General features: G+C 44.6%; 4 protein-coding genes across 7 annotated transcripts in view; 3 read left to right on the forward strand and 1 right to left on the reverse strand.

The window, feature by feature from the left end:
- Positions 1-2,508, forward strand: part of vdra (vitamin D receptor a) — a 46,864-nt gene extending 44,356 nt beyond the window's left edge. The window contains 1 exon segment of the mRNA XM_076983752.1: positions 1-2,508. This exon segment is cut by the window's left edge and continues 4,367 nt beyond it. The gene's annotated coding sequence lies outside the window, so the exon portion shown is untranslated.
- Positions 2,509-5,800: 3,292 nt separating this feature from the next.
- LOC143485162 (uncharacterized) lies at positions 5,801-8,373 on the forward strand. The gene is made up of 3 exons (XM_076984443.1): positions 5,801-5,860; positions 6,090-6,181; positions 6,935-8,373. Exon 3 carries the CDS (start codon positions 6,949-6,951, stop codon positions 7,783-7,785), a length of 837 nt encoding a protein of 278 aa, XP_076840558.1. The 5' UTR covers positions 5,801-5,860; positions 6,090-6,181; positions 6,935-6,948; the 3' UTR covers positions 7,786-8,373.
- A 4,944-nt stretch (positions 8,374-13,317) lies between these two features.
- rai2 (retinoic acid induced 2) lies at positions 13,318-30,960 on the forward strand. 2 transcript variants are annotated; one of them, XM_076984089.1, is made up of 2 exons: positions 13,318-13,646; positions 25,829-30,960. In XM_076984089.1, exon 2 carries the CDS (start codon positions 25,880-25,882, stop codon positions 27,632-27,634), a length of 1,755 nt encoding a protein of 584 aa, XP_076840204.1. In that variant the 5' UTR covers positions 13,318-13,646; positions 25,829-25,879; the 3' UTR covers positions 27,635-30,960. The 2 variants fall into 2 exon arrangements, with proteins under 2 accessions (XP_076840204.1, XP_076840205.1); XM_076984090.1 differs by lacking the exon at positions 13,318-13,646 and adding an exon at positions 23,466-23,636.
- Positions 30,961-31,259: 299 nt separating this feature from the next.
- LOC143484836 (sex comb on midleg-like protein 2) lies at positions 31,260-56,235 on the reverse strand. Of its 3 annotated transcripts, none has more exons than XM_076983802.1 (15): positions 56,106-56,235; positions 46,857-46,942; positions 45,190-45,264; positions 44,922-44,998; positions 44,449-44,683; positions 44,009-44,097; positions 43,662-43,905; positions 38,275-38,567; positions 37,468-37,594; positions 37,117-37,320; positions 36,532-36,696; positions 36,313-36,438; positions 35,969-36,178; positions 34,755-34,918; positions 31,260-33,792 (listed from the first exon to the last, which is right to left on the reverse strand). In XM_076983802.1, the coding sequence occupies exons 2-15, from the start codon at positions 46,876-46,878 to the stop codon at positions 33,667-33,669; spliced, it is 2,157 nt and encodes a 718-aa protein (XP_076839917.1). In that variant the 5' UTR covers positions 46,879-46,942; positions 56,106-56,235; the 3' UTR covers positions 31,260-33,666. The 3 variants fall into 3 exon arrangements, with proteins under 3 accessions (XP_076839917.1, XP_076839915.1, XP_076839916.1); XM_076983800.1 differs by having other exon boundaries at positions 34,755-34,921; XM_076983801.1 differs by lacking the exon at positions 56,106-56,235 and adding an exon at positions 47,034-48,528 and having other exon boundaries at positions 34,755-34,921.
- Positions 56,236-56,725: the final 490 nt, after the last annotated feature.

Consider the following 56,725-nt stretch of genomic DNA (forward strand, 5'->3'; position numbering starts at 1 on the left):
ATTCTAGAGTTCTAGAATGCAAGCCTAAGGTTGGCTGAGAGTTCTAGAACTGCGGCGTACAAATAGCTGAGAGTTCTGTGGGCGTGACTGACTCTTGATTTGTTCATTCTGGGTTTTGGGGCCCGGAGAATACAGACTGAAAGGGATTGTAATGGTCCAAAGCCAAACATGAGGAAACGCTCATGAGGGGAAGCTACAGATCCACACACTTGTCTCAGACAGAAGGGTGGAGAGAAGGTCCTGGACTCGGCTGCCTTACTCAGTCCATACTTTGGTTCAGAATGTGCTTTAGGTCAGGATGCTACTACGACATACTCCATACTGTTCAGTTGCATGTGTATTATCTCAGGTAAATTCGAGCATGGTGATTTTCTTATTCTTATTATTATTATTACATGGAATTGTCACTGTGTCATGTTTATGTTCGCATTAAAAGAATTGTGAAATGTATACATACAGTGAAGGGCAGATAAATATGCAATATGAAGACTACATGTGCATAGGTTTTAATCATGAATTTGTGACTCAGGATAAGAAAAAAAAAACATACAAAGACAGAAAGCAACCATATATTTTTATATCACATTGTAGCATTTTTTCATAATGTGGTCGTGTACAAATTTGTTTAAAAAGTGGATAATGATTAGTGACCACCATGCTTTCACAGGCGCAGGTGTTCAGATCAGTTCACCCTTGCGCTGATCCGGTGCCGTTCTGTCTGAGGCTGCTTTAGTGGGGCTCTGAATGTCCAGAGTTTCCCCCTCAACTTCCTGCATCAGCATCTGTAGAACCTTCTCACAACCACCAGACTTGTGCCTACTGCCTCACTGAAATAATATGGACCTAATGGGCGTGGAGTTCTCGAAAGTTGTTGGGTTCCACGGCCAAGAGCCTGGGTCTAACCCAACGCTGGTGGTCCTGTACTGATCCAGGTTGAGTGGAAAACCTGAACGCTCAGTTTTGCCTGAACCGGTGGTGAGTGTTGTGGATTTTAGTGGACCTTTCATGGCTTTCCAAAATATAGTTGTGGAAGAAAAAAAAGTTTGTGAACCCCTTGGAGTGTCTGCATTATTGGCTCCTAAAATATGGTCAGTTCTTTTCCTGAGGTAAAAAGAGAAATAAGGGTATTTTTTTGTTAACAAAGAACATATTACATTGTTGTGTCTATCAAATGGTTTCCACAGTTAGAGATATTAATGGAAAAAGTATGTGAACCTCTAGTTTAACAACTGCTTGACTTACTGTCGTTAGTGTTGGGTTGTTCCACTTGGATCAGGTGTAGCTTTGACATGCAGTGCAGTAATACAAACCCTTGCAGTGTTGGTTCCCTGCATCTCACAAGGAATCCAGTGTCAGTGCTGCCTTCCAGCACACACGTGCAAACATCTGTGCAAACGCCGGCTGTTGAATTCCTGAGTAAGTAACGAACCCTCGGACGATGACCGAGGATCGACACTTCTGCATTTGACGATGCCTGCGTTCACAAATCGCACCGGAAGCGTGGGGAAGCTATGACTGGTCTGCAGAGCTGTGCTGCTCTATCTATGAGTTTGCCCACTGATGTTACGTAGCACTCCTAAAATACGTTTCACCATTTTGTGGAAAGAATAAAAATGTAACTGTTTTGGTGGATTTGAATAAAACAAAATGTGGTGTAACGACAAGAAAGACGCAGGAGAAGGTAGAATATTGCAGGTCTCCTGGGCGGCTTGCCATGGAGGTCAAAGGTGACAAGGTCATGCAACTCTACAGTGATCCGAAGTACAGGAGTAAATCCACAATAAAGACATCAGTCGTGACCTCATAACTGTTCAAATACAGCTGTGGTCTGAAGCAGGTTTCCAGAGCAAAGCATATTCAGAAACGATCACGTGAAAACGTCTGTGCGGAACCTGGTTAGCACTGCTCACCAGCTGCAAATGTTTTTGCCAATTAGAGGCTGAAGCAGGTTTTGAACGGGAGGCCTCACATACATTTTTCCATCAGTCTCTGCGACTGCTTAAACCATCTGTTCAACAGTTATGGCACAGTGAAAGGCTTAGTTACATAAGAGCTGTCTTGATTTATTATGACATTAATAATGATTATATGGATTTTGTATGAAAAAGCTAATTTTTATTCCAAAGGGTCCACAAATTTTCTCACAGCTGCAAGCCTAACTTGCGTACATGCACACATGCTAGCTCATTTCCTGTACCTTTATAATCTCTATAAGCACTTGTGTATTTGATACTCCGAATAAAGCTAAAACACTCATATAGATCTCACTTCAAGTACCATATTGGCATAGACTGCTCAAACATAAGCTTAACACTGTAAGGATTCCCGTGCTCTAACCACGTAGTATTGCCACGTTCACCTGAATTTTTGTCCTTGTCTTGTTTTGTGTTGGTGTATCTTCTCTCTTCCCAAAAGTCGCTCCATTACACATTTATTTTGTGCGTTGTATGTAGTAAATAAATTGTTTTGTTTTGGAGAAAATAAACAGCTGTATATAGTGATGCTAAAGGTGTGGTTTTTATTGGGTTGATGAACTATGGACCACAGCAAGTGAAAAATATATTGAGAAGTCTGCGTTCTCTGCAGGTTGTAGTTTTGGAGTAAATCCGTGTTTAAATTTACAATTTCGGCATTTTGCAGACACTCTTATCCCGAGGGACTTACAATATTGTCATGTACTTATAGGAAAACTGGTGAAAATGCCTCCCTCGGACTAAATGTCTAAAGTTTACACGGTGGGCAACACGGTGGCTTGGTGGTTAGCACGTTTGCCTCTCAGCACTGGGGTCCTGGGTTTCCTCCAGGATCTCCGGTTTCCTCCCACAGTCCAAAAACATGGAGGTTAGGTAAATTGGCAGTCAACAAAAAATTCTCCCTGAGTGTGTGTCTGTGTCTCTATGTTCAATAAAAAAAGTAGTGTCTGTGTGTGTGCTTGTATGCCCAGTGGTGGATGGTGCTCTGCCACTAGGGTCTGTCCTCTCTCTCCCCTTCCTGCACCCCATTCAGTCCCCCAGGGGGCTGTGGCTTCCGGTAGAGAGTACGCTGTGCGCAATTGGCTGCCGCTTCTCGCCGGTGTGTGATTGATTGTCTGTGACTTGTACCTGTGTTAAATTGTAAAGCGCCTTGGGAATCTGGAAAGGCGCTATATAAATTGAACATTCATTCATTCATTCATAAAGTGCAGGTTGGAACAGTACACATCCACATCATGCTTGAACCTTTTCATTTCTTGTTAAAAGTCACATCACTTGTTGAATAACTAGACAATTAAGTTTTTTGATAGTGGTGTGATTATATTTATATTAGTGGTGGGACTTTAACGCGTTAATTTCGATTAATTAATTACAGGAAAATTAACGCACTAAAAAAATTAACGCATTTTAACGCATTTACCGGGCGAGACACTTTTGCACCGTGGAATGTTTCTCAGTGCACGAGTTCCAGACATGGACGTAGTTTTGATTTCATAAGTGGGGGGGACACAACCTGGGGTGGCGAACTGTTGAGCGGGGGGGGGGGGGGGGGGGTTGAATGAAAATTGTTGAGCGCTGTGAACAAAAATTGTTGAGCGGGGGGGGGGGGGGGGGAGCTCGGAGCTGCATGATTGTTTTTTTAACCGTTAAAAAGTGGGGGGGACATGACTTCGTCGCTACTTAAATATTTGGTTTTAACTGTAAAAACTGGGGGGGACCAAAACCGGCTTTTGAAAAAGTGGGGGGGACATGTCCCCCCCGTCCCCCCCTAAAACTACGTCCGTGGTTCCAGACATACAGATTATATGGACGCACAATAAGATCATGATGGATATGACTGAAGAGGCTACGCTGGTGGATGGGAAATTTAAATATAAACTTCCAGATGGAAGTAGGCTACAAACAAAAATAGTGTTATTTACACTTTATGTAGGAAGGAGTTCGCTTATCACAGGAGCACTTCCACTCTTCGTTACCACCTCAACGCAAAACATGTTGCGGCTAAAGCTGGGCGTACACTGTGCGATATTTTAAATCGTGTACTCAGCTCCAGCTCAAACTGTACGACTAAATCGCAGGGAGAGTCGGCTCGTGGAGCTGCTTCAACAGTGCGATACTCTCACGAGGAGCGATTTGAATTTCAAACATGTTTGATATTCTTGCGACGCTGCGATTTCTGATCGGGAGTTGTGAATCGCTCCTCGTATACCTGTGTAAACTATACGATGCACGACACGCGATTGAGCCGAAACGAGTGAAAATCGGCTGAAAATGGGCCAAAAATCGCACAGTGTCCGATTCACATCCTGTGAGGAAATGTCCTGGTTTTTAAATTACCTTCATTGGACCATTAAGACTGGATTAAACTTTCGCGAGTGGCCGTAGCGCGCGACTCCGCACGCGTTTATACATGACGCGTCACATTATTTGTGTTGTCCGCTCTCAGTGGTCGAAGATAAAGACTAATTACAAGAAGCGCTGCACATTGCGTCAACTGATGCAAGTTACGAACTACCGTCCAGGGGTGAGTTTCCCAAAACGTTCTTAGCGCCAAGTACTTCTTAACCTCGTACGTAAGAATGAGGTAACGAAGTACTTGGCGCTAAGAACGTTTTGGGAAACTCACCCCAGAAAGACAATGTTGAAGAAAATCCAGCAGCTGTATGATGAGGAAAGAAGTAAAACAGGTTATTGTGAAGAGTGCCACAAATGTGGCTCTGACTGGGGATCACTGGACCTCTGTTAGCAACAAGAATTATCTTGGTGTGACAGCTCATATAGATGATGAATCCAGTCATTTGCTTTGAGCATGCAGAAGACCACTTCTAGGCACTATGGAGATGCCTGTGGCAGAAGCCTGGGAAATTAAAGAAATTGCTAAAATGCTATTAAAAAACATCTTCTGATTTACTTCAATTCTTCCAATATCCTGAGCAAAACTCCCAAAATTAAACAACATTTTTGATCAGAATTTCCAATGTTCTGAACTGTTTTCTGCACACTACACATATATTGGTCTGTGTAGTAGACTGGTGGAAAAATAAACAAGATGTTGAAGTTTATGATTATGTTCATTGATTCATTCATCATTCAAACTTAAATTAATATTTCTCATGTTAAATACTGAAATGCGATTAAAATGCGATTAATTTCGATTAATTAATTACAAAGCTTCCGATTAATTCGATTAATTTTTTTTAATCGCATCCCACCCCTAATTTATATATATAAACTTGTTGGTCCTTTTGGGGTAATATTAAACCTTTATGTTAATATTACATAAGGTATTCAGTACAACACACCCCGGGTTGTTGTTCTTGTTTTTATTAACATTATTAATTATAACAATAATAATGTTTGTGTCAATGTAGACTAAAAGGTGACAGTGATAAGAGGAATAGCTGAGAAACAAGAACAAAAAGTGTAATTCTGCATTATAGTATAATATTGCTGACATGCATTCAGTCAAAAAAGCATAATGATAGACCGGTTTAATCAGTTACTTTTCAATGTTTAGAGTAGTTTTTGTCATGCTAACTTGGTAATTTAGCTACCGGGCCATTGGTAATGTTGAAAACGTTACTTTTTCCAATCAGACACCGCAATGCACTGCGAGGTGTAATATAGAGATGGCCTCATTTGAAAAAAAGACACTGTTGCCTCTCTCCTCTACTTTTGAACATAACCCAGGAGCTTAATTTGATATACAGATCATTATACTTTTATATATTATAATATTTATTAAACATAATATGTTAACACCACCACGTATCCACATATCCAGCACAAAACCTCATTTCACCAGTTAACACTCAAGGGCCATTAGGCGAGGGCGCCCATGTGGGGCTGAGCGGAACAACAGAACCGGAAGTGGTTGATCTTCGAAGGTGAATGCGGCTGGAGTTGTGGCTGATGGTTTCATTATTGTTATTTTCCCCAAAATAAGATACTTTTTACGTAAAGTCACGGAGAACAGTAGCAGACTCTTTCCTGCTGTAATTGCAAGTGTCATTGCGATTTCTTACAAGTAGCGTTTCCTGGCCCGTATCTTCGTGGGCAGTAATCCGCGGGAAAGTTTATGTGCATAAACCCAGATGCCACATATCGTCCTTGCAGAAGAGATCCGTGTGTAGTCGAGCCGATACCGGAGAACCCAGACCCGGTTGAAGAGTTCTGCTCACCTCGGGGAGTCGTTACTGTAAATACCTGTAGGTAAGCATGCAAACTGTCCTGCTAAACCAGCTAACTTTGAACAGATACGATGGAGGCTTTTGTTTTTATGGAGTTTGCACACGTGGTTATTGCACATAGAGCAAACTCGAATAGTCTGCGTGACGCCCTTTGAGTTAGGATGACACGTTTATAAATAAATGAGTTTGTTTTTGAGTTTGTTGACACGCGTATCCTTGTGTTGTTTCTATCCTGGATAAATGATCCTGCCACCAAGTGTGTCGAGATGAACTCGTCAGCAGCTTTAGAAGATTAAAGTAAACCAAGGATTTTGTAGTTAACTAGCGATGTCTCACGGCGGGGAAAACATAAATAAAACCTACCAAACGAGAAACGACAACAACATTAAACTCTAGTTCTTGCTTCCTGTTTAGGACTGTTATCTAGTTACCAGAACTTACAGAAAAGGCTCGTTTCGGTCCACTATAAGCTTTGTGTTTAGTCTGTATTTCGCCTATTGTCTTTTCAGAGATAAATCTCTATCACTGGTTTAGGGACATTATGGACTCATTGACAAATCGATGTCAAAAAAGTCATGAGCATAAATTGTTATAATCCCCTTTGTATTTCCATTAGAATGGCTGAAATGGATTTATGCAACCATGAAAACAGTGGCCCATTCAAAGGGGTGGGGCGTGTTTGTCAAGAGAACTAAATCATTTGTAAGGTATGCCAAATTAGTATTGCATGAACAAACACATGCTCACATGCACATCTCAATTGGTTTTTAGCATCCGTACTGAAGATGTCCAAGTTGAAGACCGAGCTGACTGACGTAGAAAGCTCCCCCGATCGCGAAGCCCAGACATTATTGGACGAAGCCGCGGACTCCAGTATGGACCCCGAGGACGTTGCCGTCTTCCCGATGCCGCCGAGACCTGTGGGTCGGCCCCTGCTGCTGTCTCCGAAGCTCCTGAACGGAGAGGCCGAGTACGCCTGCAACGTGTGCGGCGAGACCTTCTTCTCGCTGGCCCAGCTGGCCAAGCACGTGCAGTTCCACGACCACGACCGTCCGTTCCCGTGCGCCATCTGCGGCAAGCGCTTCCTGAGCCGGAGTCACCACACGGAGCACCAGCGCGTGCACACGGGCGAGCGGCCCTTCCCCTGCAACCGCTGCGAGCGCTCCTTCACCACGCACCACAACCTGAAGCGCCACCAGCTCATCCACGACAAGGAGGAGATGTACCGCTGCACCGTGTGCGGCGTGCTCTTCTGCCAGGAACACCAGCTGGGCAACATCGGCGGCATCATCCGCGTGTTGAAGCAGCACGACATGGAGCCGCTGATCGACCCCCAGACCCTCCTGCAGCTGGACATGCTCCCCGAGGCCAAGCCCGCGGTGGAGGACATGTCCCAGCTGAAGCCGAAGAAGAGGAGGGGGAGGAAGAGGAAGAAAAGGGGGCAGCCCAAGCGTGAAGACTTCCTCCTCGACGATGACCTTTACCCCGAGGAGAAGGAGCAACGTGGCCATTTGGAAGTCCCTCGGGTTCTCAGGAGAAGAGAGGTGGATGTGTCTGAAGCGGTTCGTAGACCGGCTGGAAAGATCCGGAAGATTGCTTATGATATGGAGGTCGTCTTGTAAGTCGGGATGTAACTTAATGATGATGCAGTGGTCTGTTTGCTTGGACTGTGTAGAACAGCGATAGCATTCTGGAGCAGAATAAAGATGCCAGTGATCTTTTAGCCATTCAGCTATGGCGGTTGACTGTGCTAATCTTGTACCAAACTCTCCCTAATTTTCAGTTAGGGTACCGATAATACTGTGACACAGATATGAATTTATGAGCTGCTTGCACGGTTCCTAATGTAACACTTGAGACTTTTGTCCGTAGTGTGAACCCATGAAATTCCTTCTTGGTGCTTATTAACTCAAGTATGCTTTTTTTCCCTTAACACATTTTTGGTTTAAATCTTATCAAGTGTATATTTTATCATGTTTGTATTGTTTTGTTTTCCACATGATTATGCAATATATTTAGAACCTGGAATATTACAGCCTGCAGGAATCTATAGCTACTGAATCTTGTGTATGTTAGGCATACGAAGGCTGCCATGGCCAGTGATGTTCACTGATTTTATAGCCTTTTGCCAACTGTAAGAGGAATTTTAATTAAATTCCTTGTTGCATTACTACATCTGTTATTCTCAAATAAATGAAGTCTGATGCAGATGTCCTTGGGAGCCAGTCTCATTTCTGATTTGTACAAGGTATTCATAAGAGAAGGCAGGAAGAACTTGGCAGATTTAAGTAGGTAGAGTAGGTGAAAAAGATATTTGAAGAAATATTTGGATACTGCAATAATTGTAAATCAGTAAATGGAGAATAGAAATTTTAAGTTAATCACACACTTCTGGGAGGCAGTGCAACAGTTTGAGTGGACCATGATATAAAAATGACAACAGGAAGTCATGAATTAGCTGGAGTTGTGCTTTTATTTTTTTGGAAAATCATGAACAGAATTCTTTAATAAACTTTATTTAAATGTTGCCTTTCATACATTCAGATGCAGCTCAAAGTTTCTTTTACAAGGAAAAAAATTAGAAAATTGAGAAAATAAAGGACTGAAACACCACAGTAAGGATGAGACTCCACAGTCATAAGCAACAAGAACCAGTGTGAGAGCCTGACTGCACCTCAATGCTTCCACAGGGCAGAAGAGGGTGTCGTGAGTATCAGCCAGACGCTGCCAAACACGCCCTCCATTAATCGATCATCAGCAGGTATGAGCTCCTCCATCAGTCGTGTCTTAGCACGATGCCGAGGAGAAAAGATCTCAGCAATGCGGCTTCTCATCAATCTGGGAAGAGTTATATGGCCGTTTTAAACAATTTGAAGTCGGTCCTTCTACACTAAGATTATTCACAAGTGGTAAACATTCAAGACTGCCACCAGACTTCTGTCCAGGAGTAGACGTAAACTCACCGCGAGGGCAGAATGCGCATTGCTCAGAAAAAATGCAAAATAACCCAAGAGCTACATTCCAGACTCTACAGGCCTCAGTTAGCATGTTAAATGTTCGAGTTCATTGCAGTACAATTAGAAAAAGCCTGGATAAGTATGGCTTGTTTGGATCAGTTCCCAGGAGAAAGACTCTTCTTTCTATAAAGTATATGGCAACATGGCTTAAGTTCGCCAAGTTGCATCTGAACAAACCACAAGACGTCTGGCACAACGTCCTTTAGACAGACGAGACCAAAGTGGAAATGTTTGGCCATATTACACAGTGCCCTGTTTGGTGAAAACTAAACACAGCACATAAACACAACACCTCCTACCATGCATGGTGGTGGTGATTTAGGGCTGTTTTGCAGTCATTGATTCAGCCATGTATATCAAAGTAGTAGCCTACCAATTCATCGGCATTGGTAAGCTTGTGAATCGTGGTTGCGCTCCTTGGTTAACTGCTAAATGTTGTCCACAAGGGGGAGCTATTGCGAGAGCTTGGGAATGTACGAGTTGTGTTCCACATGAGTTACTTTGCACTTGAGTTACTTTCCACATAGCCTGTTTTTCAGTGGTCACTGTGTACTGATCTGGGTACACCGTGTAGTTTGCATCGCTTAAAATAACCTTAATCGATGCAGATGGAGTGGAACCTTTAAATCATTAAGGTTAATGAAGCTTTACCAGTCGGTCCAGAACATTCAGTTTTTTGGCACTGGATGACAGTTGCTAATAAAAATTTGTTCAAGATATAGAAAAACACAGTAGAGCACTGTTCACAATGTTGTGAGTCGTCATATGTCATTCATCAATTTTGTGATATAGAATTTTGGTGTTATTCCTATTTAACATGATGTATACTCTCAGCTTAACAGTCACGGCATAAACAACATAAATATTTGTTGTATAATATACAAATATATCAAAATAGATTTGACCTTCGTTTGTCTCAAAATATGCCCAATAAATGCAGATGTCGTTACATTTTATGAAATAAGACCTATATGCTATTACCTAAAACATTTAACTGCTTTACCAAAAATATTGTAAAGACTTGTACAATAAAGACTTAAACATGTTTAATTACGCTACTGTCGAAATTACTGTGATGCGAAGCACTGATTGAGACATCAAGAATCAAGAAAGATGCAAATCTTGCTATAAATATTTTAGAAATCGTACAAATGTTTTACTTTTTAAAACAACGAATACAGCTTGAAGACATAGGCAATTAGTTAAAATAAAGTATAAACCGTGACAGACGTTTAGAGCCAGCTGTATCTAATGATGACAGCTAAAAGATCAGTAATGAAGTCCATTTATTACAGACTTAGAATAGTTTAATTGTAAAACTACGAAATATTTACTAATTAGTTGAGCTCTTGATCAAAGACATCAGGGATATTTTACATGACATTTAAAATAAAGTAATATGTTGCCATTGACAAGCCTCTTGAAACTGATGCGTAAAAAAAACAATAATTAATCCACCACTAGAGAGCAGTATACCACCTCAGAATTATGTAATGAATTAACAGATTGTCTTGATCGCATATTATTTTATGTCGATGTCTCATTGTTCCAGGAAAAAATAACAAAATTAGTTAAACACAAATAAAAGTTTCCATATGATCAGTGACGGTTCTTCAGCAATACACCTTGTGCTGTCAGTGTGCGCATGCGCTCGTTTGTTCCACGTGTGTGCACATGAGCAATCGCACAAGGACTCGATTTGCTTTAACATTTGTGTCCCATCTCATGAGAATATCTGACCGCAGACTGCTGTAAGCAATGGCAGCTTCCCCGAGGAGCTCTGAGAGAACACGTTTTATAGCTCTTATTAAGTTTGCAATAATAAATAACGTCTTACAAAGAGCATTTTGAATAGTCACTATTGCTAAGTATGTGAAAGCATTTTTAACACAGCATCCGCAACTATAAAGTTATGAGACACTATTAGAAAATCAGTTCTTTCTGAGTTTGTGCCATGCAGAAATGCTTTCTTCAACATCTAAGAAAAGAGTCTGATTCCTTTTTTCCCTTCTTTCTATCTTCCCCTCCCAGTTCTCCTTTCTCTCTCTCTCTCTCTCTCTCTCTCTCTCTCTCTCTCTCTCTCTCTCTCTCTCTCTGTCTCTCTGACTCATGCAGTGTTAGAACAGAAACAGCAAGCAGCAAAACGTTGATTTTCACATTGCAAGCTTTGTAGTGTCAGCCAGTTTCCTGACAAATGTTATCAGCAGGGAGGGAAGGAGGCAAGCAAAGCACTGATCTGAGAACAGTCCACCGGGTAGCTGGAACAAACAAACCACTGATCTGAGAACAGTCCACTGGGTAGCTGGAACAAACAAACCACTGATCTGAGAACAGTCCACTGGGTATCTGGTGCAAACAAACCACTGATCTGAGAACAGTCCACTGGGTATCTGGCGCAAACAAACCACTGATCTGAGAACAGTCCACTGGGTATCTGGTGCAAACAAACCACTGATCTGAGAACAGTCCACTGGGTATCTGGCATAAACAAACCACTGATCTGAGAACCTTAAATATCTAAACCTGAAATGACTTGTGTCAAAAACAATGCATTAATATATATTGATTGGTGAGGTGAACACTCAGATGTTCTTCACATCAGCTTGAAATACGTATTTTTCAGGGTCCATGAATTCCTAAACCCATGCAATAGTTCCTAAGTAAACAATGGCTGTTTTTAGTTGGTAGCAACTACCAAATCTCTCCCAAAGGTTTTTCACACTCTAAGCTGTTGGACGTCATATTTATCATTATTATGTGGATCATATTATTCATTTTCTAAAACCACTTAATCCCATTCAGGGAGCCAGAGCCTATTCTGGCAGAACAGGGCGAGATCAGTCAACGTCCGGAGTACGGAGAACTGTCTGCAGAGGAACGGTTGCTCATATGTACAGTTAGAGTAAATGTAAATAATAAACATTTGTAACTCTAACTGTACATTTAGGTCACCATTCCCTATTATAATGTACTGAATCAAAATGGAAAATGAAAAAGGACGATGAAAACGATAATGAAAATATGGGAAAGGATGAAAACAATTATGTTCTATGGAGCTCCACTGACTGTTAATTAATGAACATAATAATTACTGATTTATAATTAATACGCACTAATGTATTTTCTTTATTGCATGCAATCATGAAATCCAGCACAGTTGTGTAAAGACTGCTGGCTTGGTGCATGGCAGCTAGTGTGGTGTTGAGTCCAAAAGAAGATTCAACGGGCCTTGAGAAACCCAAACACAGAGGAAAACTCGAGCCTGTCTGCCACCACTCTCCCTGATCTACACTGATCTGCACAGAGGGCATGCCTCCAGACTCTGTGTGTGTGTGTGTGTGTGTGTGTGTGTGTGTGTGTGTGTGTGTGTGTGTGTGTGTGTGTGTGTGTGTGTGTGTGTGTAGGGATTTACATTAGAGACCTTGCTGGTCATTAAGGTCCATTCAACATTCTCCCCCAGTGGACCAGTAGTGTGGTGCTGCAGGCATGGCCCTGGGCTGGCTGGTAGATAGCACCTCCCCAGGGAATACTCTCCCTGCTCTCTTTATTTCTTGCAGGGCTGCTCTCAGTAAGACCTGATGCAGAATCAGCTCCATCTGCCAAAGTGCTTAAGTAAACAATTATGGAAAAACGATTATGAAAGCATGTAACTGGTCTCAGATCAGTGAATGGCACTCTATCCAACATCACGCTGTTTAACACCAGCCTCTCCGTCCACTCCCTGTATTCAATATTTAGGAAGAGAGATTAAAATATTTTTAAGAATTCCTTAGTACTGTCAAAGCTATAAAACGTTGGCCATTGTTGACATTTACATATAATATGAAAAAATAAAATAAAAATTATATATATATAATTTTTAAAATGTTTTTTTATGTTTTTTACTTGTCCTAGACATGCATTAAAATGTAATCAAACGCTTGTGCTAGTAAAAAATGTTTGTTTTTATTTTTGGTTAGATATTAGAAATCGGGGCTTATGTGCGTCCCATGAGCAGATGAATCCAAAACGAGCTTTAAGGCTTATTTACTGACCCCTTCACCTTTAACGTGCTCGAGCGCGTGCGCTCCCCCCCCCATCCCTCTCGCTCTCGCGCAGAAGAACGCGAGGGGAAGGACCCGCACGCGCCACAGCTCGAGTGCTGCGCGCGCAGCTCCGCTGTCACAAGGCTGCATCTTTCTTCTCGGGGGAGAAATGGAAGCGCGTCCGTCAGCTCTTTAGCGAAAGGGGGACCACGGCGACATAAAAGCGCCACTCTCACGACCAGACACCGGCTATGTTCACGTAGTCCACACCGAGTCGACGGTTCCTGCGCGTTGTGAGCACTGCGTAGTCCGGTCTAACGGGAGGGAGGACATTTATAGTGACCGAGCGATTTCTGAGACGGAAAATCCAGAAATAATGCTTTATTAAGGACACCCCGGGTCTCGACAATACCCCCTTTTTTTCTGGAGGACTTAACATAGGTAATGCCTGCTTTCTTATATTTGCAACCTGCCTGATATATTTATGATTTAGGACAATTTAGTTTGGTTTTGATTGCAGAGTCGTAGTATTTGCTCATCAGTAATTCGGCTAGGAGCACAAACATGACATGCTTTTTTTCATTGGTAATTTAGTTTAATTAGTCAGCAGTCCAATCTACTGTTTAATTTGTGAGTTGCACACTTTAATTTATAGCTAGAACGAAATTAACAGCTTAATCAAACATATCGATTATCTATTTTGTGCGCAATAACCCTATAGAGGCTATTGGCCACACAGGTGCGTTAGTCCTCGTGGATTTAAAGGGAGTAGGAAGTATCTTAAAGAGACAGGATAATTGTGTCACTATTAACACAAATGACTTCTTGGAGTAAAAATACAGACCGTTATTTTATAAATGAAGATTTGTAATCAGAGAAAACAGCAAAAGAAAACAGCGCGTCTGTACCAGTGTTATTATATTTCAATGCGCGACTGTTACACAGAAACAATATGCCAAGTTCACATAACCGTGATGGTTTTATACCCTCCAAGAGGACACTGGTGTCATGTTTAGTGTGATTGTAAAATCAGTGTTAAAAGTAGATGGTTAAAGATGGCTTTCCAGTGGCTCAACTGTTTAGATCTGTCCATGGTGTCTGGTATATATCAACCACTTTTGTTTAAATATGCAGCAGACAAAACGCTGTATTGAGCGAGGCGTAACAAAAGGCTCACGAAAACTTTAATGTGATATTCCTCCATTTGATCAATACTACAAAAACTAGTGACTGCTGTCCTGGATAGATGAAAAAATAGAGAGACTCTTTATATTCTTGTAAAGACAAGTGTTTAGGTCCAGTAATATGTTCAGTTCACTGGAACGACATGATAACGTTTCCCTTGAGAAACAGTGATTCTTATCAGCTCAATGCCAGCATTAGGCCTTGAGAGAAAGTGGTAGGAAGATACAGCAGATCCCTTCATCTGCATTTCAATAAAATAACGGTGTTCAGAGAAGCCTTTCGAGTGTCTTTCCAACTGAGAATTACATTACTGTACGTCTCCAGGACTGGACTACAAGGTGGGGAGGGGGTTAATGGACTAATTGAAGAAAAAGATTTGTAGATACCTGAAATATAGTATATTAATGTGGACATGACTTACGTTTGGGTCTATAACAGCAGATCATATTGTCACTATCTAACACAGGAGCTTCCTGCTTCTCCATACTAGACTGTAAATTAAAAAAATTGTAACAAGTCTAAACAAGACTTTACTGTTTTCTCTGACAAACAAGATGAGATGTAATGAGATTTCTTTTATTATCAAAAACATAGAATAAACTAAAGCGTACTATCTTCTCTGATCTAGTATTTCATACGTATGGTTAAAAAACAACAAAACTAAAAATACTAAATGAATAAATGTTTCTTAGTTTCAGGGCTGCTGACGCACTGCAAAGGGTTTTGCTAGCGTACAGTTCAACACTGACGCAGGCACATGAAAGCTTCTGCCATACTGACATTTTCATGCACGTGATTTATTGTTGGTAAATTCAGAGCAGGGAACTGTGTGTTTTAGAAGGGACTGTCATGAAAGGAGGGGGGGGGGGGCGGTTGACGGAGTGAAAGAAATCTAAAGACGTTCCAAACAAACAGTGTACAGTAATTCTGGTGGCTGGCAAGGCGCTCTGTTTGATTGATGGCTTGTGTGGCCAAAACGGGCCGGATACAAGCTGCGCTGCTCAAAGCTTCATCACCAACAGATCCTGAACCAAAACAAGCACCCAAGACCGGCACTGTTCTACAGACCCAGCTCTGCTGTTAAGCACTGCGGCTTCGGTTATGTTATTTTGACATTGGTCGGCACAACCCACTTGAGAAAGGAGGAGTGAAATGTGGAAGCTATTACCATGGAGGGACTGGGATGCGGACTGGTCTTCTCAGCTAGGACACCGCAGCGTTACGGGGGCGCCAGTGCCATGCCGGGGTTATCCATCACCCAGCGGCCTGGGTGCAGTCCCACAGATGAGCCCGCGTGTGATGCTGGTGTAGTTCTGCCTTTCGGTGTTTGCTAACGTAGCCACATGCGTTTCTGGAACTTATGAGATGGTTTACATTTGCTTGCTTTGGTTTTTGCGGACAGTGGACACAAAACATTATTCTGGAACTGTTGATGTCACAAAAATGTTAGTAAGTACGGAAAAAGGCTTGATAAGTGATGATTGTGGTGTTGGGGTGCCAGATGGAAACCACTGAACCAGATAAAGTTAAAGTGGATGCATTTTGAAATAATAACGATCAAGATCGGGATAAAGAATAAATCGATGTCTTTTTCAGGATTCTGTCCAACATTACGCAAACATGCTTTTCTGCCCTTTAAAAACACAGCATTGTCAGGCCTAACATATCGTTGTCTTTATTTGTTTGTGTACCTATACATGTATGTGTTTTAATTTCTTGACCGATTTTTCATTTTATTTTCAATGTGTATATGTTTATTGATTTATTACATCACCATTGTTTTAACTCAGGATCAATTCCATTGTATTAATCTCACTGTCACTGCTGCACTTTGACCCTGTTGTCATAACAGCAGGGTACAGTTTCAGTACTGGAGGAGCATTTAGTGCTAACGATAACGGATGTGTGGGGATTGTCTGTCTGCTGTGGCCCAGATCACATGACCTCATATTTAATTAAAGCCTCCCTGTTTTGGAGCTTATTGGAGCTTATTTATAGCATCTGGCGATGCTATCACAGGTCTCGTCAATGATGTGTTCGGTGTTCAGCTGCTGATTAGAGAGCTGTTCTGGGTTTTGTTGTGCGAGGGTTGAGGTAAGGATCAGGGTAGGGGACCCTTTCTCCTAGTCTACCGATGAAGAGTTGTACTAGAAGCGGGTGTGATGGGGTACTACCCTGGGAGGAGCGGAGAGGTCACTCTGATCCCATGAGGTCAGCAAGACGGGAGGGAGGTAGCTGCTTGTTAGCATTCCGGGTAGGGAGAGTGATGGCTCCAAAATGATGCATATTTCATGGAGGCTCTGAAACACTGCAACCTCTGTTTCGTTGCTCTAATCGTGCTGTCGCTGTAATCATTAACCGTGTGTGTGCTTCTATACGTGCCTGTGGGTATTTGGTGATGGGGCCGTTTCTGCCTTCAGTCAAACATGTTTAGATGCCACAGTGCCAGTCTTTTGTCATTGTTGCAAAAATCAGCCCATTCCTGACCTACTCACACCATCCATCTCTGTTTCAGTCCAGTGGTTTCTCTCTTAAGTATGTTAATTGAAGACCATAATACTGTAAGTGTATGTGCTTTTTCCTGATCGGTTTGCCTGACTGAGCCCCCTCTCTTTATCTCAGGGACAGGCCTGGCACACTCAGGCTTTGCTTTGCCGAGCTGTGCACAGATCCACTACAGAGGCCTTGAGCTCCACACAAATGGGCTATTCACTGGCCAGATAAGATCCCTGCATGTGCAATGTTGCTGTGGGTTCGTCCTTGCTGTGCTGCTGCCGGTTTCTGGAGTGTAGCGGATGAGCTCTGAGCTGATGCATGCTATTAGATGTGGGTGTGGGTGTGTTGGAGATGACAGCCTCAGGCACAATCTAGACATGCAGAATGCGCCGAAAGTGGTGATGTCATAAAGGGAATCCCTGGAAGCAAATGACGTTCAGCTGTATCTACTGATATCTAATAAAGGACAATAGCACACTATCCAATGAAAACTAGGGCCAAGCAAAGTGGCTTTGCTAATTTATAGACCTGAAAAGTAAACTGTTCAGTTGCTAACTATGCAGCATATGTAACAGTTTTTAAATTGATTAATAAAATTTCAACTGATCTAGCGTAACGTTATAAATGGCTAGTTAACTGACTACCTAGATCATTTTTAGATAATTTGTTTGTAGACTAACCGTAATCTGTTATTTATAATTCACAGACAATTGCAGGCCTTTTATCCACGTCCTAAATATGTCATTTTCTTTAATAACCGTTATTTTGTTTGTGCGTATGTGGCAAGCACACTACTCAAAGCTAATAGCTCAAAGTTAAAATCATGTTGAAAGCTTGTCCAGGTGTTCTGAAAATCTGTGCTACCCATTGAGCTGTCCTACCTAGGGCTACTGCGCATGCTAATTTCACGTCAGTGTCAGTGCACACCCGTAGCGCAAAATAATAGACAAATCTATCTATTCATGCTATCGTGTCAAAATGTACTACCACAGCAGAACATGCTTCTAGCATTAATACTGTAGGTACGATCATTTTATAGGCTATATTAGCTTATCAGAACGTGCTTTCAGCAATGAGTTAATTAAGTCATGTACTGATTACTGGAACGCTGTGCTTAAGGAATGTCTTAGAAACCCACTGTGATTAATGTGACAGTGCAAATGTCATTAGCATTACATGGTTATTTACTTGTATTTAAGAAAATTGCTTTAGAAATGTAAAATAGCCAAACAGAATGAACCTTAAGCTTTAAGAAGTGCTCGTTTCAAGGTCAATCAACTAAAACCAGTTAGTGTAGGACGGAAAAAACATGGATAAAATCGAGAACGATTATTTATTGGCAAGGGTAAAACAAACTCACCAGCAGACATTTAGAACCTCCACGTGTTAGAAACACATAATATAGTAATATTTACGAGGTCTTTCCTAGGATATTTACAAAAATATTTGTAAGATAAATACGATAAATGGGCAATATTCACTGTTAATCCAAGAGAAAAAACAGCTGGCAGCACACAATTATGGGCTACACTAAACACTGATGTGAAAGTAGCATGCACAGTAGCCCTAGGTAGGACAGCTCGATGGGTAGCATAGATTATGTTATAGGGTAGAATAGATGATGTTATAGGATAGCATAGATTATGTTATTGGGTAGTACCTGTTATGCTAAATTAACTAGCTAATGTTAGCTAACCAAGGAGATATTGCTAACAAAGACCAGTCAAGACGAATAACGATTAGGTAATATACATTTAAACTGAAGCTAACTGATCACACATAGTAAAAATAAAGCCTTTGTTTTACCAAACGTGTTTCTATCATGGAGTGGTTGGGACAGAATAGCTACTTAGGGAGTGTCAACGGTGACCACAAAAGCAGCTTTCTCTTCTCAGAGTTTCAAACAAACGCAAAATTATTCCGCTATTAATCCAATGACCTTGTAGTATATGTCAATAAGTGCTCACGACACGAGGATAGTAGGATGGGACGATTAATCTTCCAATAAAATTGTATTTTAATACATTAGCACAAACACGATTAAAAACTATTAATTGTTGATCATACCAATATAATATTGATAATATTAATAATAATAATAATCTTTATTTGTATAGCACCTTACATGCAAGTCAAAGTGCTTCACAGAAGAAATAAAAAATAAAAAGAAAACAAACATAATAAAACAAGGTAATAAAATGACAATTATTAAAATAATACGACAATAATGTAGTAAAATAATAAGATGGCAAAACTATTAAACTAATTAGAACATACATAAACTGTAGTTTAACAAAATAATGTGATAAAGTAACAAAATAATTAACCATCGAAGTTCCATCGAAGAATTAAATGCAGCTCTAAACAGGAAGGTTTTGAAACTCTTCTTGAAGCTGTTTAGGGATGACATGTCTCTGATCTCTTCAGGAAGAGAGTTCCAGAGCTTTGGGTCATAGTGGCTCAAAGCACCCTCTCCAATCTTTAATTGGGTTTTAGGAAACACCAGTAGATTGCTGTTTCAATATGGCACTATTTTGGCTTCAAGACGAATTTGTCATTTTCGATCGTGTTGATCATTGGCTTTATCTCGGTCCGCCTAAGCTTTCAAATGTTTGTTCTTTAGGGCTGCTAGAAGGTCCTCTTGGATAGTTATGAGCCAATGAAGGGTGAGATAATCCAGCTGTGGGATGATACTGGCAGTTAGACGTTTTGTACTAAGCAAGGTCTGGCCTGTGTCAGATTGCGTGATAGAATTTTGCATCTCTCACTTTGCATCTCTGAGCCCTCCCTCATGAGTAATCATAATAGTTTAAATGTTTTTCTCACACGGTCGTGATGAGGGCGTGGAGTCAGCAGTGCTGCCATGTTTTTTGCACCACCTCAGTGGACAGCACAAAGGCCAGGTGTGCTGATGTCCAGTCAGCTGACACAGACGCTCGAAGGTGGGCCTACTGACCCCTGAGTAAGTCCTTAGTCTAGCTACTGTGTAATTATTAACTTATTGAAGTCAACCAGTTACCAATTACACTGGTATGAGGTAATCTCAACCTCAACCTCTCTCTCGCTCTATCTCTCTCTGTGCACACAAAGGTGCGTTTATGTCTGATATTCTGTGTTCCGGTTTCTAAATTACCAATTGACTGCTAATTCAACTTCAGTTTTAACTCTGACAGAAACATTTTCTAATCGTCATGTCACTCCATGTCCTGCCATAATTGATTAATTAATAACTGGCCATGTAATTAATATATTTGTATGTGTAGTGCAGGACAAACTTGTGATGCATGTACACTATGGATTTTTTTTACTTAATCAATTCCTAGTTATTATTCAGAAGCAATAAGAGTATGAATTCATAGAAGTACATGTCTAATACTTTAAGGGCTTTACATGTTTTGTGATGGTATCTTGTGAAGCTGTCTCACAGTCACTGTATTCCACATGTCTCTGTTGGCTCTATAAATAAATACACTGAGACAGGTTACACAAAGACAGTACAAGCACAAAGATCCTGTGTGAGTGAACAGGGTCGGATGCGTGTCTGCCTATGAATACGTACATCATTAAGAAGAGTCTGGATTTAAGCAGAAATCAGGATCTTGGGTAGCAGCGTCATGTCAAGTGTGGTTGTCAGGGGTGTCAGAAAGGGCGGCTCCGTCCATTTTATTACACATATCTTGTACCTACACATTCTTGTGAGTTTATTAAGTACTCCTGTTTTACAGTGCATTTCATAAGTGCACGGTTACAGTCCCCATGATTCATCTGCGAGCCTTTAACCTTTATTACAGGCTAGTTTATTAGTTTATTACCCCAGTACTACTGTTGACCATACGTGACCAACACGGCAGCCGGTCCTGAGTGGTCCCGCAGTACCGAGGTGGCTGTGGAACGTCGAGCTGGCGCAGATGCACCATGCCGGTGTTACTGCATCGGGTATTACTGCTGCGGTTTGTTTCATCGCACGTCGACGCCCCCTGCTGGGTGGAGGGTCAGCCACAACCCAAACACATGTGGCCAGAAACAGCCCTCTGCGCTCAGCGGCTGACCAGCTGGTAAAGCCCTGGAGGGTTGGCTGGGACAGTGTGTGCAGTGCAGCACAAGGGACTGTAGACGTAGGTGTTTCTATCACAGTGGTTGGTGAGCAGAAAAGATTTGTAGCTTGCATGTTAGTAAATTTGTCATGGGCATTCCATGGTGTCTTCATTAATCAATGCAGCAACATCCCTGCCATAGTGGTGATAAACTGCTTCACCAATAATTAAACGTTTGCTGTCCCGAAGTCCGGCTGTTCACAAATCATATATATGGCTGAAATGGAATGACATTGCCCCTGTTTACAGATACTGAAGGACTGTATCTGAAGAGTAAGAGTAAGGTGTGTTTGCAATATGCAGCAGCAGTAAAGGGTTGTGTATGTCGAAACGATATTAGTGGGTTGTTTATGTACAGTATAGTAATACTTGTGTGTGTAGTGTTTATGAGTACTATTGGGTTGTGTATGTAGTATTTAACAGTACTAGAGGGATTTGTGGGTAACCGTACTAGAGGGTTATGTGTATGAATAATACTATGAATTAATGTTCAATTTATATAGCTCCTTTTAAGATACCCAAGGTCGCTTTATAATTGGTCTTACACGACCAATCGCACACCAGCAAGAAGCGGCAGCCAATTGTGCACAGCGTACTCTCTACCGGGATCCACACTGAATGGGGTGCAGGAAGGGGAGAGAGGACAGACCCTAGTGGTAGAGCACCATCCACCACTGGGCATACAATCACACACACATTCAGGGAGAATTTGTCAGGGACTGCCAATTTACCTAAACTCCATGTTTTTGGACTGTGGGAGGAAACCAGAGACCCTGGAGGAAACCCACGCAGACACGGGGAGAACATGGAAACTCCACTCAGATAGAGACTTGAACCCAAGACCCCAGTGTTGAGAGGCAAACCTACTAACCACCAAGCCACCATGTTGTAATGTCTAGACTGTTGTGTGTAATGTGTAACAGTACTAGTGGGATGTGTGAATATAGTGTAACAGTACTAGAGTGATGTATGTGTTATGTGTAACAGTACTAGTGGGTTGTGTGGGTAATGTGTAACAGTACTAGAGGAATTTGTGGGTAATATGCAACTACTAGTGGGTTGTGTGTGTAATGTAACTACTAGTGGGTTGTGTGTGTAATGTGTAACAGGACTAGTGGGTTGTGTATGTAATGCGTAACAGTACTAGTGGGTTGTCTGGGTAATGTGTAACAGTACTAGTGGGTTGTGGGTGTAATGTGTAACTGTACTAGATGGATGTGTGGGTAATGTGTAACAGTACTAGTTGGTTGTGTGTGTAATGTGTAACAGTACTAGTGGGTTGTGTGTGTAATGTGTAACAGTACTAGAGGGATGTGTGGGTAATGTGTAACAGTACTAGTTGGCTGTGTGTTTAATGTGTAACAGTACTAGTTGGTTGTGTGTGTAATGTGTAACAGTACTAGTGGGTTGTGTGTGTAATGTGTAACAGTACTAGAGGGATGTGTGGGTAATGTGTAACAGTACTAGTGGGATGTGTGGGTAATGTGTAACAGTACTAGTGGGATGTGTGGGTAATGTGTAACAGTACTAGTGGGATGTGTGGGTAATGTGTAACAGTACTAGTGGGATGTGTGGGTAATGTGTAACAGTACTAGTGGGATGTGTGGGTAATGTGTAACAGTACTAGTGGGATGTGTGGGTAATGTGTAACAGTACTAGAGGGATGTGTGGGTAATGTGTAACAGTACTAGTGGGATGTGTGGGTAATGTGTAACAGTACTAGTGGGATGTTTGGGAGTAGAGGCTCATAATTGAGCTTTCACACTGGTTCTGCTCTCCTCTCCATCACAGAAGCAGTGGGGGGCACAAAATGGCTGCCCAACACACAACACCAAAGATGGATTTATTAGCCTGCTGTTGGCATGACAACAGTGCCTGTGGATGGAATAGAAAATTGTTACTAAATTGTTACATCTGTTCCATTTTGTAGGGGGATTGCCAGGTCTGGGCGTCAATTAGCATTGTTTGACAGAACAGGATTTGGAACAACACTGATAAATTGGAAATTTTCAATTTGTTCTTCCGACATGCATTTAATGACGATTTTGCATAATACCGAATATTATGGAAACGTCACCTAAACTCTTGTATTCTGGGATCTATCACAAATGACTATAGGAGAAAGTTAAGTGTTAAAGTAAAAAAAGTTTAAGATGTTTGATTAGATGTAACCATGTTGTAATTGATTAGTAAACTAATGGTTGAGCCTGAGCTGAACTGTGTGGAACTTGTATGAGAACGTTTAACTGCAACACGATGAAGGTAAATTATTTGCATGGCAGCAACATTCTGTCATATTAAAGGAATCTACCACACCATTATGATTTAACTACAGAGAGACCAGCTGGAATATAGTATCTTGTGGAATAAATCATTCAAAAGGCTGGCGATACATATTGTTGCTTTTCCAACTATGAATTGTAATTTATGGACATTTTTTTCCTTTGTTCAGGATTTATATCCTGGGATTTTTGGCAACACGTCTTGCAGATTAAACACCCATAAAGTCAGATTCACGAGCTGAGTATAGCATCTGAAGCATGTGTTTGTTTTACAGAGTCTTAAAACAGCGGCACAGTTCAGGGTGCACAACTGGTGATGTCTTGTGATTTTTAGCAAGGACGGACCAAGAAACGAGACTGACAGTAGATCAAAGGTAGGGTTGAGGGGGCAATTTGAGAAGTAGAAGAAAAGAAAAAATAACATCGGGCAGTGTGGGGCATGAAGGAATATTTTTTAACACTATTATTGGTGTGAGAATATTACACTTTTAGTGCCTCTCATACTCACAGGAATTGTCTTGAAATAAATTTTATTTATTATTGGAAAATGTTAATGACGTTTAAATCTTAGAAATGTATAAATGTACTTTTAAATAACCCAACTAATGCAGTTCACACATCTAATCTGAACACAGAAAGATCCCAGTAGATATATGGCCAGGGTCTTTGCGCCAGGCGTGCTTTATATAGGAACCTCATGTTTTCTTTGTTGCTTCCACTATACGTTCCATTCTCTGGAGCTCGGTCAAAAATGTCCACTACACTGAAGCACTCATCAAACCTCTGAATTTCACTCCAAGGCTACACTTCAGCAGTGGAGACGCGGCTGCTGTAATGAAATGTTTCTTTATTAAGCAGCTACTGCCCTGAGCATGACCTCATCAACTGAGGGGTTAAGCGGCCAAGCAGTCTGATGGAGAGAGAGAGGGAGGGGCATGGCTACATTACAATTGTAGCATTGCAGGAAAAGTATAACATAGACAAGGATTAAAACAACACATGCAGGAATGTAAGGTAATGGTAATGGGAAGCAGAGTGACATCTTAGCAGAGTGTTAGCAGAGTGAGAAGCCGTCTGTACTGGTGCGAGGTCAGTAGGTAGTAATGTAGTAATGGAGAAGCGTTAGAAGAGTGAGAAGCCGTCTGTACTGGTGCGAGGTCAGTAGGTAGTAATGTAGTAATGGAGAAGCGTTAGCAGAGTGAGAAGCCGTCTGTACTGGTGCGAGGTCAGTAGGTAGTAATGTAGTAATGGAGAAGCGTTAGAAGAGTGAGAAGCCGTCTGTACTGGTGCGAGGTCAGTAGGTAGTAATGTAGTAATGGAGAAGCGTTAGCAGAGTGAGAAGCCGTCTGTACTGGTGCGAGGTCAGTAGGTAGTAATGTAGTAATGGAGAAGCGTTAGAAGAGTGAGAAGCCGTCTGTACTGGTGCGAGGTCAGTAGGTAGTAATGTAGTAATGGAGAAGCGTTAGAAGAGTGAGAAGCCGTCTGTACTGGTGCGAGGTTGGGAACAGGCCTGTTGAGCGTGTTCCCTTATCGTTGTTGTCTTTAGCATGCGGGTTAGCGTGCCCTTCTAACACGCAGGTGGCCCTGAGAGACACCGTGGGACATCAGCCGTCCTCGTCCAGCTGGAGGACTGGCCTGTTTACAATTAGTGGGTAGACAATAGCACACTTTTAAGAGCCTGTTTTCTTATCACATGCGAAGAGCTTCTATATCTGCATGTGGTAATTGAATGAATGTGGAGAGCTGTAAATTGCTCGCTCTTGTTTTGGGTGTGCTTGAAATACAGCCAGTATGAGCGGGCATTGTGCATTTTCGGAATAGGTCTTATTGAACTAGATAATAAGTATTAGTCTTGTAGCTTGCAATTAAACCTTTGCACAGAAGATAAAGAATTATTTCTAGATTTATAATGCACCAGCAATTTGACACACTCTATATGAAGACTGTTCACTGTCTTGCACCTTGTGTCTTGTCTTGCTCACTGCCTGTAACCTTGCGTTCTTTATTTCACTCCTTTTCTTCTCTCTCATTCTCTGTGTTTCTATCATCCCCCTCCCCCTCTTAGACACCCCCCCCCTCCACGCCTGCCAAAAGGGGGTTTGGTTCTGAGTGCTGCCAGCATTTAGTGTAATAAATTCCACACTAGGGCTGGCTCATAAACAAATAAACTGAGGCTCGGTTCAAGTTAATTTCATCAAATTCCTCCCTCTCTGCTCCTTCCCAGGCAATTGAAGCCATTCACCGAGACATTCCTGATCTGTTTAGACTCTTCCTTGATGCTTTAGCTTCTCTGGTGCTACGTCTGTGGTCACAATTCCACTTTATACTATGACATTATCACACTTTCACGGCTTTTTGTCACAGACACACAGGTTTGGGCAAAGTATCTGTCCTTAGTTACGTATAGTAAGCTCTGGAACATTTTTTATTGCTGAAATATTTGTAGGGATATTTGGTATTAAAACATTTATTCTCTCAAATCATGCTAGCTCACTTAAACTAAAGCATATACAGTAAATAATACTGCTAGACACTAATGCTGTTGTTATGCCCCTTGATTTTACAGGGTTGGTCCCTAAAATCTTTGCTGAAATAAGAAAAACAGGCATGAAGACTTATGCCCACAGCACCGGAGACAAGCTCGTATAAGAAAGAGGTGATGGAGGACCCCTACAAAGACTCACTATCAGTAGACATGGCGAACCCTCAGGAGGTCTGCAACAGCACAGCCAGCGGAGGTGACGGAGGTGTCGGTAAGCTCGAAAACGAGGCCGGTCCAATCATCCCAAATGAGACATGGAGCATCGGTTCTCCCGCCATCACTAAGAGGTCTCTCTCCCCTCTGTTGACCATTCAGACCACCCCTGTTGTGGCCCCGACAGCAGAATCCCCTGGAGGGGTCGCCCTTAAGGTGGCAACCACAGTCCTTCAGCCTATCTGCTTGGGGGAGAGTCCCGTCGTGCTTCCGATCTTGGCAGGTACGGCCGCCCCTCAGGTGGGACAGACTGGGACAACCCCGTACCTCATGACGAGCCAGGGTCCCCTCTCCCTTCCACTGGTCCTGGAACAGCAGGTGTTGCAGCATCTGAGTCCCCAGCTGCTCCAGCAGGCTGTCGCCTGCCCCGCCCTGTCTGTGCAGAACAACATGCTCTGCCAGAACCCTACGCTCGCTCTTGGGCCTCCCACTGCCTTGGACCAGAAAGGTGCGGGCCCGGTACTGGACGCCGGTCTCCTGACCCTCCTTCAGAATCCAAATTTTGCTGCCATCTTGCAGGACCTTTTTCCAGGTCAGGCCAACACTCCCCCCGGTTGTCATGCAGGAAGCTCGCCACAGGCAGATCCCTTTCCGTCCCCCTTCCTCCCCTCCTCTCCGCTTGCACACACCTACAGTTCTCCACTCGCTCCCCTGGTGCCCCCAGCCACCCTGCTAGTACCTTATCCGGTCGTCATCCCTCTTCCCGTGCCTCTCCCAATCCCAATTCCCATCCCAGTCCCAATCTCAACGTGCAAAGACGCCAAGATTGACCCGGTGCCCCCTAAGCACACTTTCTCTTCGAGTAAGGGCACTCAGACTTCCACTCACGACATCTCCCCTCCCGTGATGCCCAGCAAGGACATAGCAGTCTCTCAGCCACCTCTTCCCTCTCCTTCATCACTGGTGGTGACTGATGGGGAAGTGCTAGACTTGTCCCTCAAGACCCCACAACCTCAACCGCAGCTTCACAGTGCAAGACCACAGGAGATCCACTTCCAGCAAGACAGCGCCCTCGACCTATCCGTGCCCAGCGAGAGAAAGACATGCATACAGTCATGTAGTGTCTATGGGTCGCCACTTCCTGAGCGAGAAAGGGTTCGTATTGCTGGAGAAGATGTCAGTAGTGGAGCTTTGGCTCTGGGGGTCCTGCGCCCAGTAGACTGTACCCCCAAACTGGACTCTAAGCTCCTGAGTGGTCTGGCATCTCTGGAATTTAGCAGACAGCACAAATGGGTGATGGACAGTGGGGGCAGTGGTTCTGTCGGTTCGGTCCATGACGCTGCTCTTGGAGGCAGTGGGAACATTGAGATTGTCAGCACCTCGCAAACCGCCAAGGTCATCGTGTCTGTGAAGGACGCCATGCCTGCCATCTTCTGTGGCAAACTCAAAGGTCTGTCGGGTGTTTCTACAAAAAACTTCTCAATCAAGTGTGATGCCAGTCAAGGGGGCTATTCAGCTCTGCCCAGACCCCAAGGAGAACAACAGGGAGACCCCAGTGACACGCTTAAGAAAATCCCCAAAAACAGAGGCATCAAATTAAAAAAAGTCAGCTCCCAGGAGATACACATCCTGCCCATAAAGAAGCAGCGACTGGCTGCCTTCCTTCCGAGGAAATAACAGGAGCTCTGGAAGGGATGGTGTGAGAGAGGGGAGCGAACGAGGAATCGAGACAGAAAGGAAGAAATACAGAGCACGTAAAATCCTAGTGGAAAGAGACAGTCGGGGGGAATGAGGGTTTGTTGAGGCTAAAGGCATTTCTGGCAGAAACGAGACCTAGATTCTCCCCACTCTGTCCAGACGATTTAGGGTGATGCTGGCTGCCTCTGGTCTCCTAGTTGCATTTGATCCATTCATTATAAAGCAATCAGAGAGATTCTTAAGTGGCTGAGTCAACAGGACATAAAATGCTTAGGGTATAAGGGGGCTGAAGATGACAGACTGCAACACTACTGTATGAATCAATCACATTTCCTCATCTAATTTCCCTTGAAAACCATTGCACTGTGTCTGATATGCATTTTGATTTTGGTCACACATCTTCATGAATTATTCATAAGACTTCTCTAATCTAAATGGCCATTAATATGCATAAGTTCCCAGGTCTGAGACTTTGCCAGCTGCCAGAAACAGATCAGTTCTGGATTCCTCATAGACGCATGTTGTGTAGAATTGGCTGACATGTGGAACTCATGGCTAACTGTTCAGTACATGCCAAACGCTCCCTCTCTGTCTCAGAGTTCGCTGTCGGTTTTTGCACAGGATGATGTCAAGCTTTTGTTCTCAAATGAACCTTATGAGAGCAAATCTCCTTATTCATTTGGGGCAGTGTGCTCTTTGACCTCTGTGCCTTCCCCCTTAGCAGGTAATCGCTGTATAAATCAGTGGCTTAGCAAAGCGGAGCATCCGCTTTGATGGGGGGTGCGGGGGGTGGTGGGGGTGGGGTTAGCGGTTAGCGCAGCAGGCTAATAATGACTTGGCAAAGTGCAGGCGTCCGTTTCATTAACTTTGATGATTGCAGAAATGGTTGTCTGTGGCAACAAAGCACAATTTTTATCCTTCTTTCTGGGCGGAGAGGGGAGAGAGAAAAACAAAAATTTTCTACAGTTTACTCCATCCGAAATTCAGCAAGATCATTATTGGAAAGAGGTTGATAAGGACAGCAAATCCAGTTCACACTGTTTATGCTGTTTTTTAATGTTCTTTGTGTCTAACTTGCATCTTATTTTCCAACAGTCTTTCAGAGAGAAAGAAAGAGAGAGAGAGAGAATATAAAGCAAAAACATTCAACAAATCATTTATATACAATAATTATAGACAACTAGCATAATTGTTGATACCTACTAGTGTTTTTTAATTATTATTTAAAGTAATTGCAGCATGTTTGCTTCTAAAAATTGGGCAAGTATTGACAGCCAATAAATCAAGTTGTTTGAAACATATTTCAGGCCTCACGCCACTCTCCCATATGTAAACACTATGGGTCCAGCTCCTGTTTGGAACACATGTTCCCCCCTACAGCTTTGTGATTAGGAGAAAATGAAATCTCCAGTATATTTTTTCTTGGGTGCAGATTGGATTTCCTCTCAGAAGTAGGTGAATAAAGTCTATATGGTTTAAAGTTTCATTGGGTAGAGATAGCAGTGTGTGTTCTGTGTATTTCATGTTTCTGTGATGCAATCAGTGACGTCCCTGTCCTGACTCGATTTTTCTTCTAGCGTGTTCTCATATTCACAAATATAACTTGATGTCTTTACCGAATAAGATTAATTTCACAGTACCGTTGGAAATGTGTGTGCGTGTGTGTATATATAGTTGAAGGGGACGCCTTGTATGTAAGTGTAAATTCAGCTGTAGTGGACTCTGAAATTCACTGTGTTTGTTTCACTTTGTGGCGATTCTCTCTTTCTTGTGGTTACGGATTGTGCAGTAAAGGCTGATCATCCAAACACACTGTGCAGAACTCAGGCAGGTTTTACTCACACAGTTTATAACAAATGGAAATTTGAAGGAGAAAATTGGTTGGGTCAGTTGGTCTGGTACATTTATATTGTATTAATGTTGCATTCATGCAGGACACAAACAGGGAAAAATCATTTAAAGTTTATAACGGGTTTCCATAGCAAAATGAAGATTCTTAACCTGCTAAGCTAAGCTATGCTCACTTGAACATTGGTGCTCAGCTGTAAGAAAATCATGCCTGTTCTGCTCAGATTCTTACAGGTCACATTTAGACCAGACCACACAGATGAACAAAGAGCATAAATGCTATTAGCTGCACTGACAACTCTCAAGTTCACCAAGACAGTTCACTCAAATTTGACTCAACCTGTAATTCAGTATCACAAACGCAACAACCTTCTTGAAAAACTTTCAAGAAGAAAAACATCGCAGAGGGTCGGGTTCTTGAATACGACAGACATTCTTGTGATTCATTAAGGTCTTATTTTTGCTCTTGTGAGTCTGGAAGGGAAAAGGTTGTTTTTTTTTTTTAACATTTGGGATATTGAGGGCCAGTTTCCATTAAACCTCTCGGTGAAACGTTGCAAAACAAGACCTGTTTTCAAGGCAAACTCAAATGGAGAATCAGATAATATATCCTTAAAGGGGAGTTATTATTCAGTGAATTCAGACTGGCCCATATGGGCTCTCACGTCTGTGTGCCTTTAAAGGGGCATCGGTAGAGCAAGCTAAAAAGGTTTGCGTTAGGAAGAGATGACATACTATTCAGCACATTAAATCTGTGTACATTTTCCATCACTCCTTTGTAGATTATATTTAATATCAGGCATATTTGAGGGGTGGCAATAAGGTAGAAACATATAAGCAGATGCCGGTCAATAAAACGTGCTAACGAGGCTTTGCCCAAGGTCAGAGGTCTGCTTTCATTCCTGTTGTGTTCATCATGCCCACTTGACGCTAAATGGCTTTGGAGCCTTAACGCATTTCCTGGCATGTGGTTGGTCGCATGTTCATTTTTTTCTGTCATTTTCTGGGACACGCAGCTGCTGCATGAATACCTGATAGTTTTAGAGAGGAAAATCAGAACTGTTCATCAAGATAGAGGTGAACCACTACGTGTTCCAGAGATCCTTCCAACACGCCTACGACTGTAAATGATGATTTTGTAGGTATTGATATTTAAGTATTGTGTGCGGGTTTTTATACCATAAATGATAACTTTTGTAAATAAAAGGGCAATGTGGAAATGATTGAAGAAATTACAAACAAAAGAACTGGCCATGTTTTTAAATTATTTATTTATTCTTATTTGTATCATTTAAAATGTGGAAAAATGTGTATGTGAAGGGTGCATTACCTTTAAAAATGTAACGATTAAAAATGTCTGATATTAATAAGTGTTTTCACCTGGGTTTGCTTTTTCCTACACATTGCGTATTTGTAAAGCATACAGAGTATTAATGATGGCACTTTTACAAAAGATACCCCCCCCCCCCCCACACAAAACAGAGAAACTAAAAAGCAAAAACTGACACATTTAACTAAGCAGAAATGCTACGTAACAAAAGGGTATTTTAAACAAAATCTACTAAACCTGAGAAATCTCCAAAGTAAAGCAAGGCAATTTCAATGTAGTCTTTTAGAATGGGTGTTTTTCGTGTTAGCGTAGTATAAAGTAATGGAAGGCAGTACAAGAAGACTCGACAAACACCCCCCCCCCCCCCCCCCCCCCCACATACCCCCCCCACCCCCACATACCCCCCCCCACCCCCACATGCCCCAACCCGATCCCAAATGCATACCTTCACATTTTCTACTTTCATATACAATAGGTTTAGTTTAAAATATTTCTTTTCTACAAAAATGTACATTCCTGCTGCTGCGTTTTATGGTGAAACCCATAATACACTGGAGAACCCTGTTCCAACTGCGAAGACGCCCACGCCTCTTGCAGGACGTAAAAGCCGTAGCCGTCCCGAGTCTGAACAGTGGATTGTTTCTCGCTGGTGCTCTCGTCACCTAATGTCCACCATGACGCATATATGACACCCAAGTATAAAAAAATCCCTTTGAAATGGTGACAAAAGTTTTCATTTGTTCAGTGGTTGAGAGGGACTGAAGAGGTTGAACCTACAGAATAAATGATCTCAAACGATCTCAAACGCATCGGCAGCGTCTCCATACTGCCCAAAAACGAACCAAAAGACAAACAAACAAAAAAAACACTATCTACAAAGAGAATAAGAATATACATTAAGAAAGATACCCATGCAAATCATTGAGCTTAGTAAGATTTCACCATAACAAATGACAATTATTTCAGCATAAATTTTCCTTTACAATTACTAACCCAACATTCCCAAGAATATGAAGGGCACCATGCCTCTCTCCCTTCCAGAAAAGCAACTTTAGAACATGGTTGACACCCATATCTTTGATGGAATACCGGCAACATATAAGATGAAAATAAATATCAAAAAATTTAGCAAGAATATATGAATGAAATAGTGGTCCTGACTGCCATCAAGGAATGAAAGACGCAAAAATGTCACGGAGAACAAAATTATAACAGAAACGTTACATTTACACGTTCTGCCCTTCCAAAACGTTCCCTATTGCGGCACTGGAGTTTTTGGGATGGGACCACAAACGTGTAAGAATGCCCACTGCGAGACACAGAACGTTTTCCCTGTCTGAGAGGACACATCCCAGAGACCTCACGATGTGCCCTCGCCACGACAGCTTTACGACTTTGTTGTTTTGGTCAAATGATTTACACATACAACTTTGACAAGTTAATCAATTGTGTTGTCCCATGACCAAAATGTATAAGAAATTTGATTAATGCTCCGTCAATAAAGTTTTTTTTTGGTAAATTGTGTTGGTGCTTGTTGGATGGAGCAGCGGTTAAACTAGCTGCAGTAAACCGCACGACGACTTGACTGCATCCCAAACAATAAGAAAAAAGAGGGAACCCAAACGTGAACAGCAAACGACTGAGTCCATGTTCCAGGAGGTAGGGAGAGAGGGAGGTAGGGAGAGAGGGAGGTAGGGAGAGAGAGAGGTAGGGAGAGAGGGAGAGGACAAGCCAGAGTGATCACGAGAGAAGAACGTCACACCTGCTCTCCAGAACTTGCTGACCCGACAGCAACCAAAATCTTTGGGAGGCCAACAAGACAACGAGGAGTATGTTTACAGACATGGCGGCTGGTTGCAGGAGCAGGGGAGAGCTTCCTCCCGCCTTACGGGACACATCTCCTCGCCCGCCACGAGACAGTCCAGCAGGCCCTCGTCTTTGCTCTGGGCCAAAATGTTCTAAACATTTAGAGACATGACGATGACAACAAAATATATATATATATATCCGCTTCCAAAAAAAAAAAAAGAAAAAGGAAAAAAACCCACACAAGGCAAAATGAAGAAAACAGACAATGTCCTTAAAGGAAGAGTAGGAGAGGAGAGAGGGAGAGAGAGAGAGAGAGAGAGAGAGAGAGAGAGAGAGAGAGCAAGGGAGAGAATGAGAAGAACCAAAACAAACTCTACAGATTACACATAAGGGAGAGGGGATTGTTCACTCCAGCGTTAGGCCATTTTCTCCCAGAGTGCTTCACTCTGCCCAGCTCGGCTCTCCCAGACTGGTAGGTAGTGTGTGAGCGTATTGCTGTCCGGATGCTTGTTCCTGCCAAGCCCACAGATGCCAGGCTCCCCGTGCGTGCGTCTCCCCGGGCCACTCTGACCCTCGGTCTGCTGTGCACAGATGCTTTAGTGTCTCCTCCTCCTGTCCATCACGAGCGGTCCCTCCGTTCTCCGAAGGAGACGGTTCGAGGTTTGGCAGCTGGGATGGGAACGCGTCACGTATCCATGGCTACGTGGGAAGCTCAGCACTGCGTGTACTGTAAATCTAATCCAGTACCATGCAGTTCTCCCAGTACTGCTTCAACCCAGGGTCTTACAACCACTACAGTACTGCATGTGTTTACTACAGTACCGTGACGTTTAGCCCAACACTGCGAGTCTAATTCAGTACTGTAAACCTTACCGAGTACTGAGTAATATTCAGTATGGCATGTCTGATGGCCAGTACTCCATACAATCCAATACTGTGTGTATAATCCAGCACAGAGAGTATTTAAAACAGTACTGAGAGTATTTAATCCAGCACTGAGGACATGTTCCAGTGCTGCAAGTCTTCATTGCTTGCTTTGTTTTAGTCTGTCGATGTGGTAGCAGAGTTTGAGGGCGGGGCCAAGCTTCAGGCCCATGTACTTCATCACCATGTCACTCCGCAATAGCATCAGAGCCTTCCCGTCTATCTCCTACACACACACACACACACACACACACACACACACTGATGAGGGGATACTCTTACAATGACCTCTGTGTGACAATCCTACAGCAGCATGGTGTGAGTATGTATCTCTCTGAGAGAAAGCGAGCACAAATTTGTTTGTGTGTGTGTGTGTGTGATGATGTTGTCCAGACTAGCACTGGTTTCAGAGAGATGAATGCGAGTCTCCCAGGTGAAGTCTAAACACAGATGACGCATGTTCTCCTCAGCAGGCATGTCTTTCCTCTCACCCTCTCTCTCTCTCTCACACACACACACACACACACACACACACACACACACACACACACACACACAAAGGGGGTCTTTTTCTGTTACTGACGTTAACAGCTATTTGCAGATTCAAAATTCTAAATTGTTTCCATGTTTCATACGTACAGGAAAAAACAGGAGAGAGACAGAATGAAAAAACAGGAGACAATAGATAGAGATAGAGAGAATGAGAAAACAGGAGAGAATAGATAGAGATAGAGAGAATGAGAAAACAGGAGAGAATAGATAGAGATAGAGAGAATGAGAAAACAGGAGAGAATAGATAGAGACAGAATGAAAAAACAGGAGAGAAGAGAGAGGGGATGAGAACAGGAGACAAAACAATGAGAGTTACTGACAGTAAGAGCAAGTCAGCGACCCTGATAAAGGGAGAGGTGGAGAAGAGGAGAGGGAGAGAGGGAGCGAGAGAGAGAGAGAGAGAGAGAGAGAGAGAGAGAGAGAGAGAGAGAGGGAGCGAGAGAGAGAGGGAGCAAGAGAGAGAGAGGGAGCAAGAGAGAGAGAGGGGGGAGAGAAGGGGAGAGGGAGAGAGAGAAAGAGGGAGCAAGAGAGAGAGAGGGGGGAGAGAAGGGGAGAGGGAGAGAGAGAAAGAGGGAGCAAGAGAGAGAGAGAGATAGAGAGGGGGGGGGGGGGGGGGGGAGCAAGGGCTAGACTCACGTGTTTCCTGAAGAGTTCTGCGTGAGGTGCCAGGGCAGTGGGGTCTGCCTCTCGCACAAACTGCATCACTTCCTCTATAGACCAGGAGGAGGGGCTTCTGCCGCCAGGAACTCTGGGAGTCTCGCATTCAGCTGCTGATGCATCAGGACCTGTAGTGGAGCTGGCTGCTAGGAGGGAGGGAGGGAGGGAGGGAGAGAGAGAGAGAGACATAAGAACTTGAACAACCATGAATATCCATTTCCGAATATAACTGGTTAGCTCTGACAGGACTGTTATATTCCATATATAACCCCCCCCCCCCACCCCCCCCCGCAGCCCGAACAGAGCACAGCCTCACCACAGCCATACGAACACCCCACCTGCAGTCCTGCTGCTACACCCGCTACACCCAAGTTTGCCCTGGATATTTTGGGTGAATTCGTTACATTCAGGCTTCCTCCTCCAGGGAGAGACAGGCATACGCGTTTGATCTGTAGCAAAGCTAATGAGATTATTCTAATGAGATTATTCCAATGAGATTATTCTAACACCAGCACTGCAGACCTTCCTGTGCTTCTCATGGGTTAGAGCAGGCAAGACCTGCAGACCTGACGCTCCTGCAGACCTGACACTCCTGTACAGACCTGACGCTCCTGTACAGACCTCACACTCCTGTACAGACCCGACGCTCCTGTACAGACCCGACGCTCCTGTACAGACCTCACACTCCTGTACAGACCTGACGCTCCTGTACAGACCTGACGCTCCTGTACAGACCTCACACTCCTGCATATTATCATTCAGGAACCTATTACTTCAGTCACTTCAAAGCCAGAAGTGACAGTTTTGATAAAAAATACTCTATTTCTATTGCTTTTTAATAGAATTCTCTCTCTTTCTATCACACACACACACACACACACACACACACACACACACATACACACACACACACACACACACACAACCTGCAATTAAAATTTCCTTGTCCACAATATTTAAATACAAGCAACCACACAAAAACAATAGAGCGTCCCATCAATTCAAACAAACACCATTCAATCACCATTCAGTTATACTCAGAATACATGAAGCTGGCCAGATGGTGCACGACTCTGTTCTCCAATCATATGGATCCTATTCACTATGGCGACTGGGCGAGGCTAGAATCTGATGGTTGCCAGGCACTGCAAAACCCCCCAGTTTAAACCCCCAGTGAGAGGCTGCACACACACCTTCCACTCTTCTGTGGCTGTGCGTGGGGGGGTTAGAGGCATGCCGACGCAGTGCAGGGCTGTTGCCATGGTAATAGGGACTGCTGGGTTGGGACTGGTATTCCGAGGCGCTTCTTATGGTCTGTGGGCGGGGCGTCATGGAATTGGAGGCGGAGTCCATGAATCGCTGCTCCTTCAATAAACCGCTCTCTTCTGGAGGTAGGGTTTCAGCTACACACACACACACACACACACACACACACACACAGAGAACGCCAACTTGTACCCAAGAAGTACAGATGCAGCACTTTGACCACACAAACACACTGGCGCTGGTTTAGGTGCCGTGAGGCATGCTGGGATACCTTCTGAGGGGTGCGTGTCCGTGTGCAGCAGCTTGGGCGAGAGGGGGGCGGAGTAGGGCGGAGACTCCCTGGAGATCCGCTTCACGCCCCTGTTCACCGCCGGGGTCTCAGACCGCTCCTCCTTCACTGTACGGGTGGAGCAGAAACATGGTCTCTCCCTGCCCCGAGACCGGTGTGTGTGTGTGTGTGTGTGTGTGTGTGTGTGTGGAGGACACGGACCCGCCCTGCTCCTTTCGTAGGCGCTGTGGGCGGGGCTAAAGGGCTGACTGCTGAACAGGTTGTCACACTGCAGGTGTCTGCACACCGTCTCCAGGAAGCGCAGGACGAAGGCGGCGCTGGAGGCCGACGGCAGCTTCACCATCCGCGCCCCACCGTCCGTCCGCACTGCCACACAAACAACAACAACAATAAACAACAACAAACAACTCCCACTCAACTCAGCCAGAACAGGTCCGATTTAGGGAATCCCAGAGCGCTACAGCGTCTAGAACACAGCTCAGCAGATACGGGAATACAGAATACGGGTTCATGACACAGGCACCTCGAGTCCAGTCCTGCACATGGCGATCACTTGGCATAATCATAAATCACTGCTAATGAAATCACAGCTCTCGAAAATCCAGGTACTACACATATTTCCACTTAAATTACCTTGGGGTAAAGACTTATGATAATGTAGCCAGACAGTTCAATTAGGTGCCCATTAAACTCCCTGTGATTACAAAATCCAGGAGCGGAAATGGACTCGGAGTTCTGCACTGAATAATCTCTGGCTGAGAGATAAAGACAGAGGGTCCCGGCTACCTCGGACCACCTCTCCTCCGTCGGGCTGGTTCTGCAGGCAACCCAATAACACTTTGGGCTGGTAGGCGCAGTCCAGACACGCCTGGACCGTCTGCTGCAGGACCAGGTTGACGGCCCCGGGCCCGAAATGGTCCGGCAGGCGCTGGACCTGCTTGCGGTCCAGGTGAGGGCCACAGCTGCCGTGTTTGTTCACATACACACACACTGAAGGGAGAGAGGAGAAGAGAGAGGCTGTAACACACACACACACACACACACACACACACACACTGCAAAAACTCAAATCTAAGTGTATAGAGTGGAGCTGCACACAGTAGGGGCCACTGCTATCGTGGCCTCAGGGGGTCTTACCGGTGGAGACCACAGAGGAGAGACCGCCCACCGGAGACAGGCCGTCCCTGTGCCCCTGGGTAGGGGGCGCTCTCGAGTCGGAACCTGCAAGGGTGGACAAGGAGCTTGGGAGGATCTTGGGCTTCCTCTGAGGCACGCGCACACACACACCGACACACACGCGCACACAAACACACACAGGAACAATTACAAACACATTTGAAGCTGAGGGCAATATTCACTGCTTTGAAGAGTGATTCAAGTATACAAATGCACTGTGGGAAAACAGAGTTGTGCAGTTTGGGGAAACCCACAGGTGAACAGCTGATTTACTCACATCATATACTTCCAGACAAAATGCTTTACTAAATACCACAGTGCAAAATACGACCGTCTGCCAAACGCCACACGCGTGGGTGCCCTCATAGGTCTCCTCATCCGTGCCATGTGGTTAGAGAGAGAACTCTAAAAATGTCTGTCGCTCTGTCTAGACGCCTGTGGTTTGTGTGACCATTAACATCAGAAGCATCCAAAACAAGCTGCTTCAGTTGCTGAAGAGCGCGTTCAGTGAGCAGCCGTGTAATCACAGCGCCCGGACCACTACAGGTGTGCTCCCAAAGGACACGTCACATTTACACTTTCACAGCATGTGACACGTTCAAATTTACACTTCGCTTAGAACTGCAACGAATTTAACAAATTTATGAAGTAGCAGCAGATCAACAAATCAACACGTTCCTCACCCCGGACTCCTCCCACTCCGCACCCACGACCCCTCCCACTCTGCACCCTCAGCCCCTCCCACTCCACCCAGACCCCGCCCCTCACCTTGCTGCCAGGCTTGGGTCCTCTCTTCTTGTGTGGGCGTGGGGCGAGTTGTGGCGTGGGCGCGTCGCCCCCTGGCGGACCTCCCGTGTTCTGGGTGGACGCCGCCAGGGCCTTCAGCAGGGCGAGGGTCTCACTCTTGGGCCGGCGACCTCTCACCCCTTTGCGCACCGGCAGGGCGGGGAGGGGCGTGGGCAGGCGGTACACCGACTGCATGGAGCGGCGTGTGGGCTTGGACGGAGAAGAGGCGGAGGAGGAGGTGGAGGTTGGAGCTGGAGACGGCTTCGGGAGGGTGACTGCGGAGAGGCGTGGTCAAAACGCTGGTTAGAAGGGCAAAGGGAGGCACGGTTCCGAACGCACACTATCCCTGCCCCCTAGCTCCCTCCTCGGGGGGGAGAGAGAGCACGTTACTCCCTCGTGTGACACAAGCGCAACACAACACAAACGCGCGCAGTTAAAAAGGTCACAATATGCTAATTATGTGCCCACTGCACAGGCACACGGGCACACAGGCAAAAGCGGGCTACTGTGTGTTTGTGTGTGGATGTGTTCACCCTAAATTACTCCCGTGTTAAGTTGGTGGGCAGTGTGTGGGAGCTGAACGCGGGGGGAAGTCCAGGGCTCGCGTCCCAATGCTGTCAAAGCAGCATATGGGAATAATCACTACAGCACTGCTTCACCACCCCCGTGACGCAGGACCCTCGAGAGACAGCGCGTGTGTGCGGGGCCGCATCTGTGGCCTGGTCGAGGGCTGTGTGTGTGTGTGTGACGAAATCAAAACAAACAATATCAACTGAAATTAATGAATGCAGGAATAGTGGAGGGGGTTTGAAAAAGGGGGTGGAGAAGCAGAATGGAATGAGGAGAGAGAGAGAGAGAGAGAAAACATGAAGGAAGGAAGAGGCTTGAGGGTAGGAAAATGTGGTCTATTAATAATCATAATCCTGTTACACACTCAAATTCAAACAGATCTTAAGCTGCACTAATAAATGGGCACCACCACCACAGCCTCCCCACGTACTTAGTTTCACTAGCGCCTAAACAGGCACAGGTTTGAAAAAGTCGCATTTATTATTTAGACTGATTTACTAAAATCGCAAATAACAGACTGCGTTTTAACACAAATCTAGCATTTTTCATTCTGTAATACAAAAATACTCTTGTATAAAACAAAGAACTAATTAAGAACCAGAACCACAACACGCTGGTTTTATATACACACATGCATCAATACCCAACCGGTTCACGTGAGGAGTTAAGCGCGTGTGAGGGGGCAGGTCCTGCCCTGGCCGGTCCCGGTCGAGACCATCCCCCGCACGGCGCGACAACACCGAGCCAACAGACAGAAAACGGAACAAACGCCGGTTAACTCACCGCGCAGAAACACACAAGCAGCCGTTAAGAAGACGAACGGCGCCGCACAGACGACAAAGACGTCGGTCACATTACGGGGAAGAACCGGGAACTTGTGTGGCCACTGGCCAAGTTCCCTCCTGTCACCGCCAAACTATCACCGGAGAGGGAGGCGGCGGAGGACCGGAGCTCTGACCGACCGGTGCCGGGAGAGGGAGGGTGCGCGCGGGGAGGGAGGCGGTTACGCGCCGGCGCACACGGCTCCAAATACACAGGTGTTTGTGTCTGGGGTGTGTGGGGGTTGGGGGTGTGTGTGGGGGTTGGGGGGGTGTGGGGGGTGTGGGGGTTGGGGGGTGGGGGTGTGTGTATGGGGACGACGACGGGTCAGGACTTTTAGGACTAAAACCCACACAGAGGAACTGAAACTTACCAATATATGCCTGTTTTTATATATATAACCCCGAGAATGCTACACATTCATATCTTTCTCCCCACACATAATTATTTTATATATATACACAGGACTAACAATATATATATTCCCCCTTAGCCAAAATTCGTATCAAAGACAAACCGCACTCCCTTAAGTCTTGTAATTCTGTGTTTGTGTAGCAAACATCTGCAGCACACGGTAAACCTGGTTAACATGAGTTACAGCCGCAGTTAAAGCGGGGCGCACTGTAAACCAACGAAATGAGGCGACTAATAGATTCTGTCAGGCATCCCATTTTCTCGTCCTTTTCTCCTTTCACTGTACACACCCTCTTTCCTCTTTCTCTGTCTCACCCCCTCGGAGGGGCCCAGTCTGTACACAGTACAAGGCTCGTTATTGTCATGATGTGTGTGCAGACCGGGTCCGTCAGCCGCCTGAGGCCGAGAAGGAGCCCCTGAAACCTGCTTCACCTCTCGCATCCGTCGCGTTTTAGAGGTGGCGTGATGAAAGCTTTGCACGGGTCTCTACAATATACGTACGGTGCCATGAAAACATGCCATTAAATGCAAAATGTGGACAAGAAGCTAAACCCACTTCAGAGGTAAGCTGACAAGGAACATCATTTCCTTTTCGCTATACCAACCCCAATTACCACGACTACGGTAATTATAATAATCTCTGTGTCGTTTTAACGGAATAATTTCAATTCTAGAACCTGGGAGGGATTTTAGTATCCATAATGACGGCCCTTAATGGAAGAGGAGAGATCACTGCCAGTGCTGCTATGACAATAAGGATGACTGACAGCTACAAACACTGCCAAGCTCTCGCCTTTGTCTGAGTTAATTAAAGCTACTTTTCAATTAAATCCCATTATGTCACATAATCTTATCTAAAGTTTAATTCAGCCAAAAATAGGCAAACATTTCAGAATTCTCACTCAGATGTACATAAAATGAGGCAAAATTACAGCATATGCAATGGGGTTTGGGTACGTTGTCATAGCAACATTTCTCAAATTATATATTCAAATTAAAATGGGTGACACAAATGGATTTATGTAGAGTGTTTCATCTTCTAAATGTAATCTACTGAGATGGAGACACAGAGAGAGGAGAAACGGAGGAATACACATAGCAAAACTCACAACTGAAATCTGTAAATATTTAAAATTTTCTTTCATTAATCCTCATGAGCCTGGAGGCTACCGTAAAATATCCCCCTCTAAACGTTCTGTAAATCTGCCATCTGGCAACCACAATTTCATGTAAATCTGGCAACATTTAGGCACAAAAGCAAACCATGCAGGAACAACAAATAGGTCTTCATCTGCCGCAGCAGAGTGAGAGTGATTCAACAAGAATTACTACTTCATGTTTATTATTAGTCTGTAAGGCCATATTACCAAACCCACTCCCAGGGGTATGTACTCATTTTTTCAGGTCTTGATTTATTTTGTTTTTTTTTTAAATCCAAAATCCATTTTCTCATGGCATAAAAGAATGGAAGCGCCATCTAGTGTCCAAACCGAAAAATGTAAATGCATTGTTTTGTTTTCCAAAAAACAAAACAAAATAACAAAAAAAAACACACACACACACACCCACACAACTAAATATTTGACATCCAATATTTCATTCTTTGTCTTTCATTGCTGGGAAACCTGGCCAGTCACGCAATCCATTATTTTTGTCCTAGGCTGTTGTGGCCAAAATTAGTCATAGCAAATAAGTCATAAAAACGGGCTCAGTTTGGAACAGTTAATCAATTCCTTCAAGTTCAACAGACAACCTAAAAGGCAGACTATAGTCTGTATATATAGTCTGTGGTTGTCTATGAAGAGCACATTTCTTGTTAACCTCAGTATACTGAGACTAAAGTTTGACCTATATAACACAACAAACAAGACTTATACATGTCTGGTCTTTCATTATTCTAACAGCCTTATTTTACAGTGCTATATTCAAGTCTTGTAAAGGCCTTACGCTAATATATTTTATAGCACTATAAAAAGTTTTGGAACCACTAGAGTTTTGACCTATGCTGCCCCCTTGTGGTTGCTCGCTTGCATTACTGTAAAGCTGTGCGTGTTCGTTCTTAATTCTCCTTCAAAATCCTCTGGAGTGTCAGTGCCAACAGTGACTATCCTAGGCACTGTAACTTGCAATAAAAATATCAAGGCAGACTGTCAGTGTAACCAATCATGAAACACACCTAATAAGGAGGCAGTTATACCTGTTTCTCAATTACTTTACGTGTGCATGCAACATATAGAATAGTAGGCTAAACACCAAGCATGCATTTCTGAGAACTTGGACCAGGTCACACCCGTTAGGCTCTGACAGTGCGGACCAGGTTACACCCGTTAGGCTCTGACAGTGCGGACCAGGTCACACCCGTTAGGCTCTGACAGTGCGGACCGGGTTACACCCGTTAGGCTCTTACAGTGCGGACCAGGTCACACCCGTTAGGCTCTGACAGTGCGGACCGGGTTACACCCGTTAGGCTCTGACAGTGCGGACCAGGTCACACCCGTTAGGCTCTGACAGTGCGGACCAGGTCACACCCGTTAGGCTCTGACAGTGCGGACCAGGTCACACCCGTTAGGCTCTGACAGTGCGGACCAGGTCACACCCGTTAGGCTCTGACAGTGCGGACCAGGTCACACCCGTTAGGCTCTGACAGTGCGGACCAGGTCACACCCGTTAGGCTCTGACAGTGCGGACCAGGTCACACCCGTTAGGCTCTGACAGTGCGGACCAGGTCACACCCGTTAGGCTCTGACAGTGCGGACCGGGTTACACCCGTTAGGCTCTGACAGTGCGGACCGGGTTACACCCGTTAGGCTCTGACAGTGCGGACCAGGTTACACCCGTTAGGCTCTGACAGTGCGGACCGGGTTACACCCGTTAGGCTCTTACAGTGCGGACCAGGTCACACCCGTTAGGCTCTGACAGTGCGGACCGGGTCACACCCGTTAGGCTCTGACAGTGCGGACCGGGTTACACCCGTTAGGCTCTGACAGTGCGGACCGGGTCACACCCGTTAGGCTCTGACAGTGCGGACCAGGTCACACCCGTTAGGCTCTGACAGTGCGGACCAGGTCACACCCGTTAGGCTCTGACAGTGCGGACCGGGTTACACCCGTTAGGCTCTGACAGTGCGGACCGGGTCACACCCGTTAGGCTCTGACAGTGCGGACCGGGTTACACCCGTTAGGCTCTGACAGTGCGGACCGGGTTACACCCGTTAGGCTCTGACAGTGCGGACCAGGTCACACCCGTTAGGCTCTGACAGTGCGGACCAGGTCACACCCGTTAGGCTCTGACAGTGCGGACCGGGTTACACCCGTTAGGCTCTGACAGTGCGGACCAGGTCACACCCGTTAGGCTCTGACAGTGCGGACCGGGTCACACCCGTTAGGCTCTGACAGTGCGGACCGGGTTACACCCGTTAGGCTCTGACAGTGCGGACCGGGTTACACCCGTTAGGCTCTGACAGTGCGGACCGGGTTACACCCGTTAGGCTCTGACAGTGCGGACCGGGTTACACCCGTTAGGCTCTGACAGTGCGGACCGGGTTACACCTGGTCCAGGTGACTCACTGCTGTTCCCGGGCGGCTGCAGGCTGTGTTTGGTCACTGAGCACCAGCCCACGGGGAAGACGTCCCTGGAGTCGTAGCGGCACCAGTAGTCGAACGCCCCCCTCCAGCCGTCGAACATAATGAAGACCTCGTCGCCCTTGATCTCGCCGACGGTGGCGGGGCAGATGAGGTACGGGTTCTTCTTGTCCACCGCCTCCAGCTTCATGCCAGGCTTGAAACCGTTCTGAGGAGGCCTCGGAGGTTCCTGCAGGGGGCAGCAGTGAAGACACGAATCAGACCGCAGGACAGGAAACGGCGCGCTAAAACCAAAAACAGGGAAGAGCCCAGAGGGGAGGTGGAGCGGGCACCTTTTTGAACGCGGATGCGGGCGCCATCTCGGCTCCGTTCAAGGTCCTCAGCAAGAACATGGGCCAGGAGGAGGCGTTCATCCTGAACCCTAGAGAGAGTGTGCACGAGAGTGCATGAAAAAGAGACAGAGAGACATAGTACACGAGAGAGAGAGGGAGAGAAAGAGAGCACACGAATGAGAAAAGCTGCAGGTTAAGGGTCATGTACAACCACACACCATGTGTGCGTCTACATTCTGATTTAAGAGGCCAACTCACTAAATCACCAACTACATCACCAAATGTTTGAAAACGTGTTCACCTTAGGCATTCATTTACTGTATTCACGTTTTTTAGAATTTCGTATCCAATAAGTTAAGATGTTTCTGAACGGTTGCCTTGGCTACAGTAATAACGGGACTAAAGTGGATTCCGGAGTCCAAGTGGACGCTCTGCTCTACCCAGGGGAGGCTGCAACATGTCGCCGTTCTTCTCGCACGTTCCTATTGGCTGAATGTCGGATGAGTCGACCAATCTCCAGAAGTCGTTGGTGTTGTCGCTGCCGTCCAGGCGCAGGCGGAGCCTTATGCCCGTCATGCCCATCACCGTGGCGATGCAGACTGACGTAGAGTTGCGAGGGTCGCGGGCCTCCAGCTTCATGCCTGCTTTGAAGTCATTCGAGGGAGGGATGCGAGACTGTAGAAGAAGACGTTCATAATAAAAGTTCACCATGACACTTCATAATAAAAGTTCACCATGATACGTTCATAATAAAAGTTCACCATGACACGTTCATAATACAAGTTCACATTTACAATGTAAGCATTTAGTTTTTTTTTCTTTCTTTCATTCTTTAATGTTTCGAATCTGAGTACTGAAAATGCAGACGAGAGCTTCAGCTGTCTTTATTCTGCTGCCCAGGGCGTTCATTCACCTGTCGGAAACAGCTGGGCGGGGCAGGAGTAGACGACGTCTCCTTCAGATAGTCTTCCCACGTGAAAGACTCGGGGGCTAAACACGCACACGTGCACACACATACACATACACACACCCTTCTCATTGTATGTTCTACAGAATTTTAATAGACAACATACTGATGACAACTGAACACAAGAGGGTGCTCTAACCATAAAAACAGAACACCCCCCCCCCCCCCCCCCCCCCCCCCCCTCAATTTCTCAGACCTCTGGAGATGAACGTACCTTTAACGGGCACAGGGCCCGGTGTGTTGACAGGAGTGCTCCTGCCTGCCTTCTCCTTCTTAACATCTTTGTGATCTGCAAAAACAGACAGAGCACTGAACATATGGCACAACGACTGCACTGACGCAGACAGCGCCATCCAGAGGCCGACCTCAGTCCTGCACCAGTAAGAGCAGAACTGGGAACTAGGGTTGCAGCGGTAACCGGTTTCACGGTATACCACGGTATTAAAATGCACGGTTATCATACCGTGTGCGTTTGCTTATTACCGGTAAAAAGCAAGCCAGCGGAGAAACTGACCCGCGCATGCGCAACTCCGCTCCGGTTCAGCTACTCAGCACACAGCAGTGAGAATGGCAGAAAGTGCATCAGACTTAACACATTTTTTTACAAAAAAAAAAAGCTAAACTAAAATCAGTGGCGAAAATGACGTAATCGCGGTGGCTCCGCCCGTGCGCGAGGGTCTCGCGCGCTGTCGATTCGCGAGGTCGTACACCTCTCGAATTTTGTAACTTTGCGCGCTGCGCCTCAGCGCAATGAACAAAGTCACGTTTGCAGGATTCATACACGTTTAAAAGGTGGAATTAAAACACTTGTACGTCACTTTAAAGGTCCGTTTCAATATTTCCCAGCACCTTAAACTTAATTAAGTTAAATATTTATACATATACTCGAAATAATTCGCTTTTTCATCACATTATTTAATGGTTGTTTATTTCCAAAACGCCCAATCTTAACGTCTTCACGTTCTCTCATGTTTTGTCCTGGAATTAAAAGAGGCTCGTATTTGTTAACGTAAGACAAAAGAACTGTGCGGAGTCGCGTGCTACGGTCACTAGTGAAAGTATAAACCTAGCTTTTTATGGTCATTGCTTTCACTGGATGTGAAAGACGCTATTAATTTACATGCGTTCAAATTCTAACGTACCTGTTTTTGATATGTTAAAACCAGACTCGGTGTGAAAACCTTAAAATAGAAATCTCTATTGTGATGATGTCAGAAATAAATCCTCTCTTCCTGCAGTATCTGGTTATATTCCAACTTGGCAGTACAACGGACGTTTACAACAGTTGTTGATCAGACACTGACCCAGGCTGAGTTTATCAGATATTAAATAATTTAAACTTAAATAATTGTACTGAAATCCATGATTTAGGTTTCTCTAATTTTGCAGTATTTATATAAACATGTGTACAGCTTATTTTTTTAAAGGACACATTTTGTATACAATAGTTCCAGGTTTCTACAATAAATAGTTAATTGAACAAAAATAACTTGTAATTTCTTTAAGGGTCGGTGTATCTTTTAATAATATACAAACTAACTGTGATACCGTGATAACCGTGATACCGCGGTATTTTCTGAGACGGTTATCATACCGTGAAAATCTCATACCGTTGCAACCCTACTGGGAACGAACGTACGGACACTGGTAATATCTTCAAAATAAAAAGCTGTGGGGTTTGTTTACTCCCTAATTTTATACACAGCCAAAATGTGCAGAAGCTGTAATTTCCCTTTAAAAAATTTCAGTTAAAAATTTCAGTTTATCTGAGTGAGTCCAGACAGCTGAAATGCGATGGGGGAGTGGTTGGCCTCGTCCACATCTGAATACTCCGCCCATATCTGCATGCCCCGCCCATTGCGAAAGTGCTCCAGACTTCACCTTTCAACGCAGTCCTCCCCATGCTGATTGGTGTGTGCGGCAGTCCAGCGGTGCCGGTCCAGTCCTACAGAAGCCACCCTGTGACCCTGGGGGGGGGGGGGGGGGGGGGGAAGAGAGAAAACTGATCAGCCGCCAGGGTGCCGTGACCAGAGGTTGCTGCTGTAGAAAGGTCATCACCTCCTTTGAGAACACGCCCATACTTCGACATGATGAGGGGGCTGTATAGACACAGGAGCTCCGGGGAATCTGCGTCAGACCTTCACGTATATCCACGCAATCCCAACAGCACCTCCAACAGCTTTAAAACAACCTGTGGCATATTTGATTTGCGCCGGCCTCGACTGGTTTCTCCACGAGCGATTGCTCATGCCTGTGGAGTTTTTATGAGGCCGAAGTTATTGGGAGCAGGAACCGCAGTTCAGCGAGTTCGTTTTTTCTATTATTCATCATAAATGTTCAGTGCCACCGCCCTCACTGGCATGGTGAGCGTTCCGCAATGAAATAACGGCCCTCACATACGCGCAAGCGCTGGTATAGCCTCAGAACTTCAGCCATTATTCGCTCGAAATAAAGAAACTTCCCCTAATGATCCCGCCGCAATAGGAATAATCGCACGCTGGTCCCAGCAGGCGGAGACGGTTAGTTTAAACGTCCAATCAGGAAGGCTTTTTATCACCATGCCGACAGCGGCGGCTGAACGCTAAACAGGCCCATTAGCCGCGCTCCGGCAGCCAGACAGCACGGTCTCGCGCAGGGGCTCCATCAAAGAACCTCTCAACGGCTTTCCCACTGGACCCGGATGAGGGACGCTGGAGACACTTCGGAGTACATTTGTCACATCATAGCGATGAAAGTACACCGTATGGCTGTATTGTGTTGAGATTATAGGATCTGTATTCATATTTGATTATCGAAAGTGAGGTACCGATGTGATCAGAAGAGAGATCAGATTACTGCTGTGCACTGGAACGTGTAATGAAGCTCTGGAGGGAGTGAGAGCTTTTAAAGCCTCGGTCGTCTATCAAACGGCTAAGCAGGCCTGCTGACCACCAGATGAGTGTTGAGGACACTAGCACAATAATCAAGCACTGGGATGTTGTACAGAATGGTCAGAACCGGCAACTTAAGCCACGTGTGTAGTCACAGGACCGAGCTGGCTGCTCACTATCTTATAGAGTGGTTGGGATCCCGCATGTGCTCCAATAAACGCTGAAGAATGTTTCGATTTGGGTGTCCATCACCCAGCTGTCTGTCTGTCTGTTTTCCATATTCTCAAGAAACAACAGGACACCAATTAGCAGCAGTAGGTCATCCATCCATCCATCCATCTATCCATCCATACATCCGCTTTACTTATACGTCTGCCTGCACAATGCCAGAAACATCAGGTCTGACAGGCAGCAGGCGGTGAACAAGTGAGAGCTTTTGTCAGCATAAAAAATAGATCCTTTCAGTAAGTGGCTGAGGCAATGCACTGTGCACATACACTCATGGGGAGGAGGATGTAGTGTTAACATGCTCTCCTCCTCCTCCTCCTCCTCCTCTGGTCTCCTCCTTCCACACTTTCTTCCAAGCTCCTTCTTACTTTATCTACCTTCTTCAAGATTCAAGAATTGATTGTCATGTGCACAGCAGAAATGGGTAGTTACACTGTACAATGAAGTTCTTACTTGTGTCTGTATATGAGGGGCGTGTGTGTATGTGTCTGTATATGAGGGGGGTGTGTGCATGTGTCTGTATATGAGGGGGGGTGTATGTGTCTGTATATGAGGGGCGTGTGTGTATGTGTCTGCATATGAGGGGGGGGGGTGTATGTGTCTGTATATGAGGGGGGGTGTATGTGTCTGTATATGAGGGGGGGGTGTATGTGTCTGTATATGAGGGGTGTGTGTATGTGTCTGTATATGAGGGGCGTGTGTGTATGTGTCTGTATATGAGGGGCGTGTGTGTATGTGTCTGTATATGAGGGGGGTGTGTGTATGTGTCTGTATATGAGGGGGGGTGTATGTGTCTGTATATGAGGGGCGTGTGTGTATGTGTCTGTATATGAGGGGGGTGTGTGTATGTGTCTGTATATGAGGGGTGTGTGTGTATGTGTCTGTATATGAGGGGGGTGTGTGTATGTGTCTGTATATGAGGGGGGGTGTATGTGTCTGTATATGAGGGGCGTGTGTATGTGTCTGTATATGAGGGGGGTGTGTGTATGTGTCTGTATATGAGGGGGGGGGTGTATGTGTCTGTATATGAGGGGGGGTGTATGTGTCTGTATATGAGGGGCGTGTGTATGTGTCTGTATATGAGGGGCGTGTGTATGTGTCTGTATATGAGGGGCGTGTGTATGTGTCTGTATATGAGGGGGGTGTGTGTATGTGTCTGTATATGAGGGGCGTGTGTATGTGTCTGTATATGAGGGGCGTGTGTATGTGTCTGTATATGAGGGGGGTGTGTATGTGTCTGTATATGAGGGGGGGGGTGTATGTGTCTGTATATGAGGGGGGGTGTATGTGTCTGTATATGAGGGGGGGGTGTATGTGTCTGTATATGAGGGGGGCGTGTGTATGTGTCTGTATATGAGGGGGGCGTGTGTATGTGTCTGTATATGAGGGGGGCGTGTGTATGTGTCTGTATATGGGGGGGGTGTGTGTGTCTGTATATGAGGGGGGGGGGGTGTATGTGTCTGTATATGAGGGGGGGGTGTATGTGTCTGTATATGAGGGGCGTATGTATGTGTCTGTATATGAGGGGCGTATGTATGTGTCTGTATATGAGGGGCGTGTGTATGTGTCTGTATATGAGGGGCGTGTGTATGTGTCTGTATATGAGGGGGGCGTGTGTATGTGTCTGTATATGAGGGGGGCGTGTGTATGTGTCTGTATATGAGGGGGGGCGTGTGTATGTGTCTGTATATGAGGGGGGCGTGTGTATGTGTCTGTATATGAGGGGGGCGTGTGTATGTGTCTGTATATGAGGGGGGTGTGTATGTGTCTGTATATGAGGGGGGTGTGTATGTGTCTGTATATGAGGGGCGTGTGTGTATGTGTCTGTATATGAGGGGCGTGTGTGTATGTGTCTGTATATGAGGGGCGTGTGTATGTATGAGGTGTGTTTGTGTGTCTATGAGCGTGTTTGTGTGTCTATGAGCGACATGTGTGTGTGTGTGTGTTTGGGAGGGACATATATGTGTATGTGTCTGATATAGATTGTGAGTGTGTGTGTGTGTATGAGGGGTGTGTGCGCTCCTGGCCAGGGCTGAGTCTGGGAAATCATGAAAGGCATTCCATACACCCTCCTCCTCCTCCTCCTCCTCCTCCTCCTCCTCCTCCTCCTCTCCCCAGACTGTGTCTCTCTCCACCCCATTGGCCCCACCCCCACCTCCACGCTACTGCCCCTCCCCCCAAACCCCTCATGCCCTCTTATAAATGAATTCCACTCATTCCAGTCACAGCGCACACTCAGGACCCTGGAGGGCAGTGGTTGTTGTGGTACTGCAAGGCACATGTGGGATCCATAATCGTAGCTTAATTAAATTGTAACTTAGAAATGACACTTGATGTGTGCTCGTGCTGTGTGTGTGTGTGTGTGTGTGTGTGTGTGTGTGTGTGTGTGTGTGTGTGTGCAAATCCAGGCACATACAAACACATATAGAAGCTGCCGGTGCAAAACAAATGATCTCTTGAGAATAATTAAGACTAACCTAATTCCATTATTGCCTTCCCTATGCTACAGTGCATCGTAACCGCCGCAGGCTACAACCTACTCCACCTGTATAAAGAGTGCTTATGCATTCCAGGCAGGCCTGAGTGAGGGTTGTCATGGCAATGGAGACAAAACGAACATCACCGGTCACACCAAATCAGATGTGCAATATAATTAGTCCTGGAGGTTCAAAGCCACTCTGTCCCTCGCTGAGCGGAGGTTTAAAGTGCACAGCCCCTATATTTATGTGGGAGTACAGATACCCTCAGATTAATGCTGGGGACCTTAATGTATTTGTTTCATAGTAAAGTACTGGGGCACTTGCTTTTAAATGTACTTATGTGTGTAAAGTAAAAGTATCATGAATTATTATAATTCGTATTATGTTACATTAATTTGAGAAACTATTTCCAATAAGGAGACCATTCAAGAATTCATCCTTCCTGTTTCAGACACGTCTTTTGAAAATCTTCTTCTTCTTCTTCTTCTTCTTTCGGCTATTCCCGTTTAGGGGTCACCACAGCGGATCAAACTCCTCCATCTGGCCCTGTCCTGAGTGTCCTCCACTGACACACCAGCCACTCTCATATCCTCTACCACTGCATCCATAAACCTCCTCTTAGGTCTACCTCTCCTCCTCTTGCCTGGAAGTTCCATCCTCAAGACCCTCCTACCAATATACATCTCCTCCCTCCTTTGTACATGTCCAAAACATCTCAATCTCGCTTCTCTAACTTTATCTCCAAAACATGCTACATGTGCTGATCCTCTAATAAACTCATTTCTGATCCTATCATTCCTCGTCACTCCAAATGAGAATCTCAACATCTTCATCTCAGACACCTCCATCTCCCTCACCTGTCTCTTTGTCAGTGTCACTGTCTCCAGTCCATACAACATAGCAGGTCTCACTACTGTCCTATAGATCTTTCCTTTCATTCTAGCAGACCCCCTTCTATCACAGATCACCCCAGACACTTTATGCCATCCACACCACCCTGCCTGCACTCTCTTCTTTACCTCCTTTTCACTTCCTTCATTACTCTGTACCCTCGACCCTAAGTAGGTAAACTCATCAACCTTCACCAAATCAACGTCTTTTGAAAATAAAAGCAAAAATTGTTTGTAAATAGGGCCTGGCTGATGTGTGTGTGATACAGGCGCATCTGTACGGCTGTAGCGTTACGGTAGTGGCTCAACAGGTCAAACAAAAATCCAAAAGGTCTGCTGTGCTTTAAGAGTGCATGGCATTCTTGTATCCTCGTAACGGGCTTAAAACGGAAGATGACAGTGGGGGAGGGGTTTATAACAGAGGACAACAGTGGGGGAGGGGTTTATAACAGAGGACAACGGTGGGGGAGGGGCTTATAGTGGTGGCCACTGCAGATACTTGCCTCTGCTTTAACTTCTGCGCCCCGCTGAGAATGAGATGCCATAACTCACACAGACGAGGTCTATTCTAAGAGCCACGGCACAAATAAAAGTGAATCGAGCTGTTTTGAGGTGAACAGTAATTCAGTTCATTGTGGGTTAAAAGAGCCACAGGAGGTCTGTGAGGGGGGGGGGGGGGGGGGGGGGGGGGGGGCACTCCAGAGCAGCGGTCAGGGGGGGAAAGGCTCTTTAGCAGGGTAAACAATTACGAGTGACCCCTGGCACGACACAGGCAACCCCATCTCCCGCCAAAGGTTCGCAGACACTTTAATTACCTCCTGGAGGACAAGTGATGTAGAGAGAGACGAATCCACAACAAACCCTCCGAGTTCACAGCCCAAAACCACAATCCAAAGCCAATTTCAGTTTTAACCTCCCCAACTACAAATGTAGTAGTCTGCCCAAAACACCAACAGTCCTTCTAATGACAAACGCCACTAAACAACTAAAGTCAGAATGCTTCTGAAACAGCTGACACTTTAAATTTTGTTCTCGAAAGCAAGATAAGTGTCAGAACGACGCCACACAAATGCTTTGCGTCGGAAACAACACGAAGCCCGTGTCATAATTTCCGTCAACGTGACAACACGCAAACACGCACACCCCACAGCTCTAGTGCAGGAAAGGTGAAGCTTCAGCAGGAATCACAGAAGGGCCTCTGTCTGCTGCCCCGTCACGGTGAACATCCAGATGTCAAATCGCATGGGAGAAGAGCCAAGGGCCAGCCTGGAATTCGAAAAGTGCAAGTTGATACAACTGCCTGCGGATTCCAGAACTCAAAGAACAACCATGCTATGATTCCAGAACTCAAAGAACAACCATGCTATGATTCCAGAACTCAAAGAACAACCATGCTATGATTCCAGAACTTGGAGAACAAAAGTTGCTTCAACTATCTGAGAATTCTGGAACACAGAGAAAGTTGGGGGGAGTGTGGAGTTAGTCTGGCTGAGTGGTGATTGGCCCATACCTGAAGCCCAAACACCTCCCACATCCCTCCACGTCCAAATGCCTCTCCCCGAACATGGGGTACTAATGGAGGGAGGGAAATGCGAAGAGACCACCTAGGGTGGGAAGGAAAGTCGTCCCATGGCAGACGCCCACCCCCCCAGGCAGCAGTAGCAGGTCTGTCAGGAGCGTGAAGACTTGTTGAACGCCCTCACTGCACGACTGAGCATAAAACATCGGGAGAATTTCAGAGCTTTTTACCATGTAGCACAAAACAAGAGAAATTCATCAAGGTCCCATGTTTATTAAGGTTTTAATTGCTTGACACAAATTCAAACACAATTTAATTTTGCTACCTAAAATTGGCTGGCAATTTGGAGAATCAATTATCATGTAATAAATATGTTGGCTAAAGTCCTGTGGTCGTATTCATGGAACTAGCCTTGAATCGCTGTGTTTTATCATTCCTGTGTGAAGCCCATAAGTGGCTTGAAAATCAGGAGACTTTCAATACAGCCAATAGCTAGCTTTCCAAAAACAATAAAAAAAAACTACACCAGTGAGATCTTCAACTCATGCTACCAGTGCGGGAAACATATCCCTGGCACTGCAAAGTTCTTCTCTGGTATTTCTGATGTGCAGGAAGGCTCACATTCAGGTGTGGGTGAAACGCTCCAACTACATCAGGTGGTGTGGCTGATGGAGCCACATACCGCTCACCTGAGTTCAGCCTCAACAACACAGGGAACCTAAACCGGACAGTAGAGCCAAAAAGCCATCTCCTCCAGACCAGACATAGAGAGAGAGAGAGAGAGAGAGAGAGAGAGAGAGAGAGAGAGAGAGAGAGAGAGAGAGAGAGAGAGAGAGAGAGAGAGAGAGAAGAAAAGAGTGAGGAGGAAGAGAGAGAAAATGAAAACTTTATCAAACATTTCCTTGGCCTACCCTGCTGTAAAACACAGTTCTGAACACGAAAGGTTTAATAGGGCAATTATAACAATGTAATCCACTACATCTTTGCTTATGCATGCCAAAATAGCTCACAAAGGAAAGGGATACTGTTAACATTTCACCACAACTATGACTTGTCTGTCTGCTTTCTGCAAGGTAAAGAATTTCCAGCCATGTCTTTTGCCACCCACCCACCATGAATACATGAATACATGGGTTATAAACATTTATCCCCATCCTCGTAGAGGTGCCAATCAGAAGGCACGGAGAGCCACGTGCATCCTGTTTCCCAAGCACAGCCCCTCCCACTACGAGAAGTGTGAATTGAGGGAGGGGGTTCATTCCTGAAACTGAGCTTCCTTACAGTTATCTGCTCACCACTTTCACAATTAGCAATTAGCTCTCCTTTTCCTGTCAGGGGCTACACTGATAAGATTATTTGTTTTTAAAATATTTAGTGATGGTGCTACTTTGGTTTTCAAATACCACTATTAGACAAGATTAAAAAACCACAACCTTGTAAAATAAGTGTGCTTTTCTATTATTCATAAAAAAAAATTAAGTAACTTAAAATTAAGTGGAAAGTACTACAACCAGTGCTGCATCGTACATACGTGTATCCTCCCTCCACAAAGCCTGTGTGTCCCAAACCACAAACTCATTCAGACTCACTCAACAGCCCGTTCACATCATCCATTATCAAACCCTGGTTTCTGTCTTGGTCAGTGGAGAAAGGTAACAAGAAGGGACAGGAAGGTGATGTTAATCTGGACTTCTGGGCGTTGGCTAACTGCAGCGTTTTTAAACACAACAGCTTTAAATGGCGATGTGAATGACTGGGGTTCACAGGACACCGTTTGTGTTGATATGAGAGGAAGAAGAACAGTGGAGCACTTCTGCCTTCCCATCATGCCTCTGAACCCACTCCCTATTCCCAGAATGCTTAGCAGTGTACACACGATAAAAGCATTAGAACAAAGGCATGATAGAGAGCAGGGAAAATATTGTCACGGTTTTAGACCGACATGTATCTTGGTGTGTGTTCAATATGTGCACTTACAGCCCTACTGTAACTCTGAACAGTCTCTGTATGCAAGATGAACCATTTTGCAGGGCAGTGATGGGAGAGGCACTGAACATTTAATGAATGGATATTTCATTTGACCGCAGATTATCACCCTCAGACTTTCACTCTCACACAAAATTTTCTATTGATATTCTGTGGTGAAACAAGTGGATTCACACAAAACTATATTTCAAAATAATAAATCAAAACATGACATATAATTGAGGCTCAATATCATTTGAAAAGAAAGTGGTCAAACATGACGTCTCTCTTTATGAGATCGTCATTATGATTTATTACACATTACATAAAGTATTTAGTATTCATATTTTAAATATAGTAAATTATATCAATTATATCCAACAAAACCGCTCATCGACAAAGCTGAGAACATGACACACAAAAGAAGCATTCGCTTGAACTGAAACTGTCACTCCACTCCAGAGGTTTGAACGTCGAACTTGGAGGACGTTGGAAAACCACACACACACACACACACAACGGTACTCAGTACCTCTTTCCCGCTAGACTCTTCAGAATTGATAATTGCCGAAAAACACAAGCTATTGAATAAGTAACTATGAATATAAAATGTACTCACTAACATTAATCAAACGTGCAAAACAAGTTAACTTTCACAGGTAAGAAAATAATGTAGGCATTATTATACCTAGTATAATTAGCATAAAACAAAAAAAGTTTGCTGGAAACCTTCTTTAAAAAAAAAAAAAACCTTCCCATAATTTCGCCTGGTGACGACTCAGATAAAGTCATGGGAGCTGTAAAATGAAACGTCACCACAAATGAGAAGCCTTACCCATCAACAAATACCATGTACGAGCAAACTGTGCTCTAGATCTGTGCGAAATGTAAGAGTCCATTAGAGGTCTTTAAATACAAGCTAACAGAACCAACCCGGAGAATTAGGCGGACTGATGCCAAATGACTGGTACTAATGGAGGTGAACGCCCATCAATAGGCAACCACTTTGGAAATAACATACATCCAGAAATACATTGCGAGGGAAGAAAGTGTTGACAGTGAAGATATCGTTTAAAATCCTTCCATCCGATCATCAGGGCGAATTCATCTTGGCACCGAAGATACCGACCGTTTATATAGCACGTAGAATCGTTTAAAGGCCAAAAGAATCACCTTACCTTAACAATTTTGTCGAAATTGAAGCAGATCTCAATACTTTTCGTAGGAGCTGGCCGCCATATTTCGATCACCTATGCGCATGCGCAGCAATAAGAAACGTTGCGTTGAGGGTTTTCCACTGTGGCCGTGCCACACCGCCCACTGAAGACACGTCAGGCTGGGGCTGCCACAATGCAGGGGTTAGACGCTAACACAACTTTCATTATGACACACAACTTAAAAAATACTTTATGACACACTCATTTATACTTGTAAAAAGTTACTTAGTGATTAGATCAAAAGAACTGCTTATTTTATGGCATGTATATCTGCAGGAAAAATGTATATTTCTTGTTTGCTCTATTATGAATGAGCTAAACGAAGCAAAGTACTGATTTGCACGTAAAAATAAAGTTTTAGGTTTTAGGCTGGATTTTGAGAAATGTTTCTTTTTTTATTTTGTATTCTGGTTTAATATAGAGATGCTATTTACATTTGGGATCCAAATAGCCCGTAGCACTTCAATTAATTACATCATTGCAAAGAAATCACTAAATGAAGTAAACCTATTTAATATGTATGGTTTTTATTGTTATTTTACAATTTGATTAAGCTATAGATATTTTATATATGTTTTTAT

This window comes from Brachyhypopomus gauderio, chromosome 21, assembly GCF_052324685.1.
Source record: "Brachyhypopomus gauderio isolate BG-103 chromosome 21, BGAUD_0.2, whole genome shotgun sequence".
In the NCBI taxonomy this organism is placed as follows: domain Eukaryota; kingdom Metazoa; phylum Chordata; class Actinopteri; order Gymnotiformes; family Hypopomidae; genus Brachyhypopomus; species Brachyhypopomus gauderio.

Bases quoted from the DNA above. Each gene is read 5' to 3' on its own strand.
- LOC143485162 (XM_076984443.1), top strand. From the start codon at position 6,949: ATGTCCAAGTTGAAGACCGAGCTGACTGACGTAGAAAGCTCCCCCGAT.
- rai2 (XM_076984089.1), top strand. From the start codon at position 25,880: ATGCCCACAGCACCGGAGACAAGCTCGTATAAGAAAGAGGTGATGGAG.
- LOC143484836 (XM_076983800.1), bottom strand. From the start codon at position 46,878: ATGGGGAGGACTGCGTTGAAAG. The intron at 43,906-44,008 runs GTGCCCGCTCCA...TGCCCCCTGCAG, and splicing joins CCGCATCCGCGTTCAAAAAG to GAACCTCCGAGGCCTCCTCA. The intron at 36,697-37,116 runs GTAGCCGGGACC...TTTGTGTGGCAG, and splicing joins CGGAGGAGAGGTGGTCCGAG to TGCGGACGGACGGTGGGGCG.